Consider the following 70,530-nt stretch of genomic DNA (forward strand, 5'->3'; position numbering starts at 1 on the left):
TCCATGGCCGGGCCCTCCCTCCGCCGCATAATCGCCGATCACTCCTTTCTCCGTCGCTTCCGCGCCCTCCACCCGCCGTCTCTCCTGGGTGTAATCTCGTGCTCCTTCGTACCATCCGAGCCACCCCATCCCTCCGCCGCCTCCGCCCGAGCACTCACTGGCACTGACTTCTCATGCTCCTTCCTCCCGTCCCGCGAGCAGCCCTGGTGTCGCTGCGACTTCCGCGACGGCCGCGCCCTCTTATGCGTCTTCCACTTCCTTAGCTATCTCCTATAAGATGCGTCGGCCACGTAACGTGACATGTTTTTTTTGAGAATTTTTTTCTTTCATATCATGAATCAGTATAAAGAAGTTGACCCGTACAAGCACACTGAAACGCAAACACAAAGGACCATGAACACCTAAAGTACTCTAAGACAACCATAGCACAAGAAGATCTCCGGAGCCCTGTGTCATCATCCCTGAATCTTGAGAGAAGACCCCTGCAGCAGAAGGATCTGCAACCAGTCGCAAGCAGGTCATCATCTTCGACCACGCTACAATTGCCGCCACGTTGCTTCCTCTTTTCTTGACACCAGCGCTGAGAGGGCATGGACATCAATCCAACACACCTGCAACAGCCGTCGCCATCTTTGGCTTTGAGTACCGCGAAAAGTGTCCCTTCTGGAGGGAAGAGAACTCGAGTCATCCGACCGGTCCAGCACCGCGGCCAGGCCATCCGCCCGGACAAAGCAGGATCTCCCACCAGCATCAGCACAGAGGAAGGAGAAGAACAGCAGCAGCAAATCATACCAACAAGGAAGAAGAAGGGTCTTCGTCTCCCAGAATCCATCGCCCATCTGAGTACCCAAACGGCCAGTGCCGATGGACCTTCAGCCACCAAAGCCCGCGACCTCGACGAGACCCGGGAATCCCCAACTCCGCTGGCTCCTAGACGAAGGCAAAAGCCTCGCCTGACCGCAAACGGAACCCGGAGAAACTTATTCCGACGCGACACCACCGCAACGGCCTCGGCAGCGTCTCCCTCAACCCTAACCCTACCACACACCCACCTAGCGAACAGACCCGAGGTTCCCCCTCCCTCCCGCCGCCGGAGCGGCCGACGGAGAGAGAGGGAACCGGAGGTGTCACCGATGGCGCGCAAGGGTCTCGTCGCCTCCTGATCGTAACCTGACATGTTGTCATGTTTAACACTTGCTACTTTGCTAACAAATAGCCAAACGCCAATGAGCACACATATAAGTCTTTATCTTTACCTAATATTAAAGGGAGTATTGTTTCTCCACTTTTTTTTGGTCTAGCCTGGGCTGGTTTCGTACGTGGAGTCACAAATTTCATACGTCGCTCCTGAGTTTTCTTTTTCTTTTCTTTTGAAAACCATCTGCACGTCGGCATGTCCTTTCTGAGCTTTTTTCCTTTTTGAAAAAAAGAAAGAAAAAAAGAACCCAAGGGAGGATCAAACACAAGACCTGCTGGTTTAGGGCAAAGGTGCTAGCCACTCGCCCTAACAGGGTTATGTATTGAAATGCAGCGCTATTCTATACATGTACACAGGATATTTCTGATGTTTTTTTTTTGTTGGAAAACCAGCGAAAAATAGGAGGCCCTTGGGAGGATTGAACACTGGGCCTTTAATTTGCAAGCTAACGTGGTAGCCGCTCAACTAGATCGAGTTTGGTGACAAAATTGGCGCTGGGCCATAAATATACACACTGAACATTTTTTAGTATACGGTGAATATTTTTTAAAATGTAATTTTTTAACTAGCAACAAAATTCTGAAATGTTTGAAAATAAAAGTGAATTTAAAAATACACACTGAAATTTTTTTAGTATACGGTGCAGTATACGGTGCACATTTTTCAAATACACACTGAAATTTTGTTAATATACGGTGATTTTTTAAAATGCACACTGAGCATATTTCCTATACACGATGAACTTCTCTTATATACAGCGAAGAGTTTTCAAATGTATGGTGAACCTTTTTTTCTATATACGGTGAACTTTTTTTATTACATGAATTTTTTTAACAACATGAATAAATTTTGGAATTACCAACTTCCATTTTAAAAGGATACGAACATTTTCTAAAAAAATGGCCATCTAAACGCTGCCTCCAGCTAAGCGGCAATGTTTTGACGCTCACAAGGGTCAAATAGAATCGGCGGGGTTTCGTACACCGAGTCACAATTTGTGTACGTCATTCCTTCTGCGAAGAAGCCTTGGTGAACACTCTTCTCTCATGGACCCGAGCCTAATTGAGTTTCATTTTTTTGGAAAATCAACAAAAAAATATGTGCATTAGTGGGATTCAAACGGCTACATGAGATGCAAATCCCACCACACTAACCAACTACGCGAGCCGACTCTCATGGAATAAAATGAGCTATATCGTATTTATACACTACAACATATGACATTTATTTTCGTCCCAATCCCAAACGATATGCACTCACTCTTGCGCTTGCAATACTACGTTTTTTTATTTTCTTCAAATAATTGTCGGCTCAATTCAGATTGAAACGTATGTGGCCCTCCATAATGAAGCACGAGGAGACATTGTATAGAGCATGTGCCCGAGGGACACACAAGGCAGCCCTCAGCCCCAGCTCAAGAGATTAGTTTAATCATTCCTTTGCACTGGCGGAGTTTAGTCCCTTGGGGTGGTGCGATTCAATGGCAGGTGTGTCATGTGATGGTCAAGCTCGTCACCTTTGCATTGACCACGTCTAGATACATTATGATCAGGTGGACACCAGGGTCACCATCAGTGAGGGCGGCAATTAGGAAAAGCGGCGATAGATGGATGTCGTGTTGAAATAGAGGACATATGACTTGCACGGCGCACGAGGTGGAAACTTTGAGTCATGCTTATTAGGCTAGATGTGTGTCGTATTATTACTTTTCTTCCGTTGCAACGCACGGGCATTTGTACTAGTTTCTCTTAAGTCTGGAACTTGCAACCTTGCAAGCATCGGAAGCAGCCATCTAAAAAAAGGGCAACACCATGTATGAGAATCAGACTGGCAAGTTATTCATGCTCGACATTGCCACCATGGAGTTCTCCTCGGTCGACCTCCCGCCTAGTCCCTGGAGCAATTCCCAGATGGCCTTTGTGGAGGCAAGGCAAGGGAGGATTGGGTTGTTTGCTCTCAGCCACAATCGCCTCTTGTATTCCATTTCGGGGACCCCCCAAGGCTGTGGCTACATGTTGTTGACTCGAGTGTCCTCAAAGCTCGATCACCCTGTTGGTTGATTTGGCCATGTCCTGGGATCCTTTCATGTCCTCAAAGCCCACATGCATGCCACATGTTGGTTGATTTGGCATGTTAGATGGGTAGATGGGTCGTCCACCGGCCGACCTGACCTGCCTCGTATATATTAGAGATGGGTGCTGCAGACTGTTAATTTGCATGTTTCCTTCCATGTAGTCTCTCTTGTTTGTTGCTGTTATTTGGCCATTTTGTAAATTGGTAGCAGCGCCAAGTCCTGCCTCATGCAGATGATGGGGATCCTGAGCTTAGAGAGGCGGTGGGTTCCAAGGGGCTTCGGCCTGCGACGGCTCTTTCCTCGCGGCCTTGATGTCTAACGCCTAACGGGAGGCAGCAGTGCCGCGACAAGAGGGAGTTTCTTTGGGGTGCAACATGTGCATCCACTTGTTTGGTTACAACAACCATATAATCTATGATTACAACTTATAATGTATCATCTCCGCTTACAATTGAAACTGCACACTACTATTACTCTTTTGGATGGAATGCATCACCTCTTATAATGTATCATCTCCGCTTATAAATACTTATTATTACTAAAATAACTGCACATACATATATGCATTTGTCACTATACAACCTCGGCGAATGGAGAATCGAATTAAGGTTACAAGATACTGTGTCTGTCAGCCACTGGTAGTATACAGGTGCTTGCTCGGTTTCTCCGTGTATTAGCGCGACGCCGTTCCCACTTGTTCTTCCAGCTCTAGAGGGCGGGGTGGTGTGTGTTAGTCAGCAAAATGCCTAGAAGGCTATATATAACTAACTGTTTTCGCTATGAGGCCTACATGATCTCGACTCCAACCGCCATGATGAATGTGGACGCATCCACCCATGTATGGTGGGCCTTGTATCTTCATGTCAGATGTTTCTTCCAGAGTAATCAGGCGTCAAAAGGATCCATCCACTCCTCATCTTCCCTTACGGCTTTTTCCCACCGTTCTTTGAACTTTTCCAGCTCTGCCGACGACTGTCTTCTAATCTGATGGTTGAAATAAGAGGAGTGCAATTGACGTTAGAAGATATGTAGGAGAAACATATTGATTTAGGTTTAGAGGGAAGAGAACATAGGTTATACTCACGTGTGTCCGCAAATCCAAAGATCTTCGAGGTAACTGTACCAAGAAAGGAAATTGTTGATCAGATGATAATACTGGCGTTAGTTATCTAGCAGGCATAGAGCAATCAAGGCTAGAAGGATGGCCATCGAGTTAGATATCTTAACTGATACCCCATTACCATATTAAAAGATTCAATATGTGTGTTCGTTAGTTGCAATTTAGATTTTGTAACCTTAGAGATGAATCCGGAAACAAGAGACATTTTCTCTCTCTGTAATTTCATTTCACATCACATTGTCACCAAAAGTATATACGGCATTTTACGAAAAATATGACAACAAACAGACCTTGCTGGTATCTGATGGTCCTCCTAATGATGGTATCCCTTGATGGACGACATACTCACTGTCAATTACACCGACCTTCTCAGCTCGATCACCCTGAAATCACGTAGCACTGCATGCATCAGAATTTTCCAACAAACTCATGTGTATTAGAGCATTCATCTTGATCTGACAGATGATAGTTGAAACACCAGAAAGAATTAAGCTGCAAAGTGACAGAAGAACACACCGCAATAAATATAATGGAACAAAATAAGACAGAAGTCATTAGTACTATCAGAAAGAGGACTAAGAGCCATATTGTACTTGTTTGCCCATAAATTTGATCCTTATCTTAGGATATGAATAGCTAAATTTGATCCACAGGTGCCAAACGCTGAAAACAGAGTAATCTTCCTAGAGCATACTAACAAGTTAAGTCATTAGTACTATTAGCTAGAGTACTAAAAGCCATATTGTAATATTTAGCCCATAAATTTGATCCTTATGTTAGGATATGTATAGCTAAATTTGATCCACAGGTGGCAAACACTGAAAACAGAGTAATATTCCTAGAGCATACTAACAAGTTACACATTTATAATTAAAAATATCCAGCTCATCGAAGGAAGTGACATATAGCACGGCACACTTGAAATGTGAAAAAAAAGGGAAGTAAAATAGGTTGTAAAGCTTGAATGTGAGCAAAGCAAACCGCCATGGGATTTGAGCAATCTTAAGTACCTGAGCACAATAACCAAGCTTCATGTCAAGGCCCCATCCATGAATCAAGTCATTCTGCAAGTTCGAGACATTAAAACTGGATGTGCTATGAAGAGTTATGACCCTCCAGTCACACTTAGTAGATCAGACGATATGATGGATTATCGAGTAGGTTAGATGATCAGAATTCGTACCTGTATTAGATGCCATACGCATTTCCAGGCAGCACGAGAAAAAACTGGTGCCATGCCCTCAACCCACCTATCAAAGAATGCTGAGTTACAATACTAGTACTAGTAATCAATCGAGCTAGTTTATGAGAACGAGATCAGCAGAATTTGCTCAACAATCAATCAGTTGGATGGTGTAACTTTATTTTGCTGATCACACGAAAAAATGTTATAGAACAAGGCAGCATTTTGATTTTTGGCTCTACAATAGCTGATAAAACAACATAAATTGGTTCAAAGAATATGACCGTAACTCTGTGATGTAACTGTCTTTTTCAATCACAGAATAATAAAATATAGCACAATTTAATACTCTTTGTCATTGGGCATGCTAAACAAGAGGTCTAGAGAACAAACTACGATGGCAAAGTATAATTTAGAATAGCCACAAAAATTACTATGCAATGCCAAAGCTTCAATTTGTACCCTGTGCATGGAGGTCCTTTACTATCATCAGAACAGTTCATGCTTGAACGATTGTCATATACTCTCCTGCAGAAGAGATGAAGAATTAAATATGTCAACAAATGCACAGAAAAAATGATTAGGAAAAGAATTCATATTCTGAGGTGTGAGAATTAGAAAGGCACAAGCACCTATGCACTTTTGTCATCTTGTTGCGGATTGTGATGCGGTGGTGAATATCTGTTGATAGATCAGGATCCAATGCGGGTTGTGTGATTTCTAAGCCTTCGGACACCATTATATCAATATACCTAAACAGGCAACATGAAAAATGAAAAGGCATTTTTCTACAGAAAATGCAACATGGCAGGATATATATTCTCAAAAGCAACGATAACCAAAGCAAGTCAATATCTCCTCCAAGTATATTGCCAATAAAAAAAATCATCCCAGTAGGAGTTTCAAGCTGAATGCATACTCCCAAAATAAGTGGAACAACAATTATATCTCGCAAACAAGATTTTACAGCTAGAACAAAAGAAACTGAACCATTGTCTAAATGACTGTTTCATAACTACTCAGGCCATCACAAAAATCAACATTTGCGAACTAAAAATAGACGATTTCAGCATAATGAAACGATATGGCGTGTCTCATACCTCTTCGGATCAAAGTTCTCCACACCAAGGTCTTCATCCCACAAAAAGATGAAATCGTAGATAGCCACAACACTAGGATGCAGAAAACGCTTGGCAAACCACCTGCATAGGAACATACGCTCATTCCAAATGTGGGTGATACATAACGAGGTAAAAGAGACAGCAAAGTATCTGCGCGGCTGGGGCTTACCATTTAGTTTGGTTGGGCGCAACTATGTGTATGGCCTTATCGCTCCACTCGAGGCTACGCCACCCATCCACGTTCCCGTCATAATGGAACAGCATGACCGTGTAGCTCTCATTCAGAAACTAATAAAACAATTAAAGCATAGTAGGGCGAGCATCGAATCAGAACAGACAAAACCTTCCCTTTCAAAACGAGAAAAGCAGTTGGCGTTAAAGGAGACGGACTCGAGAAGAAGAAGACGGACCTTACGAGCCATTACGTCCACATTCTGCATCTGCGAGATCCCGACCGCCATCGCCAGGAGAGCTTTGTGTCTATCATTCTTATTCTGCAGGCAAGGGTGAGCAGTAGTATGCACATATTAGAAACAGAATGGGCCAATGAGTCGGTTGCCCGCCCGCTAGGAGCTTGCAACTAGAATTGCGGATCCTAGAGGTTTGCGAATTATGATGCTAGGACGCGGGGATATCTCCGCTAAACAACCGTCAGAGACAGGGACGAAACAGACAGGTGAACTGAACTGACAGAACCAGCCGCAACACCGTACATGAACTACACTTGGAGCAGAGGTGAGTGAGAGGCAGTACTCTAAGGGGGCAGTTTGATCCATCCACTCAGCATGGTTCACTTGCAGCTAGTAAGTAAATAAACCAACTGATAATGAGTCGCAGTAACTGTAAGGAAACGATCCAGAGCAGAGTCGAGCTCAATTAACCGGTTTGCTACGCTAAAAGCTCAGATTGGCGTTGCCTTGAGGCAACCCCAAGGCTTGCGGCAAGGGGGCAGTTTCATTCATCCATTTGGTGTGGTTCAGTTTCAGATAAGAGACCCAGCCAATTCTAGGAAGCAACTGTAAGACGAGTAAGAGGACACTTTGATCCATTCATTTAGCATGGTTCACTTGCAGCCAGGTAAATGAACCGACCGATAACGAGTCGCGGTAGCTGTAAGCACAGGAGCCATGGCGTGGGCGGACTTAATTAACCGGTTCGGCACGCAAAATGCTCGAAACCGTCGCCGCGTTAAGAGGCTAGTATCTGTTACGTACTAAGGAACAGTTTCATTCATTCGTTCATCCGTTCAGCGTGGTTCAGTTTCAGCTAAGAGACCCAACCAATTTTATTGATAATAATAACAGCAACTGTAAAAAGAGTAACAGTGACAGTACAGGGGGGACGCCGGAGGAGGGGGAGGAGGAGCGGACCTTGGGGATGGCGCGGCTGGCGGCGGGGTCCCAGAGCGGACGGAGGAACATGTCGGAGCTGGTCTGGACGATCCCGCGCGGCAGGCCCTCGGCGCCGGTCCTCCGGTTCCAGTTCCAGCGGGCCGCCGCCTTGCCGCCGTCCCCCTCCCTGCGCCGCTGCTGCGTGGCGGTGGCCGCGGCGTAGTCGGACCTGCCGAGATCCACCTGACGGAGGAACAGAGGCCGGGGCTCGAGTGTCAGTCAGTGAGCGATTCATTCAGGGGAGCTAAAAATGGAAGGGAAAGGTGATGGGGCGAGGGGGGAAATGGAGGGGGCCGTGCCTTGAGGTGGTGGTGGTGGATCTGGAGCGAGGTGATGACGATGAGCGCGACGAAGGCGGCCAGGTAGCCGCAGCCGCAGGGGCCGGCCCGGCGCGGCGGGAGGTGCGGGTACTTCATCCCCGGCGCCGCCGCCGCCGGCCGTCCCTTGGCCCCTCCGCCCCCGCCGAGGGAGGGGAAGGCCGGGGAGCGCGGCGGAGGAGGAGGAGGAGAGGAGGGCGTCGGCGCTCCTCGCCGGAGCGGGGTGGGGGTGCTGGGGAAGGAGGAAGGTTCTGGAGGGTTCTAGAAGGAGGCTAATGTAATGGCCCATTCATTTCATTATCCCGAAATGGGCCTTAAACAAATGGCGTCCTCGTACGCACGCCCGTCGCTTTTCGGTCGGCCTCCCATCCCACTGCCCGAGAGTGGGTGGGTGGGTGGGTGGGTCGGGCCCACCTGCCAGTGGCTCGGTCGGTGGCCGAACTCGCATAATTAATTTGGGAGGGAGGCTTCCATTAGCGCGTGATGGTGCGGGACAGGTGGCAGTGAGCCGACGACGAGTACTTTTTTGTGTGCTACGTGTGACGTGTCCCGTTAATGCACGACGAGCCCTTGTTGGTTGGCTGACACCACGTGTATCTCGAACTAAAATACATCGACATAATTCCATATATGAGATTGAGTCATGGAAGGAAGGTAGAGCATGAGGAGGAAACCACATTCGTCTTCAACCGGTGGTGCCCATGACCACAGCTCCTCCAAACACCATAGAGGTTGGTTCGTAGGCGAGCTATCGTCATGGTCAATGTCGGTAGCCTTCTTTCGATCCATGCATATCCGGTTTGGTCCACGGCCGCTGACAATGCTGATGGGGTCGGAATGGGATCGGGTGCTGTCACGCCTCGTCGTAACGTAGTGTCCGGTTTTGTCTTGGTTGGTGATTGATTGATAAACAAAAAAAGAGAATGGAAAAGTAGGAAATCTACATGGTTATACCGTTGAGGTCCTTTGTCTAGTCGAGTAGGCGAAGGATGGAGCATTGATTTCATTATTAATAACTTTGTTAATAAGGCCAGATGGAGCATTGATTTTGGGCACTGCTGGTGGAAAGAAAACAAAAAACAAGCCAAAAGATGATGATGATGATGTCGGCATACTGCGTGTCCACATGGGTGGTTGCATTTACCTAGATATATTTTATTTTAATCTATTTGGCATTTTTTTTATTTTTGGATAGGTATCAACATGGCAATCCTGGCAAGCACAAGACCTGGGTGGGTGGATGGGATGTGTGTGCATGAAGAGAGGATGATATTGGGAGACTAGGGCTGGGTGGGATGAATCATCCATCATACAGTAGCTACCGACAAGCCACTCGTCTCGTGTCAAGCCGTGAGCCGTCGACGTTGCTCTTTCCCTCCATATATATCTCTCTCTCTCTCTCGGCTAGTTGGGGGCAGTTGGGCTCGTGCTCAAGATGTATACTCAGAATGGAATAGTTTGGACACCCCTACACCAATCAGTCGGTGTAGGGAGTAGACAGCCAACCAATCGCCTATCCCATCCCATCACATGCAATGCACCGCATCTTACTCGCCATCTTTCTACCAACCAAACTCTACATCCTTAGTGTACCAACAACACGGGGCTCCCTGTACCTGTCCACCACAACCCCACTACGGTCACATAGTGCCGCAGGATTGCGACGGCGAGAGACGCTGGTCTGATCTTACTTGGCCGCCAGGGCGTCTTCTACGGCGTCGAGCTGGTCGGGGTGGATCGTGACGTCCACCCTCTCCAGCCTCTGCTTCTTACCAGCAGCAACAGCGGCACGGGGAAAGGAAAGAAAAGAAAAAAGAGGCAAAAACGTCAGAACCTCAACTAGCAAGTACATACTGACTGTCAGGCAAGCAATGGGGTTCGATAACAGGCGATGAGGGAGGGAACTCCACTGCTAATGGGCTCACCCTTTTACTTTTTAGGCCTGATGATGATGATGTTGATGTCGACGGTTTATCTTGCGCTCCCACCAGCACGTACCTGTGATTAAAGCGAGAGTGCGCGTGCATGCGTGCGGCGTCTGACTTTTTATGGTTTTCATTTCAAAAAGCTAAGCGGGGATCGAGAGGGGATTGATTGCATGATAAGGGTTGGGTTAGGGAGGCATGCGCATACCTGTGGCTCGACAAGTACATCGCACTGGCAAAGGCAACTCTTTCTTCCTTCTGTTCAAGAACCTACATAGGAGTAAACAGCAAACTGACGATTATCAGCAACGACTAGCAAACCCACACAGGGAGCACTTTGTTGATTATCAACAACTTGATCAACAGCACTATGCTTTCTCGGACACGGAGAGCACTTTACATCACCTGGTATAATGGCATTTCTGCCTGCTTCTCAGGCTCCTTCCTCCATGGCTTCCGGAGGTCGATAACATCTGGTGTTTCCACACCAGCTGGAGTACTGCTGCCACAACCAAAAGGCCAAGTGAATCCCAAGTGTCTGCTGCAATATATAATTGAAAAGAAAATTTTAATATGGTAACTGACAACAGAAGAACACAAGTACATATAATTACCTTGAGATGGTGTAACCAGACCAAAAGCCTTCTACTATTTCCCCCTCTTCCAGTGCCTCCGCCTCCTCCTCTCCCGCTTGCCGGATGCCTTCTACTATTTCCCCCTCCTCCAGTTCCTCCTCCTCCTCTTCCTCCTGCCGAATGACTTCTACAATTTCCCCATCTTCCAGTTCCTCCTCCTCTTCTTCCTCTTGCCGAATGCCTTGTACTATTTCCCCATCTTCCAGCTCCGCCTCTTCTGCTTTCCGAGTAGCTTCTTCTATTTCACCATCTTCCAGTTCCTCCTCCTCCAGCCCTTCCAGAGTGCCTTCTTCTATTCCCCCCTCTTCCAGTTCCTCCTCCTCCTCCTCTTCTAGAATGCTTTTTTCTATTCCCCCATCTTCCAGTACCTCATCCTCTTCTTCCTCTTCTAGAATGCCTTTTTCTATTTTCCCATCTTCCAATTCCTCCTCTTCCTCTTCTAGAATGCCCTTCTCTATTTTCCCATCTTCCAATTCCTCCTCTTCCTCTTCTTCTTCGTCCAGTTCTCCCCAGTTTTTGCTGCGACCAATAGGTCCTCCCTACATAATTGCATAAAAGAAATGTTAGTTCTGCTCACTACTAACTTCATTTACAAGGTTTATCGTGCTGAATCCAAAAACATTTTCGTATACTGGGTTGGCTGCCTAGGCTGTTGGCAACAAACAATAGTGGGTTTCCAAAGGAAACATATGAGTAATTTTTTTTTCAAAAAGGTATGAGTAATTAGATAGTGCCAAAAGGAACTTTTAAATAGATAAGTTACCTCGTCAGTTGGAGGCTTTCCTAACTCCCCAGGTCCATCACCAAAATTGCTGCCTGGTGATGACGGTGTACCTTGTGCTCCAACCAGCACGTACCTGCAAAGTGAGCACGTGCGGCGTGAGACTTCTCTGATTAACAAACTAGACGGGACTCGGGGAAGGATTACTCGGTAGGTTTGGCCAGGGAAACATATGCGTGGCTCGATGCGAACACCGCCCTATGGGTGATCCTTACTTCTTTCTGTTCAAGAACCTTCAGAGGGAAGAAACAACATGTTAGATGATTAACAGCGACGAATAGCCAAGCCAAGTAGTGGTTAATTATCAAAAATATGATGATTAATGCCACTTTGCTTTCTCGGACACAGAGAGCAGCAATTTACTTACCTGGTATAATGGCCTTTCTGCCTGGTTATCTGACTCCTTCCTCAACTTCTGAATGTCAATAACATCAGGTGCTTCCACACCAGCCGGAGTACTGTTACAGCAACAAGGACAATTAGACACTAGGTGTCTACTGCACTATCTAATTCTAATAAAAAAAACTGGTAACTAACGATTACAATAACTGGCAACAAGAGAACAGAAGCAGAGAATTACCTTGAGATGGTGTCAATAGACCGAATACCTTCTTCTATTTCCTCATGAATAATTAGTTCCTCCTCTTTTTCTTCCTCTTCATCCTCGTCTTCGTCCAAATCTCCCCAGTGTTTGCTGCGATCGAGAGGTTCTTCCTAGATAACCGCAGAAAACAAATGTTAGTTCTGCCCACGAAAACCACAATACACTGCAACTAACTTTATTTGCAATTGCCTTGCTGCAGGAATCCAAAAAACTTTTACATATACTGGGATATGATGCAAAGAAACAATAGCAGGTTTAGAAAGAAAGTGTACGAATAATTAAATGGTGTGAAATGAAAATTTTTCAGATAGGGTACCTCATCAGGTCCATCACCCAAACTGTCTCCAGGAGAGATTGAGGCATTAAAACCTGGGATCTTCAGATGAGGATAAGAGGGTGGAGGACCAAAGAACTGGCAAAAAATGAATCGGGGTCAACTGGCTAATGATGAAAGCACTGTCGGTAAGAAAACCAGACAAACATAGGTTAGAAAATACATACCTGCATCCTGGTAACCCATGGGGGCGGGGCACCATCAGGCATACCAAGAGCTTTTTTAAGCTCCTGGGACAGCATACCTGGTTTCATTACCTTAAGCTTCGGCTGTCGAATGTGCAAGTAGAACTTAGCATCAGAACCATATATGGACTCATGGATGATGTCTGCTGTTTTTTGCTGTGTAAATATTGAAGATTACGTACCTCATACTCTTTCCCTTCATAATACAGATCACCATAACCAGTCAATGTGGGTTTTGTTTGATATTTGAAGAATGCATCATGCAAAACCTGTGGAGAACAACACATTATTAGCCTTGAATGACACCATGGTACAAACTGACAACTGGGCAGATCTAATATACTAAAGTTGCATCAATACGATAATTCATCTTTGAGTCTGGGCTCATCTGCTTATTAGTTGTGTAAGTTCCCACAACAATAGAATGGCACTCAGGGAGTAACTCTTATGGGTTCATGGAGGATTTAGGTTTGCATCAAAAAGAGGGCCTCAAATACAAACACGGCAAGAAAACTAGAGAAGGCACCGAACAGTAGCAATACATGTACTCATGGTTGTATGGAAGAAAACAGAGGAAACGAAACCCACAAACTGCTTCATATTTGCAGCTTGCGCAACATAACTAAACTACTATGATATGCAGGTGGAGATGTCGACCTCATAATCCATATCCATATTCCCCCTCTTGGGCTGCATACGGTTGTGCTGCTTCTGTTTGAATGTCTTTTTGTTCTCCTTCTGAAAGTATGCCTGCATAAACGTTTAGAAAATCAATTGGGCTTTCCTTTTTTGTGCAGGCAAATTTCCTAAATTTATTAGCTTGCCAAAGGACTGTGCCAACATGCAACATTTCCCCTGATAGAACAGACACTGACACTAGCTTACAAATATAACACTGGATTTACCAGCCAATCAGCCAATAAACCTGAATAGTAGCTTCACTGAAACCAACACAAACACTCCATGTATGTTCCTCAACTCGAAGAAAGTAAGTTACCTGTCTTATTTTTTCAATTCCAGTTGCAGCAATGAAGTCAGGAAGCTGGAACGGTTGTTTTTGCAAACCCCTCTTTCCCTGAGACAGGAACATAATGCATGAACCCAAAAATATGAACAGAGAAATAGGTAAATATGGCAGTCCTTGATGCTATTGAGTTTAGAATTTTGTAGTCTCAAGAAAAAGATAACAGTTCAAGAAGTACGATTCTGATTCTAATGCACCGAATATCAAAAGCCATGGACTCTAGTTGGACTCTAATCTGTACAGCAGAAGAGGCATCAAATGAATGCATACAAGATTCAACTATCCTATATACCCCCACCAGAAAAAAAACACTATCCTGTATACACTACAGAAACCATTCAAGTAGTACAACACCATTTCCAGCCTCCTCGATTGTTACAACAGTCCCTGCAAGAATTACAAATCCATATAAGAAGGATGAAACATGTTGGACATTATGGGCATGTTTGGTTTGTTGCCCCAGATAGCCAAAGCCACAATTTTGGTAAAGCATAATCAAGACGTCTCCAAAATGCCAGTAAGGTTGAGATTATTGGACTGCAGCCAACGACAACTTCTCTAGTTGTTGCTGTGCCACATGGATCCCACATTTCATATAGTACTCATCAAAACATGGTTAATGTAGGCCTTGGTTTACTGATTAAAGCACAAGAGATATTAGCTGTCCAAACGGGTCACAAATTGGATTGGCATTTCAGAAGAATAATGTTTGAAGCCCGTTACTCAGATAAATATCTATTTAGTACAGCCAACTATCTCTAGCCATGTCAGCCAAAGGGGATCTCAAATAAATAACTAGTTGGTATAGCCAACTATCACTAGCCATGTCAGCAAAAAAGGCACAACCAGCAGGCGTGCCAATGAGTTGAGCTTCCCTACTATGCACAAACAAAAGCCTTGGTACTACAAATTTAGTACTACTATTGGAATTAGGCCAAGCAACCAAATCTTAGGGACACTACAAATTTATGGTAGGATAAAACAGGGCAACCAAGCCTCCCCATGGCACCTGCTCCCTGGCTGACTTGGAAGAAAATGCAGCTATCTTCTGCATACCAACTTCAACTTACCGAGTAACCAATTTCACAAAACATGGGTATCATACTAACAAAACTAGATGTTTGAAAACTGACAAACCTGCAAGTACTTTCGTTTCTGGCACCAGTGTCTCGGAACAGGCACGGTGTTCCTGCAGGACTTGAGACATACGAGCAACTTCGGATCAGGGGCATTACCATCCCAGACCTGGAAAGGGAAACAAACAGCAAAGCACATGTGAGATGAAGAGCGCATTCATGTAAACATACCACAGCTAGCCAAACAGCATCAGCATGTCAACAAACATGGTACGCACAACAGGTAAACATTCGACGAATCGTCGACATTGCGGTTACACGAGAGCGATCGAAAGAGGGGAAGCACCTCAACAACATCAGGCCTGCTGCACATCTGCCTCAGCTCTGAAATCTTCACCCTCCGCAGCTGCTTCCTCTGCTTCTTCGACAGGACAGCTGCTTCCTCCTCCTTCTTTGGGGCCTCCTGCTCAGCAGCAGCAGCAGCATCTGGCCCCTTGTTCACCGCGGCATCCGCATCGCCTTCCCTCTCATTCTCCTCGCCCTACCAGCGACAACAAAATTCCGCTCGCTTCAGTCCCAATTCCAGTTCAACCGGAAATCACATTTGATGTCACCGGGCACCAAACCCTCGCCGAAACCCCGCGAAAAACCCTACCAAATTCCCCCGAAATGGGCAGCAATGGAGGAGGAAGGCGCGGATACCTCGGCCGGGGGAAAGGAGGGCCCGGAGACCTCGGCGGGCGCGGCGGCGGCGGGGCCCGTGAGGCCGAATTTCTCGAAGACGGCCGCGAAGGCGCCGAGGAGGAGGGGGGTCGTCGGCGCCGAGGCCGGGCTTCTCCGGCACGTAATCCACCTCCACCTGCAATAGAGCATGGAGTTAGACGCCGTCCGAGCGGATTACGGGGCGGCGGAGCAGGAGCTCGCCTGGGGGCGGGGGTCGGGGCCGGGGCGGGCGCTCTCCTCGGAGCCCTCGCCGGCCCCCGCATTGGCGCCCGCGGCCCTGCTCTTCCCGGCCCTGCGGCGGCGGCGGCGGCGGCGGTGGTGTCCGCCGCGTCCGGTGTCCCGCGGCTTGGGGCTCGCCGCGGCGGCGACGGCGGTGGGCATGATCGTCGTCAGCAGGAGCGAGCGAGACGACGAGAGCGAGGAGAGACGGGCTTTTGCTCTAGCTTGTGGACTGTGGTCGGTCTTGATTCTTGATTCTTGACTTGGGGGCTTCGTTTGTTGGGCCCAGCCCAAGCTGGGCTCTATGGGCTTCAACATTTGCTGCCACTAGAGTGAAACCCATAAATTTCACCTACTGATAAATAAATATTGAAGCCATAAATTGGTATCCTGAAAGCATCTTCACCCATAAATATTGATGCCCGTAAATGATGAGCAAATGGTTTAAAAACTGGGCTTCAAGATAGCACTTCAGGATTTCGATTTCACCCACTATAATATTCATGAATGATCAAGCCAGAAATTTTTTATGGATGAGGCCAATGATCGGAAATTCAATTTGGCTCCCGGGAGCATGTGCTCATGCGCATTAAAAATAATTTCTGAATGTCGGGAAAAATAGCAACAATATTTTTTTATGTATTTGTAGTACCATCTGAATGCTACCTACAAAGTTTTAGGCAGAAAGGTTAAACATTTCGGCATGTGCAAAAAAAGTTAAACACCAAATGTCACCCCAATTTGTTTTTTCACCGTCAAGCATGCTTGCGACACTAGCACGAACATCCACAGAAATATGCAGAATTTTTTTTAAAAAAAATTACCACCTTTTTTGCGGTATTGTTCATGAGGGAGCAAATGCTCCCCGGAGCCAAAATGCCCCTCCCTCCAATGATCCACTTTGAACTACCCTCACCTCAAGATAGCTCTGCAAGTGGTTCTGGAGGCCGACTGCAAGGAGGTGGTCGATCTTTGGGCCTCGCGCACTTATTCATGCTCATTGGTAGCACCAGTACTCATAGAAATAGGACTAGTTTTATCTTTTCAGTCTTTTATTATTCAACATTAAGGACAGTAAAACCGAGCCTAAACCGAGGCTTCTCACGCAACATGCATTTTTAGCCGTTCGATCTCTTGGTTCGGTCGTCATAGGCCGTCAGATCTGACTGCAGTTCCGCCTAGGCTATTGTGTAGATTCTTGGCCCAGCTGCCCTAAGGGGTTGCTGCTCCCGTAGCCGAAACTGATGTAGGTACTATGCTAAAATGTGTTTACTTAGCTGCCTTGAGATCGACCCCCAGCCTACTTTCAAGGTATGACTGCAGTGAAAGCTGAGAGAGCAATATGAATGTGTGTACTGATTGCAGAAAGGCTTCTTGATGATCTAACTGGATGTCATGTTCTTTGAAGAGCAAAATGCCAAGTGTTTGATACTTGTTCCATGGTTGTTTCAGATTTTGTGTGGGATTTACATTGGCTAGGGGTCGTTTCACATCTAAAAAAATATTGTATAACTTCTAGGTTAATTTAGCCCTTTGGGTTAATACAAGTTGAAGTTATTAATATCTATAGGAAGAGCAGCACTGTACGAGAGGAAAAACAGCAGTCGTGCGTACAATGTCGAGGTCAGCAAAGAAAATCAAAGTGTTCGTGGAGAAGAGCTCTTTTGAGTCGAGGAACAAGCGCACAAGGTCCTCGACTATGAACCATCATATCTACCTTGTTGCACTTCTGCTCACCGTCGCTCCAAAACAGCTACCCCGAGACTCTGCGCATTAGCAAGGTATCAAATTGCTCTTCTTATGGTTCCATCTAATGACCGCAAAGATGGAGATTTCTACATCTTAGCCCCCTTTGCACGTCACTCGGTGCATTTTATTGTGTATGCAAGGGGGGCATCTAAACTTTTCTGAGTTTCATGTATAGGAATGGAAAAACCTTTGAAGGATACAATTGAAGGAAATATGCCCTAGAGGCAATAATAAAGTTATTATTTATTTCCTCATATCATGATAAATGTTTATTATTCATGCTAGAATTGTATTAACCGGAAACATGATACATGTGTGAATACATAGACAAACATATAGTCACTAGTATGTCTCTACTTGACTAGCTCATTAATCAAAGATGGTTATGTTTCCTAACCATAGACATGTGTTTTCCAACTTGACATTCAAAATTAGTGCACCTTGCCTATTCATTTCTACAGCACAGGACAATTGAAGTTTTCCAACTTGACATTCAAAATTAGTGCACCTTGCCTATTCATGTTTAGGACAACTAAAACTCAGAGGTACATTGTATCTATTTCACCCAAAATAGAACGCTCGGTTACAATGTTTTACATGAGAAGTAGAATGGGCAACAGTAGCCGAGTCAACCAGAAAGATTGAGATTGTGAAGCAAAACTATCTTGGTTCCGAGGAAGTACCGCTCACCATCCTGCGAAATTACATGAACCATGGGACGAAGGGAGTATGTGGTAAGAACATTACCAACTTCTCAACAATACCACTGCCTAGATAATTCTGGTTGTACTAGTGGCTGCACCAGCACCCGGAGTCCATTTCATGTCTTGTATTAGCTCAATGTAACTATTGCACAACATACCGAAGAATAAAACTCACATTATATATCCTCGAAAAAAAGATTGTGATGCCTTTCTTATCGGCAAATCCCATTCGATCTCTCTCCATCCCTCTCTTTCTCTCCATCGCACGCCGCCACCACCAACGGCAATGCGCTACGCATAGGGTTCATCAAGTGGCTATCATTGTATCGCCTGACGTCATCCGGATCTATTGGCAATCGTACTGAACCTTGCTTGGTTTCTATTGGCAATCCAATTGGAACCGGGGCCTTGAGCCCTTTTCCTCTAAAAAAACGTCATCCGGATCTGGACCTCCGCAATATGCATATGTGTTTCTTTTTCTGTCAATTATTGAAAGTTTTTCCCCGCAATTTTTTTTCTTCGAAAGTTTACCACACCTTTTTTATGGGGATTCCGCCTCCCAAGTTATTGAAAGTTCTACCCCTAAAAAAAAGTTATTGAGAGTTCTATCCGGAAAGGAAAAAACACAATAGTTCTAGAGAGCGCACGTTCGCCATTGGGTCTTCCAGCCCGACGCCTTCCGTGCCTCTCGCTCCCTCGGACCTTGCGCCTCTCGCGCGACTGCGCCCGGCGCCGGCGGCTGCCCTCCGCCCGCGGCCCGCCCTCCTACGCGCTCCTCCCGTTCTCCGCCACGCCTCCCCTTACGGCCGCCGTCCAGCCCTGCCCCGGCCTCCTTCGACCTAGCCCTAGCCCATCGGGGCGAACGGCGGCGGCGCTCCGGCCCTGCGCTGGGACAAACGGTGAGCGCCCCTAATTCTGTTGCTTCTCTCGGTGATCCTGCTACCCAATTCCAGTTTGGTTCGCGTGTGTGGATGATTCTCTTCCGGTCTTTGTTTTCACTTTTCAGGAACCCTAGCTCACTCAAGATTGAAGCATGAGCCGGCGATGTTCCTCGGTCGCGATCACGACGGCCCTCCCGCTGGAAGACGAGGACCTTCTCCGTGAGATCCTCCTCCGCAGCCATCCTCGCTCCCCCGCGCGTCCGCCGTATGCAAGCGCTGGCGCAGCATCCTCTCCGATGACGTGTTCCTCCGCCGTTTCCGCAAGCACCATCGGAAACCTCCTTTGCTCGGCTTCTTCAATGGGAATATTTACAAAGAGTACCACTTCACTTCTGTCCTGGACTCGCCCGACTGCATGCCCGCCGCCCGCTTCTCCCTGCCACTCCCCATGCCCAAAGGCATCATACCCTACCACAAACGTTGGAACATAATGGGCTGCCGCCACGGCCTCGCCGTCCTAGTCAACTTGTCGCAACACGAGATCATGGTGTTGGATCCCCTGAGCCGGCAACAGTACCACGTGACTTGTCCACCAGGGCTCATGCTTGGGCAGGACTCCACCGTGGTGTGCTGTCATGCTGCGGTGGTGTGCACTGACAATGAAGATGGGCACGTGCATGGCGATTGCTTCTCGAGACCGCTCAAATTGGTCTTTATCTGGGTCACTGAGAACCTAGAAGACATGCACACGCAAGCATTCGCTTGCCTCTATGAATCGGTGTCTGGTCTATGGGGAGATATTTCCTCTATGGAGTGTACGTACGAGGTTTATGACATAGGGCCTAGTGTCCTTGTTGAGAATGCACTTTGTTGGTTGCTTTTTGGAAGTGATGTCCTTGTATTTGATCTTCAGAGTCAGAGACTTAGTGTGATCAAGAAGCCGATAGACACCGACTCCTATGGATCAGTCCAACTCTTACGGACGGATGATGGTGGACTTGGCCTTGCATATTTGTCGGAACTGACCATCCAATTATGGGAGAGGAAATCAAACTGTGATGGTGTTGTCAGTTGGGTGTTGTTGCAGAAAACCATTCAATTGGATGAGCTCTTTCCACACAGAGTGTTTAGTGACTTCAAAATGGTACTGATATCGGGGTATGACGAGGACACACATGTTATTATTCTGTCTGCGGTGACTGGCGTGTTCATGCTCCAACTTGACTCCATGCAGATCAATCATATTACCAAAAGAAATAGCATATATTACCTCACCTTTCATCCCTACACAAATTTCTATACTACAGGCTATACCTCCATGCCTACATGGGACAAACAGTAAAGTCTAATTTGTTTGTTTTGCAGATTGCTTGTGCTACCTGATTGCTGTAATATATATTATTCTTGTGATTAAAGACCAACGTTAACTAGGCATATAAGAATATGCTAAGTTGTTTGTTTCTTTGTTGGTCTGGTGCTTTATGGTGATGTAATTTCTTGTAATTATTGGGCTACATTAAAGCTAGAAAAGGAATATAACTATTGCTTTGATTCATGGCCCTGAACCTTCCGCCCTCATCGCTCTAAAGTTTGTTGTGGCTACCCACCTGAGACCAAGACATGCTTGTGGGGAACATTATCCTTTTGCAGCTCTGCTAGTTTATCTGAAAACTTTTGTTAAACTGAATCTATGTTTGCATTATGTTTTCAGTAACTTGAAACACATATCTTGCTTGGCATTCCAAATGTGTTGCTATACATATATATTTATGTATCTATAAATTTTTTGTCCATCATTTCTCATACTCAATATTTTAGAATGTGCTCCAGGTGTGCAAGACGAAACATTCACACAGAGGATGTATTTACCTTTGTGGGTTAAACTTACTCTGGTCTTTAAGAGTGAAAATAGAGTGTCCCGGTGCTTTTTATTTCTGAATGGGCCCATGTTACATTCATGCGCTGTGCCATTCAACTGCAAAGTGTACTTGACCCCCAAATAAGTCTTGATGTATGTGTATTTCAAATGGCAGTCCAATTCTGGATCTTGCCATCAAATATTTTCTCGTTCCAAGTAGCACTAATATATGTTTCTGGTTTTGGATATACAATTTCCGACGGTCCATAAAGTCACTAAGTTCTTGACGGAAAACCGGGGAGTGGAGAATAATAATTTTTAGTGTCTAAATCTCCTTATCCTGTGATTACAGTGTAATATGTGCCCTCTTGATGTTTGTACATTGATGAGTTGGTAAAAGACGCAAAAAGGCTTCTATACTGTTTCTTTTCTACATGTCTTTGCTAAATTCTACTATTATTTCACTGCTCGTTGTTGTTATTGTCGAGGTCACGTGCGTGTCCACCCCCCAAACACACGTCCTCTTCATTCTGCTGTTCCTCGTCATGCCGGACTGAAACATTAGTTCAGTAAAAAATATTTACCAAAGAAAATGCATGACACAAATATGCAAACTTAATTGTGAATTTAAGCATCTCAATTCCCCTCCAAGTCAAAAATATATCTTCTTTCCTGGCAAAAAAATATATTCTTTTTCTCTTTGAATGGAAATAAAATATTATTCACGAAAAAGAAAAAAAAGTAAGGACAAAAATCTCTATGTAGACAGAAGTGGACAGCTATTTTTCATCACCGACAATCGAGTACACTCCACCTACCCAGTTTTCATGTATTCATGTACAAGTTCGTGACAAGAAGAGATCATTCTATGCATGTCAAGACTTTATTTTCCATTCATTGATTTATTTCAGTGTGGCAAATCTTAGTAAGTCACAAACACTCAAGTATTGGGGGTGCTGCAGTTTAAGCATTCAATCGGGTTTTTACATCACATCTTATCTGATCCACCATTACAAGTGTTTCGTTCCTCCTCTCTGAATATGTTTGCCACACATCAAAACTGTGGAATGAGATATCTTTAGTCTTGAAAAGAAAGAAGATGCCACACATCCGTGCATTGTAATTAAAATTGGTACATGAACATCCAAGCATTTGTTGAATGTATTTCTTATGTCCAAGGACATGCATGGAGCATGATTCAAATTCATATGATTGGTGGATGCTAGATTCGATTATCGACCATCTTACTGTGTTTCAAACTTTGGGTTGGTTGCTGCGACATTACTAGGATGCAAATTATAAATTGTACCTCGTATATGATGACCGCCACCCTAGCTTCTACATTGGACCATGAAATTAAATCTTCCACGAAATTGCTGCTATAGCTACTGGGGAGTCTCGTCGCGACGTTATGGCCACCGCCGTGAAATGCTTGGGAATCCCATTAAACGGCCCAATATTCAGCAATAACCTACATAAATCCTCCCTCCCGACTAGAAAAGTGCCCACGATACCCGCGATTGCCCACAGGGAAATCATTTCTCACATGATTTAAAACTTTGCTTCTGTCCGTACCCGACATATTAACAAATACCCTCTGCACCAGGTTTTGTAGAAATAACAAGGCAATACACGTTTTGTTCCTACAAAATCCCTATCTGGGGCTGGTCCCCTCTCACACTTGGCCCATGCAGCCCTCCGGGGCCGGTGGCCCCACTTGGTGGACCCCCGGGACCCTGCCGGTGGTCCCGGTACGTTACCGATAAAACCCAAAACTTTTCCGGTGACCAAAACAGGACTTCCCATATATAAATCTTTACCTCCGGACCATTCCGGAACTCCTCGTGACGTCCGGGATCTCATCCGGGACTCCGAACAACATTCGGTAACCACATACAAACTTCCTTTATAACCCTAGCGTCATCGAACCTTAAGTGTGTAGACCCTACGGGTTCGGGAATCATGCAGACATGACCGAGACGTTCTCCGGTCAATAACCAACAGCGGGATCTGGATACCCATGTTGGCTCCCACATGTTCCACGATGATCTCATCGGATGAACCATGATGTCAAGGACTCAATCGATCCCGTATACAATTCCCTTTGTCTAGCTGTATTGTACTTGCCCGAGATTCGATCGTCGGTATGCTGATACCGTGTTCAATGTCGTTACCGGCAAGTCTCTTTACTCGTTCTGTAACACATCATCCCGTGATCAACCCCTTGGTCACATTGTGCACATTATGATGATGTCCTACCGAGTGGGCCCAGAGATACCTCTCCGTTTACACGGAGTGACAAATCCCAGTCCCGATTCGTGCCAACCCAACAGACACTTTCGGAGATACCCGTAGTGCACCTTTATAGCCACCCAGTTACATTGTGACGTTTGGCACACCCAAAGCATTCCTACGGTTTCCGGGAGTTGCACAATCTCATGGTCTAAGGAAAAAGATACTTGACATCATAAAAACTTTAGCATACGAACTACGATCTTTGTGCTAGGCTTAGGATTGGGTCTTGTCCATCACATCATTCTCCTAATGATGTGATCCCGTTATCAACGACATCCAATGTCCATGGTCAGGAAACCGTAACCATCTGTTGATCAACGAGCTAGTCAACTAGAGGCTTACTAGGGACATGGTGTTGTCTATGTACCCACACATGTATCTAAGTTTCCTATCAATATAATTATAGCATGGATAATAAACGATTATCATGAACAAGGAAATATAATAACTAATTTATTATTGCCTCTAGGGCATATTTCCAACACTACGGGCATTGGAGTTTTTCTCAATTTTTTGCAGGACAATAGAAGTATCCAAGTTCAGGTTCAAGCATCCGCACCACTAACTTCGTCACCTCTACAAGCAGAAGCATAAGCTCTTCTTCTTGCCGCCAAAGCAGCACAGATCTTACAAGTCGAGCAACCGACGTTTCTCACCGATAATCTTTCTCTTGCCAAGGCGGCGGCGAACAGGAATGTAACAGCAGATTCCACTCCTTGGGTGATTAGAGAATCTCTTGCTGATTTCTACAGGACTACCCAACATCTACAGTCGCAGGTGTTCCATATATCTAGAGAAATAAATGGGATTGCGCACAATGTAGCTCATCAGGTTCTTAGTCGCTCTTTGGAACCTGTCTATAGTTGCTTTGAGTCAGCTCACAGGAACAGAATATGCCCTGTCATTTCTACTCTTTCTACCTTAAATTTACAGGGTTTTGTACTCCATGTTCTACACTGTTTTTGAGTTGAATGAAATTGGCGTTGAGGGCGCCTTTCCCCGTGCAAAAAAAAGATCAATTTGTTCCCAACTTCTAGATGAACCAAGGTCCCCCCACCTCCTCACGCCAAGATGACATCTGCGGCAAGGTGGGGTTCTTACTGCAAGTACTACGTTCTTTTGTCTCCCGGCGGCGACGGTTTATTACTATGTTTGATTCCATTAATAATATTTTTAACTAGCACTTCTTCCCTTTTGGTTTAATTAAGTTTCCCAACTCAAAAATCTCTCCAACCTAGGCTGGTGGTGAGCGGTGGAACCAATTTCATAAGTTGCAATTAGCATGCTCATCTTTTCTCAAAAAATCATGTTTATCGATGCTTTAATGTGCATTAACCGCAGATGTATATATACTTGAAAATCATTAGAAATCAGGACTAATCGTCCATTCACTTTCAGTCTCGTTTTATTCTAACAGATTTGATGACTTTATGTTACTGTGTCAAGCTTTTTTCTTTGATTTTGATTCTTTGTGGATATGTGGTCGACACTATGGTGAAGATATTGTGATTTGACAACCTACACTTTCAGGGTATCATCACTGACCCAAGTACGTCGATCAATCAAGACCTTTCAGTTTTTGTGGATGGGAAACTCAAGGCTCTTTCAAAAACCTTTATTGGTAATATTCGTGCGGGTGAAAAAAGTGACAATATCGTTGCTCCAGTCCAATTGAAGACTCTTTGCTGAAATCTTGCGAGTATTTCTTCTAGTAGATATTTATAGCACGATGAAGATGTTTCAGAAAAAAAGCATCGTGATTCTTAGTCATAAGCTTTACTTTGTATTTTCTTGGATCTTAGATTAGTGTACCTATAATAGTTAGGAAAACGTTTGCACCCGGCACACCGGACGAAACTTGGGCTGGTCGCGCACGAGTCGTTCAATCCTTGTTGAAACGAGGCCTTTTCATTGTGCCACGTTGCCATCCTATCTTTTTTCTATTTTTTTCTCCCCCTCCTTCCTTATCAATTCGCTGGGCGATTCATTCCCTCTTCCTCTATTCCATTCACGTCTGATTAGGTCGCACAAGCGATGGCCGCCACCAACTCCGCGCGCTATCCCCAATGCACTGCCGCTCATCCGCTCTTTTGTCTTGGTTCCTCTCCACAGGTTAGCCGTATATATCACGGCGCCGCGCTGCGGAGATGGCCAGCAGCACTGTTCAGGTAAGAGACAACCACGTATGCTACAACCAGGGGGTGTTGGTTTTTGCTGGGATTGCCACGCTGTGCTGCATGCATCAACAGCAGCCAGCATCTACCCATGCTGCAACCAGTAGGTCCTAGCAATGGAGATGACGGCCTCCCGGTGCTTCAATCGGTGAGTTTTGTATTGGAACTGTCCAGTGAATAGCTACATCCACATTAACAAATGCTGGAACCAGGGACTGTAAGCCATTTTTGCTGATCGAATGTTTGATTTTTGCTACAACCGGCAGAAACTTTGCTGGAACTAGCTCTCTGCTTTGCTGGAAACGGCGTCGCGGGGTGCTGGGATGGGCTCTCTGTTTTTCTACAATCAATCACCGGGAGTTCTTCCTCATGAGTCGTTTTGCTGGAACCGGGTATTTTTTTGCTACAATCAATCAATGGGAGTTGTTGCTGATGAGTTGCTTTTGCTAGAACAGGTGTTCCATTTTGTTGGAACTAGGTAATTTTTTGCTTCAACCCACAAATGGAGAATTTGTTGCTTTTGGAGTTTTGTGCTGGGCACGATTGTGCAAGTCGACGACAGCGGCAACGTCGGTGGTGCTCCAACCATGGTGTACGCGCGCTGGAACCAACCGTGCCAGAGCTGCAATGGCCTGGTTTGCGAGCTACGGATGTAGCGTGCGGTGACGACGAGCTTTCAGCAGAAGGGTGTCAGGGGGTCTGTGACGGTGGTGTTCCAACGAGCAGCGGCGCAAGGGGACGGGGTGCTTGAGCCCCTCGCCGGAGCGCACGCGGGTGGGGGGCAAGGGCAGAGATGCTAGCGGGGAACATTGAAAGTGCGTTATGTCGACTAGATGGGGGGTGAATAGGCGATTTTTATAAATTCGTCACTGAGGAATTTCTAGGTGAAGAAATTCCTAAGCAACGACACACTAACAGCGGAATAAATACTCAAGTATAAGCACAATAGAGCAACAACATAGTCATCATGATGAAATGAAAACAAGCACATAGTATAGGATAAGCTGGCTGAAGACTATGTGGCTGAAGGATTTGGGTTGAGGAAATAGAGAAAGTTTTCAGTCAAAGTCTTCAAACAGTAATGATCAGGTTCATCAACACATGAATGAGGAAATGAAAGGGTTGAGGAAATATAACCAGTTGGCTTGGTGAAGGCAATGATTTGGTAGACCAGTTCCAACTGTTGTGACAGTTGTACGTCTGGTTCGTGTGGCTGAGTATTTAAACTCGAGGACACACATTCCTCACCGTATTCTCCTTGAACTAAAGTCGCACATACCTCGCCCAATCACTCGTGGTAAGTCTTCAGGTGACTTCCAAACATTCACAGACTTGGTCACTCGGCGATCCACAATTCATCTTGGATGCTCAGACCATGACGCCTAACCGTCTGGAGGATGCACAGTCCTCAAAGGTAACAAGCATTGGTTCCACACATGAACAATCTCTTCAGTGATGCTCAATTACTTTGGGTTTGTAGGTGTTTGGGTTTGGGTTTTGGGTTTTTCCTCACTTGATGATTTTCGCTCAAAGTCCTCGGAGGAAGGGTCGCCGGACTGCTTCGCGTCGGCCTTTGGCACCATGATCATGTCGATGCACGCCAGGGACCCCCCAAACTTGCTCCTGACGACATCTCCTAGTCCGGGACCGGCATCCCGATCCTGGACGTTCGCTCGCGGGCCATCTCCTTCGGCCCTTAGCTGGAATACCCCATCAACCCCATCTATCTCGCCGTCGGCAACGACAAGTTGTTCACTATCTGCCTCAACTCCTTTGAGGTGCTCTCCATGGACTGATCTGGTGACGACATGCAGTGGTCGTGGCAACTACTCCCAAATCCGCCGTTTGAGGTTTACGACGTCTGCTCCTATGCCTTGCACCCCGACATACAGTCCTTCACCGTGAGCATCAAGAAAGAAGCCACTGCGGCGATCTTCGCCTTCGACACGGAGGAGCTCTCATGGAAACAACTTGGCCATTGGGCGCTGCCCTTCGACGGTCGCGGTCACTTCGACTCTCTACTCTTCGCCTTTCTCAGGATCACCGAGTGCGAGGATGACCCGGACACGGTCGGCCACCTCTACTCCTGCTGCCTGCCCGGCTCCGACGCACCCCTCCGGTATCGAAGCTCGGCAAGGAGAAGCTGTTCAGCGAGGACCTGGGTGAGAGCAACTATAGCGCCAGCCTCCTTTACATGGGATGCCGGAGCAAATTCTGCCTCGTAGAGTGTGTCTACACTGATGAGGAGCATGAGGACGAGCCCCGACCCGACATAGGTCTTTATCGTCTCACCATGTTCTCCCTCAGCTATGATATGAATGGAGACCTGACCACTGGTGAGAGCCGCCGGGTGCAATACTACAAAGTGCCTGTCCTTCAACAGCCTGTGGTATTTTGGATGTGAAGTGCTAAAATAATGTAATTTTTGATGATTTCTATGTTTAATCATTTTTCAATTGTGATTTTCTCTTTCTAATGCTTATGTTTTAACTAGGGTGATATTAATTCAGTATCAGGTACATGATATCACTAGTAGAAAAGGGGGCTTTGGTCCAGGCCGGGTTAGCCCATTAGTCCCGGTTCAGTCCAGAACCGGGACTAATGGGGCATTAGTCCCGGTTCGTGAGCCCAGGGGCCACGTGGGCCATTTGTCCCGGTTCATCTGGACCTTTTAGTCCCGGTTGGTGCCACGAACCGGGACTAAAGGGTGCGATGCCCATTAGTACCGGTTCGTGGCACCAACCGGCACTAAAGGTTAGACCTTTAGTCCTGGTTCGAGCCACCAACCGGTACTAATGGGGTTTGAGGCATTAGTACCGGTTCATGGCACGAACCGGTACTAAAGGTCCCATTTTCAAACTCTACCCCCCCTCCTCCGCGTGGATCGCCTTTTCAGTTTTAAAAAAAATAAAAGAAAATGATCAAAATGTCAAAAAAATAAAACTAAATAAGTTTCCCATGTGATATGTGGTCTAGTTGTTGGGAAAATTTGGAAATATGAATTTCGACTTTATTTGCAAAATCTCTCGAGAATTTGTAAAGATGGGCATAACTTTTGCATACTAACTCGGATGAAAAAGTTTTTTATATAAAAAATCATCTACTCGAAAAGTTACATCCAAAATTAACGGGGGGAACCCTGTTAAACATTTTCAAAATCATCAAAAACCTAACAGAAAAAAAGTTACGGGGCTTTTAAGATCTAGAGTGGAAAAAATCGAAAAAATTCCAAACTGTGGTCAAACAATGGTCAAACTAATTATTCTAGAATATTAATGTTACTAAATAATTATTTCATCTATTTTGAATTTTGGTCAAATCTGGTCAAATTGTGGTCAAACAATGGTCAAACTAATTATTCAAGAAATATTAGTGTTACTAAATAATTACTGTTTTTTAAAACAATAGTTTCAAACTCAAACAGTGAAATGTGTCACTTCATGCTCAAGCAAAATTCCTGAGGGTTAATAGGATTGACATCTTATTATTATCAGGAAAACAACAAGTGCAGACTTGGAAACGAGGGAGAATAGAACCCGGAAGATAAGCGTGCTCAGGCTGGGGGAGTGGGAGGATGGGTAACCGTTCGGGAAGTTAGATGATTGGGAATGATGAGGGGTGATTAGAGATTAGAAGATAAATTGAGCAGTGATGAGGGGTGGTGATTAGAGATTAGAGGTTAAAATAATTCAGAAATTTGAAAAAAAAATAAAAAAAAATCATAAAATTTCCTTTAGTCCCGGCTGGTAACACCAACCGGGACTAAAGGTGGAGCTCCACGTGGCCGCGGCCTTTAGTCCCGGGTCGTGTAAGAACCGGGACTAAAAGGGAGAGGCATTAGTAACGACCCTTTAGTCCCGGTTCAAAAACCGGGACTAAAGGGCCTTACCAACCGGGACAAAAGCCCCTTTTTCTACTAGTGTATACACACCATTAATACCAGAAAATATGAAGAAAAAAATAGTGTGTCAATTATTAGGTAATCCCTTCATAAAGAAATACAAGAGCGTTTACATAACTCAAGTAGCAATCTAAACGCTCTTATATTTCTTTACAGTGAGAGTATCAAAGTCCTCATAAATATCTCATGTATTCTAGATTTTTCTGTTTGCTCTAATCCTGGAGACCGCTATAAATATATGACATAAATACATGACATTCACAAATTAATCCACAAAGACATGATTCTTTTTCCTTTTTCTTATTCAACCATATTAAGTGGAATTGACTTAAATATGTTTTAAGATGTACTACTGTATTGAAAATTAACTTTTTTACAAAATATAGTTTAGATTACAATAATATTTATCTGTTGTTGTAATTTGGAAAAATGACTTATAAACAAGTATTAACGTTTAGTATAAATAATTATATTTATTTTGGCTCGCATCGACCACAATAGTTTAACTCACACTGCTGATAATATAAAAACAAAGCGCGTCGGAGAGGAATAAACTAGTACTGGAATAAGAATAACAGACAAATGCGCACTCAGGCCCAAAATAACACGAACGGAAACTCCATCATCAATGCTACATAAAGTGAGCGAACCTCGCCTGACTGCACCATTAAATTGAGATAATTTAATTCGAAATTGAATCGTGACCATCGATCCGCGTGGGATCACCTGATTTCCCGAAATAAGCTTGTAATTGTTTTCATTATTAGTTCAATGAGACGGCTACATAAGAGTACACTAAAGATCTACAATGTACATACACATTGACATTTATGTTTTTTATGTAGAGTAGCATAGTAAGAAAAGTTGCTGTCATCAGCCCATAAACCATTTTTACTTCATTTTAAGGTTTATGGGCTGATGACAACAACTATTTTTACTATGCTGTCATATTATCACTTCGGCCCGACCACCCACCGTAGTGTACAATTAGTGTCGCCGAGCATCTCAATACCAAAGAACTGCAATGGAGGAGGTCAAAAGGAAATAGAGGCATCGCATGGTCTAATGACTCGCATGGTGCTTGACTATTTGAAGCGGACGCCTCAAAAGTCCCCTTCAATTCCCGAGCTCAATCATTTGAGCTCGCGGTGGATTGTAAATTCTATTAAATGAAATAAAATTCAAAAAACTCTAAATTTTTATTGGTGCAAACTTTGACCAATGTTCACGGTGCTTGAAAATTTTCTTCCTGAAATCACATTCGTGGAAGTCGTGGAAGAAAAAACAAAATCAACACTTCAAAATGCTTTCAAGAATAGCATTTTGGGTGCATCTCCTTTTTTACCACGACTTCCACGAATGTGATGTCTGGATGAAAATTTGCAAGCACTGAGAACATCTGTCAAAGTTTGTAGCAAAAAATCCAGAATTTTTTAAATTATTTCACTACAACAGGCCACGAATGTGATGTTCGCTTCTTGGTATGACGACAACAGGGGCCATGGTTTTGCAGGCCCAAACCATGCTTGAGGGTACCACGAAGTATGAGTGAGACTGGATCAAGACTGCCCATGGTGGTGATAATAGAGTTAGTGTAATGAGGTACCCATGTGGTGTATGAGCGAGGCGCATGGATGGGGTTGGGATCTGACAAGTGTTTTGAGTACCGCGCGGCTGTTATTCGTGGCGATAAGATCCCGGATGTGAAATGGCGTGAGCCAGTGGTGTTGCCAGGCACCTGCGTGGAAAAACCCTTCTAGATCCGCGAAGAGGGAATGCCTGGCAACACCATTCACATCCGGGATCCCTGGGAAGCGTTGCCCATCCACGTGGCATGCTATTAGTATCTCGTCTTTGGGACGGTCCGACTTATGGATTCCCGTCATATCTTTTTATCTGACAGCTGACTGTTAATATGTGGTCCGTATTGTGTATTCCCGTCATATGTTGAACTTTCATTTTTGTTGTTTGAATCTTTCATTTAGGAGACAACGGGATCCGCGGGTGAGGCGGCCACGCGTGAATGGGAGCAAGAGACATGGGGGGATCCTCAATAGCAGCCGCGCGCGAATGGGATCAAGAGACGTTGGGAAGGGGCAAGTTTTTCCTGCGCTCATGTGGTAGATGGCAACAAAAGGGGTCGACGCAAAAGGCTGCGCGGGTCCTAGGCATGTCTTAAAGGCCACACCCTTGTCCCATGTGATGGTTACCATGGGCTGATGGTTGGCCCATTTGTAGGGAGGTGGGCACAAAGCTGACCAAACGGGTCAGGATAGTTGGGTCGACTTGACAGGACGCCGACATGATAGGCGCTAAACGGGTCGGGCCCAACACGCAAGGATTTGTGAGTGGGCCTGAAGATTGAGCGCGTGGGCCAGGATGGCACGATCCGTTTATTTATTTTATTCTTATTTAGGAGTTTTTAAATATATATGGCCTAAAAATAGCCCAATAGGCCAAATTTGGCCCCAAAACAACGTAGCAGACAAGCGGCCTAACGGGCCTGGCGTGCCGTTGGGTCGGCCCGCATAGCTTCTGGGCAGCACGCGGGCCGGCCCGGCACGGCCCGCATAGATCCTGGGTTGTGCCTGGGCTGGAGGGGGCAGCACGGGGGCCGGCACGGCACGACACGACACGACCTGACTATTTTTTTTAAAAACACCTGTAACTTTATTCGTACTCATAATAATCACAGATACACTGAGTTAGACCCAACATCCAAGAAAATACAAAGTAACTTATATGATTATTAAGAATTGCAATGAATTCCCTTGAAAACACCTTCTTCACGGCGTTAGTCTCTGCTCGAAGAAATACTCCAAAGACTTCGGTAAAGAGGCTGCAATTGGACCGGAGCAACGATGTTGTTATTCCTTCACCCGCGCGAACATTACCAAAAAAAATGGTTTTTGGAAACGCCTTGCGTTGCCCATCCAAAAAGATAAGAAGCCTTGAACGAGGAACGTACTTGGGCCAGGGATGATCCCCTATAAGTGTAGGTTGTCGAATCACTATATCTTCACCATGATGTCAATGAAAGATTTCACCTTCGCAAAGAATCAGACCAACAAAAAAGGCTTGACACATCAACATAAACTCATCAGATCTGTATAGTCATCTGCGAGCACATAATACTCTCTAATCTCATGACACTATCAAAAAATGAAAGAAAATTTATTCTCACAAAACTATAATGATCACTAGACGGTGACGTGGGACACAAATGTCTTGAAGATACGAGCCCCCCCTCCCCCAACAGCACACACCTCTTAGCGCCAAGATGGCAGACGGAGGCCATATGTGCTAAAATTTTGAGACGACGACAACGGTGGCAGCACGAGAAACCCTAACAATGAAAGAGACGATGGGCACGGCCCAGCTAATAACCGTGCCCGGGGGGGGGGGGGGGGGGGGGCGGGCCGGCGTGCCGGGCCGGGCCGTTTGTCCAGCTCTGGGTGGGCAGGGCAGTCCAGTGATTTGGGGCACCAACGACCCGATGTATCTTCCCCCTTCTCTTTCCCCCACCACCATATACCACCCGCATCGCCACCACCATTCCACCTCCCCTTCCCCACGCGACATCACCCTCCAGATCACCCCCCCCCCTCCCCTCGACCTCCAGATCCCGACCCCATCGCCCATGGCGACCGCCTTCGACTCCCCGACCTCCTCCCCGGCGGCCGCGCCCTTCCACGACGACCCCTTCCTCAGCTTCGCCGACTCCCCCACCCCCGCCGCGGCCGACGCCCACGTCTCCGGCGACGCCTTCCCGGCCTCCCCCGACCCCTACGCCTTCCGCCACGACTCCGCCGCCGCGCACCCCTTCGGCATGCCCGACTCCAACGGCAACGGCCACGCCATGCACCACGACGCCGACGACGACGGCCTCTTCACCGACCCCGGCCCCGTCCTCCCCGACCCCGCCCAGATGGGGGCCGACGAGGGCTTCCTCCTCCGCGAGTGGCGCCGGTACCTCCCTCTCCTTGCTCCTCTCGCCTAGATCTGATCGATCTGGCCCGGCTCGGTCGTTGGTCCTGCTAGATCTACCCGCGCGATCGTGCCGGGCTGGGTTGGTCCGGGGCGTAGATCTGTCGCGCTGGACCGCGATCTGGCCTGCCGCTTGCCATTATCTGGGGCGCCGAGCTGCTGTGTGCGCGAGATTCCATCGATGTGGTGCCGATATGATGATGTGATCCAGTGCCTCCAGCTTCAGTAGACTAGGATTTTAGCTGAATTAGAGCAACTGACTTACAAATCAGTCACTGTACGCGTGCTTAGTTGCTTATAAGTGATCGAAGCAACAATTTTGCACCATGAATAGTTGTTAATGAGATAAAAATGGTTCAGCTTGCTGCAACTTGTCATGGCTAGCTAAGCTTGTGACACGCTAAGTAAGTAGGTAATTTAAATTTGGGATTTAGTAGTCGGTGGTGTCAGATCAACAAACCGCAGCCGGAATCACATGATAAAATCCCAATTTTTACTGCCTGGGACTCTCCGGGTGTAACTGTAGCGTTAGCTTTTGCCAACAGGAAAATGAAATTGCCATATGTTGATGTGATCCACGGTCTTTGCTGCTTCAGTACTACACTAGGATTTAAGCTGAATTAGAATAAATGATTGCTTGGAGTTCAGTGTGTGTGCTGTATGATGGTGTGACCCAGTGCTTTAGCAGCTTCAGTACACTAGGATTTTAGCTGAACAAAAGCTAATGATCGCTTGGAATTTTGCCATGATCTACTGTATATGCAGCTTTTGCAGTAGAAATTTAACTGCATAGGGGCGATTGCCGTACAAATTGGTCACCGAAGTCGTGTTTTCGCAGTAGGTATATATTTGTCTGACTGCCACAGCTTTTTTCATCATGACCTGTTAATATGATAAAAGTGATTCATCTTGCTGGAACACTTTCTCAGGCTAGCTGATCTTGTGGCACATTAGGTGCACAATTTTATTTAAATAAACCTGGGATTTTGTAGTTGAGGATATCAAATCAAGAAGGTCCAATCGGATTTGCGTGATGAAACTGTAAGTTTGAATATCTAGGACTCTCTGGATGTAGCTGCCTCTTCAGTTTTTTATCTATAGTGAATTTAAAATGAAATTGACTTCCCTTGTTCTTATTTCTAGAGCATAGTGGCAAATAGATACAGTCTCATGTTCTTGCGCATAAGTCTGTATTTCTGTATGATTTAAGTTTATTTTTTGTTTGCCAAAATGGGCTACTTGCTGAGATAAATCTACACATGACTTCCAGTTATCCAATATAAATATCGACATATATGTAGGTGCTCAAAGTGTTGTGTCCAAAATGAGAGCTTTCCGAAATCTAAATGAGGGTTCTTGATTATGTTAATGTTACTTCCCCATATAGGAAGTGTTTGCCTCTTTTGGCGTTTCTGCTATGTTTCCTCCAGTGCACTATTTGTCTATTTAAACCCCTGCACCAAAGAATGCAGTTTGCTGTAGCCACTACGAAATAAACTTTCAGATAAAGATATAACATATGACTCCAGATCTGACTTCCGGGCAAGAGAATGTCTTTATATAAATTGCTGTAGGCCCTGTTCTATATCATCAACTACAACGCTAGTGGTGCATTAAACATCTTGAACAGAGGCTATATCTGTCTCGACAATAAATACTGCTATTTTGTACTGCTTGATTCCATCTGTATTGTGCAAAGTAAATGCTAACGCCAGCTCTGAACAGTCAAAATGCACTCCTTCTGGAGGAAAAGGAGAAGCACGAGAAGGAGCTGAGGAGCCAAATCATCCTTGAAGCTGAAGAGTTCAAGAAGGGTTTCGTCGAGAAGCGCAAGCTGAACCTTGAGACAAGCAAGGATCACAACCGGGAAAGGGAGAAGGTACAGTAATATTTCTTAACATCATGATGACCCTGTGTATTCTCCTTTGGCTCTTTTTGAACAACATATGGTTACCTAACATCTCCTTTTCTTGTCTCCCTGTGTGTGTTGCTGCTTGGTATCAGCTTTTCCTGTCCAACCAGGAGAAGTTCCACAAGGGCGCAGACAAGCAGTACTGGAAGGCGATATCCGAGCTCATCCCACAGGAGATTGCGCACATCGAGAAGAGGACGGGCAAGAAGGACAAGGACAAGAAGCCTGGGATCATCGTTGTCCAGGGCCCCAAGCCCGGGAAGGCCACCGACATGGCGCGGATGCGCCAGATCCTCTCAAAGCTGAAGCACACACCGCCGCCACACATGAAGCCACCTCCACCACCTGCTGCAGCACCCGCTGGGAAGGATGGAACTCCGGCCGCCGCTGGAAAGGACGGAGCTAAGGCGGTAGCGACACCTGCTGCCAAGGATGCCCCTGCCAACGGCACTGTCCCTGAGAAGGAGAATGCCGCACCCGCCGCCGCTGCCCCCGCAGCAGCAGCCCCTGCACCACCAGCTGAGCCCATCGCTGCTGCCTGAACGAAGGTGACCTCGTTCAGCCGCTAATCCTTTGCAGTAGGGTTATATTTGGGTGTCGGTAGAGTTGTTCCAGGAGAGATGGGGAAGGAGCGTGAAGGCCACATACGATGCGAGGTGGTGAGATCGTCTTTGAGTTCACCACGGGGAATCATGGCGGAGATACACGCAGTGTACTATTATTAATTTGAGTTTGTTATTATGAGCAGGAGGGTTGTTACTTATGGGACCAGCAAACTTTATTCGTTAATATTGTCATTGCATTTTGTAGAGAGAAAGAGGGGACTGGTAAGAATAAGGTAAGGCTGCTGCTGTATGTGTTTGTATATTTATCATCAAGTGTTGGATTTTTGGTCAGACCTGTGATTGATGTTGCATATATTATATCATTTGGTTTTTCATCTCAAGTTCAGTGCTGTCTTGTGTTTATGCACTGTGATGATGTAGTTGGCATTGCTGTAGCTTGAATGCTCTTATTGTTGCATCCTTTTTTCGGTGAAAATTATTGTACAACATACTTTAACTCCTTCAATTCCTGTTTTTGTTATGAAATTTGCCTGTTTAAATTTGCACCGATGGAAATGCAACAGTTTCACATAAATTGATTTCTTTTTATGCAAGTCACCCAAAATTCATATAGCCACCAAATTATCTTTTTGGTGTAACTCCATTTTGGGTATTTGGATCTACATCGTATGGCTGTGCACTCAACCTTCAGCTGAAGATCAAACTTAAAAAAAATAAAATCTACGAGGGCAAAATTAACAAATTCCCCTAAAAATAACAACAACAACAACAAAGCCTTGGCTTGTAAGTACGGACTCAAATAGACTTTCTTTTGTTTTCCTCAACTATTCTGGCGGCTAGAGCAAAGTCTCTGCTACAGACTTCATCGATGAGCTCGTGGATTCGTCTCCCCGCCGCACTGGCGGCTAGTGGCGGGGAGGGGAATCCTGATGCCTTCGCTCCGGTTAGTAGTTTAGGTTAGGGTTTTAGTTTGGGCGGATGTCGACGCTCCTTCTTCGAGTTTTTTTTTTTTGGCTCCGGTCCTCGTCGAGTTTGTCGCGTCTTTGGGACGGTGCGGTTACAGTTTCTCGTTATGTGGCAAGATTTGATGTCAGGTGCTTAAGGTATATGAAGGGCACAACGATGACGACTGCGTGTCCAGTGCGCTGCTCCTTAGGGGCACGGGCACGAAGACTTTTCAATTGTCATTGACGAGGTCAAACCGGCTCTGAAGAGGAGCGGCGACATCGGCGTGTTACGGCGGTAAATGGTTGTTGGATGGTCTTGAAATTTTGATGTAAATTTTATTATATTTAACATGTTTTGTATTTTTGATGAACTTTTATAATAGATATTATCCTTTTTGGGGAAAAATTACGGGCGAAGCCCTGTTGAAACGCAGGATTGTCACGTGTAGGAAAGGTGGGATATTTCTCACTGAAAAAAGTAGACAGGCGGCGGAGGCAGCGGTGGGTGGGGTGGGGTGGGATAATGGCGGCCGCGGCGGCCATTTCTCCCCTCCCTTCTCCTTCCTCCTCGTCGCAGCCCCTCTTCCTCTTCCTCCTCTCCAGGCCGCGGACACCATCCCGCCTCCGCCACCCGCACCTCATCCTCCCCGCTCGATCCCGCCCGCATCGACCCTCCACCCCCACATCCACATCCACCCGCTGCCGCTGCTCCTCCTCCTCCTCCGCCGCCGCCGCGTCCTTCAACGGCTGGGCCGACCTCCCCGCCGACACGGACCTCCCCTTCAGCCTCCCGCAGCAGTCCCTCGCCGCCGCCCCGCTCCTCCTTCTCCTCCCCGTCGCCGCGCTCTCCCTCTCCCGCCTCCCGCCCGTCCCGCTCCTCGCCGCCGTCTTCGCCGCCGGATTCGCCACCGCCAGGCACCTCGCCCCCGCCCCCGCCCCCTCCTCCATCCCGCGCCTCGCCGCGCTCCTCGCGGATCTCGATGCCCGCCTCCTCTCCCTCAGGGACCACCTCCTGGCCTCGTCCCCCGCCGACGGTGACAACGGCGACATCGAGGCCGTGGACCGGGCGCACGATGCGGTCCTGGAGTGCGCGGCAGCCGTGGCCGGCGGCCAGGGCCAGGGCAGCAGCAGCAACGCCGGCGGCGGCGCTCCGGACGACGGGGCGCTGCAGGACGTGGCCAGGGAGGTCGCCGGCTACATCGGCGGCTGGGCTCGGGTAGCCCTGCGGGAGCTCAGCTTCGCCTCGCCGCGGAAGAAGCCCGCCAAGGCCGTCGCCCCTGATGCTTCTACGGCCGATGCCAAGAGTAATTCAGGCTCTGCTGTAGCCCAGCAAGGGGATGGGGAAAAGAAGACAGTTGATTCAGCGGCTGTCGGACGCGCCCGGCCGCTCGACATGCTACCGTTCGATGGCAAGGATGCTGATGCCAATGGGTTTGAGGATGCCGGGTTCAGTTCTGAGAGCAGGCAGGAAGACGACGGCCGGCTGGAGAGGCTGGTGTCCAAGCACAGGTATGGCCGCGGCAGCAGGGTGCGAAATGATGGTCCCTTTCAAGAAGGCGATAGGGTGAGGAGCGACGGTCGCTTTGAAGAAGGCGGCAGGTTCGCCGCCGCTGAATCCGCCGAGTCCTCTTTGCTGGAGAGGACGCTCGAGATCCGGGACAGGTCGTACAGGCTGAAGATCGAGCGCCGCGACGGCGGTGAGAGCCGAGCGAGTGGAGCACGGGGGACGCCGGCTGATGAATTCGTGGGCAGCGCTGCCGCCAGTGTCGAGGAACCACCACTTGCAGATGATAATGAGGGTGGTGGTGCTGCTGGGGGTTCAGATGGTGAAGAGTTCAGCCGCAACATCAATGAGGCTGCCGAGATCTTGAGGAAGGCGAGGGAGTGCATGATGGCCAGGGACGACGAAGAGGCCGCGGACGCGTTGCTGTATAGGTCAGCAAGGCTTCTGTCCACCGCCGTGGCTTTGAGGCCGGTAAGCCTGGTAGCGGTCGGTCAGCTAGGGAACACCTACCTCCTCCATGGGGAGCTCAAGCTCAAGATTAGCCGCGAGCTGAGGACGCTGCTGGCCAACAGCGGGGCTTATCTGAATGGAGGAGAGCGTGTCTCACGGTCCAGGAAGCTGGACAGAAGAATCCTTAACAGAGAGAACATTTCGTCCGCGCTAGTGGGCGTTTGTGAGGAGTGTGAGAGCCTCCTTGTTGAGGCAGGCAGAAGCTATAGGACGGCTGTGTCAATTGATTCGGGCGACGTCAAGGCGCTGTACAATTGGGGACTGGCGCTTATCTTTCGTGGACAACTGCTTGCCGACATCGGACCGGTATGAGCATCGACGTTATTATACAGTTTGCACATGCTCACATAATGCATACCACTTATCTCACATAACAAGTTGATGTCGTATTTATCATCTAGCTAATAATTTGCGTAACGTATGATTTACTGCTGCATAGTTGCCCTGTGGTGTTGGTAGATGAGAATGATAAACATCTATTTTCGTTCTGTTGCAATCATTTAGTACAGTGCAAACAGCCTAGAAACTCAGAATGCTAGGCATCAGTCCTCTAACAAATTATGAGAATGTAACATGCCGCTAACTATTTAGTTTTTTTTTTGGTTATTTGTGCATTTGACTTACTGTGAAGAGAAAAACTGATGCAGGAAGCAGCAGTTGATGCTGATCGGGTGTATTTGGCTGCGATCGATAAGTTTGATGCCATGTTATCCAAAAGCAACACTTATGCTCCAGAAGGTTCGGCACTGCTCTGCTTTTTGGCCTGAATTTCCCTACAAGTGTTAACTTGGATACTTCATTTCCTACATACGGTTGTTGGTTATGTATGATGCTCACATGTAAGCAATGTGGCGTTGCAGCTCTCTACAGATGGGGCAGCGCGCTGCAGCAACGGTCCCAGTTGCGGTCTCGGAACAACAAGGAGAAGATAAGGCTGCTGGAGCAGGCAAAGAGTCTGTTTGAAGACGTTCTGTACGTTGAGGGTAACAACAAGATGGTACGGGAAGCGCTGTCGTCGTGCATATCAGAGCTTAACTACCATGGACGATGGCTACAGTGAATTGGCCATTAGTTGTGTGCTGTATTAGGATTGAAGACAGAGATGAGTGAAATAAGATGAAGCAAGCTGTATGTATGAAGGATACAGATATCCTTTACTACGACGAGAAAGTCGCTCCTGTACACAATTTTCCTTAAAAGGCTTAGCATTTCAACAGGAAGGAAGGAAGAACCTTCACAGACGAGCTTTGCATATGAATAACAAGGATCCCAGACTTAGTTTAAGAAATTGCACACAAGTTCCAGTCTATGATCATCAATTTCATCTTCAGAATTTAGAAGCTATGTCAGCTCATGTTGCCTTCTTTCTGTTGGTGGCCTCTGCTCTGCATGGGGGGAATTGATGAGAAGATTGTGTTCTTATCAGCTCAACTACTTCTGTCTGCAGTGCCAACGTCAAGTTGGGAAATGAGTGCTGCAACCTGATTAGCATTTGCTGCAAGAGAAGGCTCCGTGTAGTTGTAGTCTTCGCGGACATCTTTGAAGCCATCATGCCCGTCAGGACCAGCAACCATTACTCCGAGGATGATATTAGGGTTTGCTTTCTTACTCTGCTTCCATTCTGTACCTCCTTTGCACCCGTACTTAACACCGTCATAAGGGATCGATGCCCCTCTGTGATGAACATTTTTGGGGTACTTGTTTCCAAAACCGACAATGTACGTAGCATTGGGTTCTTTTCCTAAGATGTAATCAAAGCTGCAAATCGAGTTATCATCAATTTATTTATATTCATGCCAAGTAATGTAGGATTTACTTAGAAGAACATAATAACCCTTAAACCTTACCCGTGACCCCGCAAACCCTCGGAGGGCTTGCGTGGTGTAGAAATCAGGTCCACAACCCCACCATGGCGTGCGTGCGGCTTCGAGATATGTGTATACAAAGAAGCAAAGAAAGCCGCATTGAGAACATACTAAAGCGGCCGAGGCCCTCCATGGTTGAGGTGTATCAGTCCTCCTGCAAAAACATTCCATTGATTGAGAACATACTAAAGCGGCCGAGGCCCTCCATGGTTGAGGTGTATCAGTCCTCCTGCAAAAACATTCCATTGCTCAGTATCAATTTGGGAGCAGGTGGAGCTGGAGAGCTGGAGTACAAGAAGAACTAGCTAGCAACCTTTGGTGAAGTTGAATGGCTTGAGTACTGGCAAATAGGAGCACACAGCATTGTCATTTTGGGCCTGGAATCTGCTCAACATTTCTTCGTAGGGGTACCCCGGGCTGAGGAGGAGCCGCAGCCTGTCGAGAAGAAGCCGAGATCCTGGGAGCTTGTCATCCCAGTAGAATACACTTCTAGTGGAGGTAGGAGGTGTTCCCTGTGGCCATGTACATCTAAGGCACCACCCCACAGCAGCTCATCCTGGTACCAAGTCTAAGATCTTTGGCTCCCCAACCAAAAACTATGGAACATCAACCTCGTTGACACGGCTAGCATAATGAAACAGACTCCTATTATACATTCAAACTAGCGGCGAGGGATCTTCTTTGCTGGAAACTAACACCTAGAGGAAAATTCTGCTCCAAAAGCGCATATAGATTCTGTTCACAGGTCCCTCTCTCTCTACTGGTTCGGAAGAGCTGTTTGGAAAGCAAAAGACATTTGTAGTTGCCACAGTTCACCCTTCCAACAGGCAAGAGAGCAGGCAAATCTTGTTCAAGCTGTGGTCTAAAGAAAGATGAGATGCATATTCCTTTTCTCTGCCCAATTCACATGAGCTGCTTGGTCTGCCTGTCCTTGGTACATTAAAGCTTATATTCTTTTGAGAATCTCTGATTCCATTACAGGTATCATTCCTCACCTTCCATTTTTATCAATGACAATACACAGTAGGCACAGGTGAAGGAACCCTGATGTGATCCGGGAGTGCATGTACTAGATTACTAAGCGTCACGATTAAATGAAACATCCAAATTAACGGCAGGGCACTTACCCGTACGCACCATCCAAATTATGGGCTCACTCGCACAAAACTGCTCAACCTTCATAGTCTGGAGATTCAGTGAAAAGCATTTCGAACGAGTGCGGGTCGTCGTCGTCTGGAATCCCATGTAGGAGCAAGCATTTCGCCATCCCCGGTGCCAAACAAAACCTTATACCAGAGGTGATATGAGCTAGTCGTATAAGGGATTGTGGCTGCCACAAATTAAAGGCAACCAGGCGATCACTGAGACCAGGCTGAAGGTGTCGAGCATGAGCAACTTGTTGAGACCAGGTATCGCCCAACAGAAGCATCCGTGCGCGTAGTAGCGCTTTCTGAACACGGTGGAGGATCGCACATTGTCGATGATTCCTGTGATCAGAGCACTCCACCCATCAAATGCGACGGTGTGCCATTGTCCGGCATGGGGGCCAGATGAAGAGGGGAATTTTGGGGGTTTGGTTTCCCGTTTCTCTTGTTGGAAGACGTACGTACGTACACTTCTTGACTGTGAGACCCGCCTTCTGCTTTCTGCTGGTCCTCTCATTTTTCACGTCTCCTTCAACGCATCAACAAAATGGAAGAAAAACTTCTCTCTATACGAAAGTACCCTTCTACTCCCGAGCTCCCGGCCATGGAAGAACAAAGAATTAGAATTGCTATTGTATGCTTATTACAAAAACATGTCGACTGTGGCGGCCAAGGCCATGTCTGCAATGGTGCCGATGACCATCTCCTTCCTCTCGCCATCCTTGAAGATGAGCATCCCCATCATCCTCTCATCTTCAAGGATGGCGAGAGGAAGGAGATGGTCATCGGGATGATGGGGATGATGGGGATGCTCCTGATGCCGTATCTCATGTTGTTGCCGACTAGCCCTAGCTCTCGCCTACCTCTCACAGCTCTCTTGTTCTGCTGCAGACCGAGGTAGAAGAAGAAGGGAAGAAGAAGACACAGGTGGACACAGGAGGTTTCCGGCGCTCAAACGCCAACACCCACGAGCACGAACTCGTTCCCAGAGCACCACGGCTCTCGTACTACATCGCCTGGCCTTTATACTCACGTAACGCAGCGGCCAAGCATACAGACCCCCACGCACGCACCACACGGCCACCACTACCGGCCACTAACTCCAGGCCGGCTAACCAGCTAACTACCAGTGCATGCATGCGCTAACAACCACACCTAGCAGCCACCAAGTTCGGCCTGGCTAGCTAGCTCCGGCTCTCACGCCTACCCAGCGACACACACGCATGCCACAAGCACACACAACGCACGCACGCACATGAACGCATGGCTTATTTCTAACATTCTCCTCCTAAGCCATGATCTCGCCGTCGTCGAAGTTGTTGCAGCTCCTGTCATTGTCGTCGTCATAGTCGTGACCCAGTCCGCGGACCCGACCTGCCGCAACGACGCCGGTTGCACCGTGCTCCATCATGACTCCGGCAACATACGCCGAGCTCCTTCTCCGCCGGCGACACACGCCTGGCGTCCCTCTGCGCCCCGCACGTCCCGCGCGCACCCAACGCGCCCGACGAGCCCGATCGCACCAGTGCGTCCCGCACGTCCCGCGCGCATCCGTCGCGCCCGACGAGCCCGACAGCACCAGACGCTCACCGCGTGCCGCCTCCGCGTCCGCCATGGCAGTCGCCACGCCGCGCCTACGTGTCACGCACCTTCCACGATTGTCGCCCGAGCCATCGCGACCTCTGCGCCACCACGCAGGTCCTTCGCGACCTCCTCGTCTCCGCGACCGCCGTGCCCTTCGCGCGCACTCCCCACGTCCCCGCGCTCCCGCCGCGCACATACGCGATCTGCGCAACCGGGTCCAGCGCCCCGACGTGGTCCGCACCCGCGATCCCGACGTGCCCGCTACGTCTGGCGCGCGCCCATACACGCGCCCGACGCGGTGAGCCCGTCGCCGCGGCTTGTTCTGCCACGCTCCGCACGCCACCAGCCCGCGCCATGATCGCGCTCCGAGGCGACCAACGCGGCCGATCCGGCGTGTCCCGGAGCTTGGCCTTCCCTCCGCCGAGCCGCGCCGCGCCACCGCAGCCTCTGCGCCACCGCGCAGGTCCGCCGCGGCCGCCGCGCTCTCCGCACGCCCGGCATCACCGTGCTCCGCCGCCGCACGGGACGAGCGCCATCGCCGGCGAGCTCCTCCGAACCCGATGCTCCGATACCAATTGTTGTTGCCGACTAGCCCTAGCTCTCGCCTACCTCTCACAGCTCTCTTGTTCTGCAGCGGACCGAGGTAGAAGAAGAAGGGAAGAAGAAGACACAGGTGGACACAGGAGGTTTCCGGCGCTCAAACGCCAACACCCACGAGCACGAACTCGTTCCCAGAGCACCACGGCTCTCGTACTACATCGCCTGGCCTTTATACTCACGTAACGCAGCGGCCAAGCATACAGACCCCCACGCACGCACCACACGGCCACCACTACCGGCCACTAACTCCAGGCCGGCTAACCAGCTAACTACCAGTGCATGCATGCGCTAACAACCACACCTAGCAGCCACCAAGTTCGGCCTGGCTAGCTAGCTCCGGCTCTCACGCCTACCCAGCGACACACACGCATGCCACAAGCACACACAACGCACGCACGCACATGAACGCATGGCTTATTTCTAACATCTCATGGCCACCTCCTTGTTCTGGTCCGTGTTTACCCTCAGACAGCTCAGTTTGCCAACATAGGCCTTGGCCAGGTCTGCGATGATGGGGTGCATCAAGCGGCACGGGCCGCACCATGGCGCCCAGAACTCGACCAGCACCGCCGTCTCACTCCCCAGGACGATCTCGTCCCACGTCTGCTCCTCTACATCCCCCACTGCAGGTGCAAATACAAAGAATATGATTGTCTGTTCCTTTGTTTCAGAAGAAGAAATCAATGTACACTCATGCAAGTACGCTTCTTTCGTGTCTGATGCAGTTAATCATGTATGGACCAAGAATTGTGGATTCAGACATAAAATGCATTGAACAACACTACCAGCAGATTTAATGCACTAGAGCAAAAGCTGAGACTAGCGTAGATTGGAGTGTTGGTTTTGATCTGACGGCTTAAACAGGACATATTAGATCTATTAGTCTAACAGAAAAAAAATGAAGGGATAACGATAAGTGAAGGGGTCCACGTACCAACGTACGTGAGCCTCGATCAGAACTAACGCTCCCTGATCAGGGGCGCCCAAAAACCAACTCAGTTTTTGGGTCCCCTGTCGCCAGCGCCATATTAAAAGGATACGGGAAAGAGCTGGCCACCTGCGCGATCACAATTCACGTAAGGTTTACTCTCCTCCCGATATTCTCACCCCATCCGATCAGGGGGAGCGCTGCAGCGACGAGAAAACCTAAGCCAGCCGCCGCCGCCATCCTAGGCCAGTCCTGGTGGTGTCCTGAAGGAATCAGGACGTCGAGGAGAACCTCTGCTTCGACTACATCACCCTTGCATCACGCCTGCACCGAGCAGGCGATCATGTCCACTCCCGTGACATGTAAAGAAACCCTAAACCCTTCTTTATTCAGGTTGTGAGGTGATCTAGATGCAATTTGATTCTGCTAATGGGATCTCACATATGCATAATTATTCCAACAATGGTATCAGTCGCCAATCTTGATTGCAATAGACCCCTTTATTGTTGATCAGCAGATCACTATCATGTTTAGATAAATGTCAGGTTTAGGGTTCATGATCAAGATTGAAAGTTTCAGCCCCTGGTTAGCCCAAATATGCATGCTACTGTCTTGATGCCCTATGTAAATCATCATGTTATATACTAGTTTGTCACGGATCTCTACCGCCTATTATGCCTAATCAGTTTTACTTATGCTTCTGGAGAATTAATGCTCATGATTAAGTTTCTGCTAATTAAAATTGATTGCTTTTAAGTGTTGTTTCCGTTTGGACATCAAGTTAGAAGGCAGAGGGATACACGTGTTGGAAATATGCCCTAGAGGCAATAATAAATTAGTTGTTATTATTATATTTCCTTGTTCATGATAATCCTTTATTATCCATGCTATAATTGTATTGATAGGAAACTCAGATACATGTGTGGGTATATAGACAACACCATGTCCCTAGCAAGCCTCTAGTTGACTAGCTCGTTGATCAATAGATGGTTACGGTTTCCTGACCATGGACATTGGATGTCGTTGATAACGGGATCACATCATTAGGAGAATGATGTGATGGACAAGACCCAATCCTAAGCCTAGCACAAAGATCGTGTAGTTCGTATGCTAAAGCTTTTCTAATGTCAAGTATCATTTCCTTAGACCATGAGATTGTGCAACTCCCGGATACCGTAGGAATGCTTTGGGTGTACCAAACGTCACAACGTAACTGGGTGGCTATAAAGGTGCACTACAGGTATCTCCGAAAGTGTCTGTTGGGTTGGCACGAATCGAGACTGGGATTTGTCACTCCGTGTAAACGGAGAGGTATCTCTGGGCCCACTCGGTAGGACATCATCATAATGTGCACAATGTGACCAAGGGGTTGATCACGGGATGATGTGTTACGGAACGAGTAAAGAGACTTGCCGGTAACGAGATTGAACAAGGTATCGGTATACCGACGATCGAATCTCGGGCAAGTACAATACCGTGAGACAAAGGGAATTGTATACGGGATCGATTGAGTCCTTGACATCATGGTTCATCCGATGAGATCATCGTGGAACATGTGGGAGCCAACATGGGTATCCAGATCCCGCTGTTGGTTATTGACCGGAGAACGTCTCGGTCATATCTGCATGGTTCCCGAACCCGTAGGGTCTACACACTTAAGGTTCGATGACGCTAGGGTTATAAAGGAAGTTTGTATGTGGTTACCGAATGTTGTTTGGAGTCCCGGATGAGATCCCGGACGTCATGAGGAGTTCCGGAATGGTCCGGAGGTAAAGATTTATATATGGAAAGTTGTTGTTCGGGTTCCGGAAAAAGTTCGGGTTTTTTCGGTATTGTACCGGGAAGCTTCCAGAAGGTTCCGGAGGATTCCGGAGGGGTCCGGAGGTCCGGAAATTGTTCCACCACGTCCAATACAGTAGCATGGGCTGTAAGGGGGCGCCCTAGCCTTAATGGGCCAGGGGAACCAGCCCCCCCAAGGCCCATGCGCATGGGAGAGGGGAAACCCTAAGGGGGAGGGCCTCCACTTGTCTTGGGAGGCACTCCTCCCCCTCTTGGCCGCCCCTTCAAGTCCCATCTAGGGCTGCCGCACCCCTTGGGTGGGAACCCTAGATGGGGGCGCAGCCACCTCCCCTCCTCCTATAAATAGTGGGGGTTTTGGGGCTGCCCAACACATGAGAACTTCTCCCTCTTGGCGCAGCCCTACTTCTTTCCCTTCTCCTCTCTCGCGGTGCTTGGCGAAGCCCCGCTGGATTGCCACGCTCCTCCATCACCACCACGCCGTTGTGCTGCTGCTGGATGGAGTCTTCCTCAACCTCTCCCTCTCTCCTTGCTGGATCAAGGCATGGGAGACGTCACCGGGCTGTACATGTGTTGGACGCGGAGGTGCCGTCCGTTCGGCACTAGGATCATCGGTGATTTGAATCACGACGAGTACGACTCCATCAACCCCGTTCACTTGAACGCTTCCGCTTAGCGATCTACAAGGGTATGTAGATGCACTCTCCTTCCCCTCGTTGCTAGTCTCTCCATGGATAGATCTTGGTGACACGTAGGAAAATTTTGAATTTCTGCTACGTTCCCCAACAGTGGCATCATGAGCTAGGTCTATTGCGTAGATTCTTTGCACAAGTAGAACACAAAGTAGTTGTGGGCGTTGATTTTGTTCAATATGCTTGCCGTTACTAGTCCAATCTTATTTCGATGGTATTGTGGGATGAAGCGGCCCGGACCGAGCTTACACGTACACTTACGTGAGACAGGTTCCACCGACTGACATGCACTTGGTGCATAAGGTGGCTAGCGGGTGCCAGTCTCTCCCACTTTAGTCGGAACGGATTCGATGAAAAGGGTCCTTATAAAGGGTAAATAGCAATTGGCATATCACGTTGTGGTTTTGCATAGGTAAGAAACGTTCTTGCTAGAAACCCATAGCAGCCACGTAAAACATGCAAACAACAATTAGAGGACGTCTAACTTGTTTTTGCAGGGTATGCTATGTGATGTGATATGGCCAAGAAGAATGTGATGAATGATATGTGATGTATGAGATTGATCATGTTCTTGTAATAGGATTCACGACTTGAATGTCGATGAGTATGACAACCGGCAGGAGCCATAGGAGTTGTCTTTATTTATTGTATGACCTGCGTGTCATTAAACAACGCCATGTAATTACTTTACTTTATTGCTAACCGGTAGCCATAGTAGTAGAAGTAATAGTTGGTGAGACAACTTCATGAAGACACGATGATGGAGATCATGATGATGGAGATCATGGTGTCATGCCGGTGACGATGATGATCATGGAGCCCCGAAGATGGAGATCAATGGAGCTATATGATATTGGCCATATCATGTCACTACTATATAATTGCATGTGATGTTTATTATGTTTATGCATCTTGTTTACTTAGAACGACGGTAGTAAATAAGATGATCCCTTACAACAATTTCAAGAAGTGTTCTCCCCTAACTGTGCACCGTTGCTAAAGTTCGTCGCTTCTAAGCACCACGTGATGATCGGGTGTGATGGATTCTTACGTTCACATACAACGGGTGTAAGACAAATTTACACACGCGAAACACTTAGGGTTAACTTGACGAGCCTAGCATGTACAGACATGGCCTCGGAACACAGAGACCGAAAGGTCGAGCATGAGTCGTATAGTAGATACGATCAACATGAAGATGTTCACCGATGATGACTAGTCCGTCTCACGTGATGATCGGACACGTCCTAGTTGACTCGGATCATGTAATCACTTAGATGACCAGAGGGATGTCTATCTGAGTGGGAGTTCATAAGATGAACTTAATTATCTTGAACATAGTCAAAAGACCTTTTGCAAATTATGTCGTAAGCTCGCGCTTTAGTTCCACTGTTTAGATATGTTCCTAGAGAAAATATAGTTGAAAGTTGAAAGTAGCGATTATGCGGAAAGTAGAAAGCTTATGTCCTTAATGCACCGCTCAGTGTGCTGAACCCCAAACGTCGTTTTTGGATGTTGCGAACATCGGACATACACGTCTTGATAACTACGTGATAGTTCAGTTAAACGGTTTAGAGTTGAGGCACGAAAGACATTTTCGAAACGTCGCGGAACATATGAGATGTTTCGAGGGCTGAAATTGGGATTTCAGGCTCATGCCCACGTCAAGAGGTATAAGACCTCCGACGATTTTCTTAGCCTGCAAACTAAGGGAGAAAAGCTCAATCATTGAGCTTGTGCTCAGATTGTCTGAGTGCAACAATCACTTGAATCGAGTGGGAGTTGATCTTCTAGATGAGATAGTGATGTTTCTCCAAAGTCATTGCCACCAAGCTGCTAGAGCTTCGTGATGAACTATAACATGTCAGGGATAGATATGATGATCCTTGAGGTATTCACGATGTTTGACACCGCGAAAGTAGAAATCAAGAAGGAGCATCAATTGTTGATGGTTGGTGAAACCACTAGTTTCAAGAAGGGCAAGGGCAAGAAGGGACACTTCATGAAACGGCAAATCAGTTGCTGCTCCAGTGAAGAAACCCAAGGTTGAACCCAAACCCGAGACTAAGTGCTTCTGTAATAAGGGGAACAACCACTGTAGCAGAATTACCCTAGATACTTGGTAGATAAGATGGCTGGCAAGGTCGATAGAAGTATATTGGATATACATTATGTTAATGTGTACTTTACTAGTACTCCTAGTAGCACCAGGGTATTAGATACCGGTTCGGTTGCTAAGTGTTAGTAACTCGAAACAAAAGCTACGGAATAAACGGAGACTAACTAAAGGTGAGCTGACGATACGTGTTGGAAGTGTTTCCAAGGTTGATATGATCAAGCGTCGCACGCTCCCTCTACCATCGAGATTGGTGTTAAACCTACATAATTGTTATTTGGTATTTGCGTTGAGCATAGACATGATTGGATTATGTCTGTCGCAATACGGTTATTCATTTAAGGAGAATAATGGTTACTCTGTTAATTTGAATAATACCTTCAATGGTCTAGCACCTAAAAGGAATGGTTTATTGAATCTCGATCGTAGTGATACACATTTTCATGCCAAAAGATATAAGATAGTAATGATAGTACCACGTACTTGTGGCACTGCCATGTAAGTCATATTGGTATAAAACGCATGAAGAAGCTCCATGTTGATGGATCTTTGGACTCACTCGTTTTTGAAAAGTTTGAGACATGCAAACCATGTCTATTGGTGTATACGCATGAAGAAACTCCATGCAGATGGATCGTTTGGACTCACTTGATTTTGAATCACTTGAGATATGCAAATCATACCACATGGGCAAGATGACTGAAAAGCCTCGGTTTCAATAAGATGGAACAAGGTAGCAATCTGTTGGAAGTAACACATTTTGATGTGTGCAGTCCAATGAGTGCTGAGGCATGCAGTGAATATCGTTAAGTTCTGACTTCACAGATGATTCGAGTAGATGTTGAGTACATTTACTTGATGAAACACAAAGTCTGAATTATTGAATGGTTCAAGTAATTTCAGAGTGAAGTTAAAGATCATTGTGACAAGAGGATAAAATGTCTATGATATGATCATAGAGATTAGTATCTGAGTTACGAGCTTTGGCACGCAATTAAGACACCATGGAAATTGTTTCACAATTAATACCGCTTGGAACACCATAGTGTGATGGTGTGTCCGAACATCATAGTTGCACCCTATTGGATATGGTGCGTACCATGATGTCTCTTATCGAATTACCACTATCGTTCATGGGTTAGGCATTAGAGACAACCGCACTCACTTTAATAGGGCACCACGTAATTCCGTTGAGACGACACCGTTTGAACTATGGTTTGGAGAAACCTAAGTTGTCGTTTCTTAAAGGTTTGGGGCTGCGACGCTTATGTGAAAAAGTTTCAAGTTGATAAGCTCGAACCCAAAGCGGATAAAATGCATCTTCATAGGACACCCAAAACAGTTGGGTATACCTCCTAATTCAGATCCGAAAGAAATAGGGATTGTTTCTTGAATCGGGTCCTTTCTCGAGAAAAAGTTCGTCTCGAAAATTGAGTGGGAGGATGGTGGAGACTTGATGAGGTTATCGAACCATCACTTCAACTAGTATGTAGCAGGGCACATGAAGTTGTTCCCGTGGCACCTACACCAATTGAAGTAGAAGCTTATGATAGTGATCATGAAGTTTCGGATCAAGTCACTAACGTACCTCGTAGGGTGACAAGGATGCGTACTGCTTCAGAGTGGTACAGTAATCCTGTCTTGAAGGTCATGTTGCTAGACAACAATGAACCTACGAGCTATGGAGAAGCGATGGTGGGCCCATATTCCGACAAATGGTTAGAGGCCATGAAATCCGAGATATGATCCATGTATCAGAACAAAGCATGGACTTTGGTGGACTTGCCCGATGATCGGCAAGCTATTGAGATAAATGGATTTTTAAGAAGAAGACGGACGTGGACGGTAATGTCACCGTCTATGAAGCTCGACTTGTGGCAAAGAGTTTTTCACAAGTTGACTACGATGAGATTTTCTCATCCGTAGCGATGCTTAAGTCTGTCGGAATCATGTTAGCATTAGCTGCATTTATGAAATCTGGCAGATGGATGTCAAAACGAGTTTCCTTACCAGTTTTGTAAGGAAAGGTTGTATGTGATACAATCAGAAAGTTTTGTCGATCCTAAGGATGCTAAAAGGTATGCTGGCTCCAGCGATCCTTCTAAGGACTGGAGTAAGCATCTCGGAGTTGGAATGTACGCTTTGATGAGATGATCAAAGATTTTGGGTTTATATAAAGTTTATGAGAAACTTGTATTTCCAAAGAAGTGAGTGGGAGCACTATAGAATTTCTGATGAGTATATGTTGTTGACATATTGTTGATCAGAAATGATGTAGAATTTCTGGAAAGCATATAGGGTTATTCGAAAAGTGTTTTTCAAATGAAAACCTGGATTAAGCTACTTGAACATTGAGCATCAAGATCTATGAGGATAGATCAAAAACCGCTTAATGATACTTTCAAATGAGCATATACCTTGACATGATCTTGAAGGTGTTCAAGATGGATCAGTCAAAGAAGGAGTTCTTGGCTGAGTTGTAAGGTATGAAGTTAAGACTTAAAGCTCGACCACGGCAGAAAAGAGAGAAAGGACGAAGGTCGTTCCCTATGCTTTAGACGTAGGCTCTACAGTATGCTATGCTATGTACCGCACTTGATGTGTGCCTTGTCACATGTCTGGCAAGAGGGTACAAAGATGATCAATGAGTGGATCACCAGATAGCGGTCAAAATTGTCCTTGGAGTAATAAGGATTTATTTCTCGATTATGGAGGTGATAAAGAGTTCGGCGTAAAGGGTTACGACGATGCAAGCTTTAACACCTATCCGAATGACTCTGAGTAGCAAACCGGATACGTATAGTGGAGCAACCATTTCGAATAGCTTCAAGTGGAACGTGGAAGCAACATTTACAATATGACCTAGAAATTTGCAAAGCACACACGGATCTGAAAGGTTCAGATCCGTTGACTAAAACCTCTCTCACAAGCAAAATATGATCAAACCCCAGAACTCATTGAGTCTTAATCACATGATGATGTGAACTAGTTTAGTGACACTAGTAAACTCTTTGGATGTTGGTCACATGGCGATGTGACCTGTGAGTGTTAATCACATGGCGATGTGAACTAGATTATTGACTCTAGTGCAAGTGGGAGACTGTTGGAAATATGCCCTAGAGGCAATAATAAATTAGTTGTTATTATTATATTTCCTTGTTCATGATAATCGTTTATTATCCATGCTATAATTGTATTGATAGGAAACTCAGATACATGTGTGGGTACATAGACAACACCATGTACCTAGCAAGCCTCTAGTTGACTAGCTCGTTGATCAATAGATGGTTACGGTTTCCTGACCATGGACATTGGATGTCGTTGATAACGGGATCACATCATTAGGAGAATGATGTGATGGACAAGACCCAATCCTAAGCCTAGCACAAAGATCGTGTAGTTCGTATGCTAAAGCTTTTCTAATGTCAAGTATCATTTCCTTAGACCATGAGATTGTGCAACTCCCGGATACCGTAGGAATGCTTTGGGTGTACCAAACGTCACAACGTAACTGGGTGGCTATAAAGGTGCACTACAGGTATCTCCGAAAGTGTCTGTTGGGTTGGCACGAATCGAGACTGGGATTTGTCACTCCGTGTAAACGGAGAGGTATCTCTGGGCCCACTCGGTAGGACATCATCATAATGTGCACAATGTGACCAAGGGGTTGATCACGGGATGATGTGTTACGGAACGAGTAAAGAGACTTGCCGGTAACGAGATTGAACAAGGTATCGGTATACCGACGATCGAATCTCGGGCAAGTACAATACCGTGAGACAAAGGGAATTGTATACGGGATCGATTGAGTCCTTGACATTGTGGTTCATTCGATGAGATCATCGTGGAACATGTGGGAGCCAACATGGGTATCCAGATCCCGCTGTTGGTTATTGACCGGAGAACGTCTCGGTCATGTCTGCATGGTTCCCGAACGCGTAGGGTCTACACACTTAAGGTTCGATGACGCTAGGGTTATAAAGGAAGTTTGTATGTGGTTACCGAATGTTGTTTGGAGTCCCGGATGAGATCCCGGACGTCACGAGGAGTTTCGGAATGGTCCGAAGGTAAAGATTTATATATGGAAAGTTGTTGTTCGGGTTCCGAAAAAAGTTCGGGTTTTTTCGGTATTGTACCGGGAAGCTTCTAGAAGGTTCCGGAGGATTCCGGAGGGGTCCGGAGGTCCGGAAATTGTTCCACCACGTCCAATACAGCAGCATGGGCTGTAAGGGGGCGCCCTAGCCTTAATGGGCCAGGGGAACCAGCCCCCCCAAGGCCCATGCGCATGGGAGAGGGGAAACCCTAAGGGGGAGGGCCTCCACTTGTCTTGGGAGGCACTCCTCCCCCTCTTGGCCGCCCCTTCAAGTCCCATCTAGGGCTGCCGCACCCCTTGGGTGGGAACCCTAGATGGGGGCGCAGCCACCTCCCCTCCTCCTATAAATAGTGGGGGTTTTGGGGCTGCCCAACACATGAGAACTTCTCCCTCTTGGCGCAGCCCTACTTCTCTCCCTTCTCCTCTCTCGCGGTGCTTGGCGAAGCCCCGCTGGATTGCCACGCTCCTCCATCACCACCACGCCGTTGTGCTGCTGCTGGATGGAGTCTTCCTCAACCTCTCCCTCTCTTCTTGCTGGATCAAGGCATGGGAGACGTCACCGGGCTGTACGTGTGTTGAACGCGGAGGTGCCGTCCGTTCGGCACTAGGATCATCGGTGATTTGAATCACGACGAGTACGACTCCATCAACCCCGCTCACTTGAACGCTTCCGCTTAGCGATCTACAAGGGTATGTAGATGCACTCTCCTTCCCCTCGTTGCTAGTCTCTCCATGGATAGATCTTGGTGACACGTAGGAAAATTTTGAATTTCTGCTACGTTCCCCAACAACACGTACATCAACAGTAGCAAACCCCTTGTTCAAGAACCCTAGTTTTCCCCCAATTCGGTAGAACCCTAATTCTGAAATTAGGATTGTCTTTTCCCCAAAATCAAGCACTAATGTACACGAATTGGAGAAGAAAATGAGAAGAAATTCTCACCAAATGCGCCGCGTAGCCGCCTTTTCCCTTCGGGGCCCGCACAACACCCACCGCTGCGCGAGGGCGGAGACGCCGCGACTCCTCGCCGCCGCTCTTACGGACGTGCGCGTGTATGGGCCGTCGCCCTGCACGTCGCCGTCGACCCCAACAGCCGCGGTGGCCGGTGCACCCCTCACCCACCGAATGAAGCGTCATCTGTGCGGACGCCGGGGCCACGCTCGACGGGGGAGCGCGCGGGATTCATCCTGCTGCACGCTCCTCCGGCGAGCGCAGCCGCCGCGCTGCCATGGCCGGCGGGCCTCGAGGCGCGACGTCGCCGCTCTCGCGAGCGAGAAATGCGGGGGAGAAGGAGGGGAAATGCGCTAGGGTTCTCGGCCGGGCGGCTGTTTTGTTCCAACCGCGATCGACGCGGACCGTCCATTTCCATCGGACGGCTGGCAGCAACGCTCGGCTCCGCTCGGGCCCGGGAGCGCTTACGGGCCATTTTCGGCCACGGGCTTCAGCCTAGGTTGCCCTAGCCCGGCGTTTTTTTGTTTTATTTTCTTTACGGTTTTAGTTGCTGGGTTGGGCCGTAGAATAACCGTGGGTATTTTAGGCCATCGCGATTTTTTGTGTTTTCCAGTGCACTGTAAGTTATTATCTTTTATGTTTTGCACTGTTTAAAACAGAAAATGCCTAAAAATATAGTGAACACATTATTATTCTGGGTAAAATTGAACCAACGAGATATTTTTTCAGGATTTATTATGTGTTTGCATGATGAATTTTTTTGACATCAAAATAATGATTTTTTTCTTATGTTGATGTCTAAATTTAGAATAAAATGACTCTGATTTTAATTCGGACCAACGTTATTTTATTATTATGAGTCATCACTTATGATATTTTAATTCCATGTTTTTTCTGCCCAACGGTGTTCTGACATGGAGTTGAAATTAAATACATGGCATGTCTATTTTATTTTGCCAAAGTAAAATTTCATATTCATGTCAATTACTCATAAACTCTTTCATGTCCATTACAGCTTCCGCTGCGTTTACTGTCGAACCGTTGACAGGTTGTAACTTCCCTCGTTGGAAGAACTCGATGGAATTATGCCTAGCCGTCCATCAGTTTGATTATGCTTTACGGGAGGATAAACCCGTGGCTCGCACTGCTGGTGTCACGGGGTATGCTGAACTAAAGAAAACTTATGATTCCAAGATGGAAATATGGGAAAAGTCAAATCACATTGCTATGCTTGTGATGAGATCATCCATATCACCTGACATAATTGGGGCACTACCCAAGAAAGATATTCCTAAGGAATTCATGGCAGCCCTGGAGGAGCAATTCAAAGGCTCCGACAAGGTTTATGCGCAAGAACTTTTTCACAAGCTCCTTGAGAAGTATAATAATGATGGTGATGTCAGGGCTCACATTTTAAAGATGGTGAATGCTTGTAACAAAATTGAAGGCATTACAATGTGAGCTCAATGACAATCTACTTGTCCTCATGATCTTGGACTCCCTCCCTGAAGAGTTTGATCAATTTAAGATTAACTATAACTCTCTTAAAGAGAAATGGACAATCGCGGAGATATCTCCAAGAATTAAGAGGCAAGGAAAGGACCAAGCTTTTTTGGTTGGCTCCTCCAAGAGAAAACACGATGGAGCAAGCTCTTCTAAGCAACAACCACAAAAGAAGTTCTTTAAGAAAAATCCATCAAACTCATATAAAGGAAAGGAGAAGGTGGACGATAAGCCTAAAGAAAACAAGTGCAACTTCTGCAAGCATGAGGGTCATTATCAGAAAGACTGTCCAGAATTCCTCAAATGATTGATGAAGAAAGGTACTGATGAAATTACTTTCGTTGATGAAATGTTATATGTTGATTACTCTAGTACCTCTTGGTGGATTGATTGAGGTGCAACTTCTCACGTTGATAATTCTATGCAGGTGTGCTGTATTTACTTATTTAGAGGAAAAGCGGTATGCCACTGCTAATTGCTGGATGGCCAGATCAGCAGGAGCACACCTAAGTCAGTGTATGGTTTCTTTCGGATTTTTATGAGTGAAATTTCGGTGTTGCTGAACAAGATGAAGAAGGTTGTGCATAGTTAAGCTGGTCGATTCGGCAGTAAGCTATTCCTATTCCTGTCTATCGGGCAGCATGTACCGGCACTGGCTAGCTGGTGGCACATAGCCACATACCAGACACTAAAACTGATCAAGCAGGCAGCATCGATATTGTTTGACACGCCGGACCGGCCTCGCTTGACCAACCCAAGGAATAAAGGGGGTCTCGACTCTTTTGGAGCTTAATCACGTCATTAGTACGGCTCGCAGTGGTATGATTCTCGCTTTGGGTGTGAGAGGTCGCGAGTTCGATTCTCGCAACGCCCCCTTATTTTTTTAACGTCCTTTTTAAGGACGTGAAAAGTTGTCACTACGAATAACATAATTTTCTCACAAGATATATATATATATATATATATATATATATATATATATATATATATATATATATATATATACAAAAAAAGATCATCTATGTAGTTTGGTCCGTTACCAAATTGAAAAATAAGAAGTGGAAGCATAGTTCAGTTAGGGCATCTCCAACGGAACTCACTATTGCTCTCCGCCAATTTTGCTCTCCACGGACAAGACACCGGAGTGTGCCCGCCCGGGCATTTGATCGAACACGTGACGTGCGACGTCAGTGCATGCATCTCCGGCGTGGCTACGGCCGAAGCCAGCCATGGGCGCGCCGGACGCGGCCACAGGCGCGATGGACGTGGCCACGGGAGCGCCAGCGCCGCCATGGGCTCGTCGGACACGGCCGGGGTGTGCGTGGTCTACTGCACCAACGAGGCCATGCTATGAGCGCGCTGCGGCCGCGACGTGCACATTGCCAACACCTGCTTCTGCACGCACCGGAGGTTCCTCCTCACTGGCACAACTGCAAGGGGAGGACCACTTCGATAGCGTGCCGGATTCGCTCGTGCTCCTCATCTTCAACAAGCTCGCCGATGCGTGCTCACTCGGCCGCTGCTCCGCCGTCTCGCGCCGCTACAACACGCTCGTTCCACTCGTCGATGGCGACTGCCTGCATCGACCACGTCATCACCACAGGCAGCGCGTGTACTCGGACGACCACGGTTTTTTCTTCCGCGAGGCAGCGACGGTCTTCACGAGCTCAGCGGCGACTTGCGAGCGCGAGGAGAGCTCACGGTCCAACAACCAACGTCGTGGCCAAACAAAACAGTCCCAAACAGGGACAACCCGGGTACAAAAACAACAAGCACACAAGAGTCATGTCCGCCTACCTGATCAGGATAGCACGCACCCATAACAAAAGGCAAATATGGTTGCACTGGTCAGTTTGATTTTGATGGCACTATGACTCAACCAACAGTTGTTCAAGTTATATTAAAGTCCGGTTTAACTTGAATGTAATGAGCTGAGTCATATGCTTACGAGCATGATATCAACATGAGCATAGATGTGAAGCATAGACATTAACCATATCAACAACAATAAACCATCCTTCCTACTACATGCAAGAGAGTATGGCATAGTGATGATCATGAACTAGATGATACCCCGCGCGTTGCTGCGGAACATGTGCTACCATCAATTAAACACATGTAGGTATCATTAAAGTATTTTTGACATTACAGTTAAAGAGACATAAGCATATCAACCCCAAAAAATCATGTGTTACATAAGGAACTGTACCATTACAAAATATGTTGATATATAAGTATAATAGTAAACCCTCTATATACGACATTAATCTAGTTCATTTCTTATCTAGTCATCAAGTTTTTATATCGAAAAATCAAGTGTTGTGTAAACATCACCACAACTTGGTCTTTGCAGCCTAATGACATTCATAAATCAACTTGTATGCAAATAAACTGTAAAATATTAGTGATATGGCTGTGGTAGATGACTGATCTCTTTTTTCCAGTGGAGTGGTAAACGCACTGTAAATTAGCCGCAGATTTAGTTCGCCTTCAGTCGGATGCATTGTAAATGCAAATAACATCTTTGCTAATAGGGTCATTCCCTTCATAATTGCAAGGATCTTTGAGCTTTTTAAGTGTATCACGCAAAGAGCAAGTGAATAAAGCGTAACTTAGTCTGACTGTAACTAACACTAACTATGACATTTGAGAAGTACAAACCATTAGAAGGTGTGTTTAGCATTAAATAATTTAGTTCTTGAATTTGATTACCCATTCCCATCCAATAGTAACATAGGAAAAGAGACGAATACGTTCCAGGCCGAGAATTCTTTCCTAGATCTGAATACAGATCTTTACTGATCCTACCATCCTGTCAAACACACAATCGTACCAAGTAGCTGAAAGTGTTGGTTCCATGTTATGTGCAATCACTTGGTAGAGGTGTGTGATCTTCAATATAAAGGACAGTGAACCCCATTCTGCGATCATTACGTTCAGGGAGAAATATAGAGACTATTATAGTAGCTCGAAATTGTTTTAAAGCAGAATAATCATGCATAGATTATCAAGCCAAAAAGAGAGGGAATCGGGATTTGGCACCTATTGCATGAGCAGATAAAGGTATTTGAGTGCAGAAACATCTGGCAAACAGCACGGCATAGCAGAAGATATTTGATGATAACTGATAATATAAATTATCAGGACTGAATGAACCTAATATGAAGAGAAGAATCAGAAAATAAATGAGGTTGTGTTGATTACTATGTCCACCTTACCAAATAAAACTATACATTACCTATGAAAGCATGCAGTAGCAAAAGTGTGTGACGTACAGCTGTAGAACTATTTCTTCAGGTAAAAGAGATGTCAAGGTACTACCTTGTACCCTGCCGCAAGCTGAAATTTATGTCAGAGGGCAACAAAATAAAAGATAGAAGGCATCTCATCGAATCTGATACCTGTTATGATTACACACTGAGAATAGTTTCATCATATTTCCTTCACTTCAACTGCATTTATCAAATTTGTGGAGATCCTGACCGAACCAAAATGAAAGAGAAAAGGGGTTTCCATATTTGAATATACAATACACAAATGGAGAAAACAAAAATACAAATGAGATACCAATAGAGGACATGAATATGAACTAGATTGTATATAAATAAATAAATGGAAAGCAAAAGTCATTGGAAGGAGAAATTGGAGCGACATACCCAAAAAAAGGATGCTTGTAACTTCCGTCCAGTGTTACGCCTTGGAGAAGAACAGCGTCAATAAAAGAAATTGCGGGCAGGGAATAGGTGCATTTTGAGAAGACAGTGAGCGGATGAGGTACAGCCGTATGGGGGCGATTTAACTACCATGTATACAGTACTGGAGATGTCAACGGCGGTGCAGGATCGATTCCAAGTGCATCATTCTCAGTGCAGTCACGTATATACGCAGACGCGTGATGGTAGACGGAAGGCCCTCTAAGAAAATTAACCCCACAATCAGGCCATGGAAGGAGCAGTGGAGCCGTGCGTACCTCAAGCTCTGTCTGTCAAGGAAAAGAGCACGAGGGACTCGATGCCGTCGTCGTAGAGGCCGCACACAAAGGACCGTCGAGGCGGCCGGAGCTGCTGCCGCGGGTGCAAGGCATACTCGTTAAAAGAGGAAAGCGGATCCATCAGTTACTATAGCATTTGTTACAGAAGATGAGGAGAAGGCAATCGTGCAGGAGACGAAGAGAGTGAAACTGCCAGGAGCTTAATCAATGGTGGAGCAGACGATACGTCTGTAACACACAGAGAGTTCTAGAGGAATATACGGAAAACCAATGATGAGGTCAAGAGCAACCGATGGGCCGGAGTTATGGGCTGCATCAGGCCTCAAGTAATGGGCTGCACGGTGTGGCTTGATCAGAACATACTGAACGAAAACAAACGCACCTAAATGGACGTAGCGATCCTAAATGAAAAAGAATGAGTGTGAGGGAGTGGCAGTTTTTGCTGATGTGGCAACTTGCTGAGTTGGATAGGCTGCATGTTGAGAGAAATGGGTTAGTGGGGATCAACTATTTAGGTATTATAGATAACATCATTATAATGACAACACTACTTATGAACATAGCATGACCACTAGCATCGGAAACATTTACATAAAAGAACATGAAATAATACTAGCAATTAATCATTTAAACAACCATTGCAAAATGATCATATCATAAGGATAAGCATGGATTCACAAGCATATATCTATAGCACTCAGAAAATATTAACATGCACAAACAATTTATTATTGAGGTTGAAAACCATGGCTACGGCAAGGCTCTCATGCAAGTGGCTGTCGTGGCTTGCCTGGGGATGAAGAGATCACCGGGAAGAAGTGCGGAAGGATCACGGAAAGATTCGCCAGAAACAGTTCTCTCCCGAAGGGGGCTGTTTCCGGGCAAGGGAAAAATGGTCATTTTAACTATGTGAAACATTATGAAAATGATACCAACATGACGGGCTCGACGAGACGAAGAAATGGGCTTTGGAATCACCTCATTTGGAGTTGTGGCTGAAAAGTTACGTCCGTTCGTTCGTTAGCAGAAAAACTAATAAGAATCTGTGTTTTTCTGTTGCTAACGGGTGAACGTGCACTATTCAACCATTTCAAACGGCTGAGCTGAAAAACAGAAGGCGCATTTTCAAAAATGCGTTTCTGTTGTAGTAAAAGCGTATGCTAAACAGAAGACATATCGAAGTATGCTTTCATTATACAAAAACATATTACTGAAATGCGCGTCCACTTGAACATGTCAGCGGGCGGCATGGGTCAACGCCTAGAGGCCGACAGGTGGGGCCAACTCGCAGGGGAGGGGGTCATCGTCTTCTTCTCCAGTGCCCGACGGGCCAGAGCAGAGGGCGCGCGCTCCGGCGAAGGTTGCCGGCAGCTCCAACCACCGTTCAAGGCGCCGAGAACATCGGCGAGATCGGGATGGAGGGCCGCATCCACCCAGGCCAATCACGAACACCGAGGAGGGTGTAGGATCGAAAGTATGTCTAGAGGGGGGGGGGGTGATTAGACTATTTGACCAAATAAAAACTTAACCTTTTCCCAATTTTAGTTCTTGGCATATTTTAACAACTTAGCACAAGTCAAGCAATTTTAACACAATTCAAGCAAGCATGCAAAGAGTATATAAGCAGCGGAAAGTAAAGCATGCAACTTGCAAGAATGTAAAGGGAAGGGTTTGAAGAATGCAAACGCAATAGGAGACACATATGTTTTTGGCGTGGTTCCGATAGGTGGTGCTATCGTACATCCACGTTGACGGATACTTCAACCCACGAAGGGTAACGGCTGCGCGAGTCCACGGAGGGCTCCACCCACGAAGGGTCCACGAAGAAGCAACCTTGTCTATCCCACCATGGCCATCTCCCACGAAGGACTTGCCTCACTAGGGTAGATCTTCACGAAGTAGGCGATATCCTTGCCCTTACAAACTCCTTGGTTCACTCCACAATCTTGTCGGAGGCTCCCAAGTGACACCTAACCAATCTAGGAGACACCACTCTCCAAAAGGTAATAGACGGTGTGTTGATGATGAACTCCTTGCTCTTGTGCTTCAAATGATAGTCTCACCAACACTCAACTCACTCTCATAGGATTGGATTTGGTGGAAAGCTGATTTGAGTGGAAAGCAACTTGGGGAAGGCTAGAGATCAAGATTCATATGGTAGGAATGGAATATCTCGGTCTCAACACATGAGTAGGTGGCTCTCTCTTAGAAAATGGGTAGTGGAAGTGTAGGTACGTTCTGATGGCTTCCCTCACGAATGAGGAGAGGGCGGAGGGGTATATATAGCCTCCACTCAAAATCTAACCGTTACACACAATATACCAAACTCGGTGGGACCGAATCAAAACTTGGTCGGACCGATTCAGTGCATAATGTGACCGTTAGGAAATTTCGGTGGGACCGACATGTCAACTCGGTGGGACCGATATCATTAGGGTTAGGGCATAACATAATCTCGGTTGGATCGATTACACAAACCCGGTTGGACTGACTTTGGTAATAAGCTAACTAGGGAGTTGGTCAGGCAAACTCGGTGTGACCGATTCGCTCGTCTCGGTGGAACCGAAGCGTTACGAAAAGGAAATAGGGAGTTTGCATTGCAGACTCGGTGGGACCGATCGCTCATCTCGGTTAGACCGAAACGTTACAAAGGGAAACAGAGACTTTGCAATCCCATCTCGGTGAGACTGAGATCCCTATCGGTGAGACCGAAGTGACTAGGGTTTCTGGCAGTGGCTATGTCAAATGAACTCGGTGGCGCCAGATGGAACAAATCGGTGGGGCCGAGTTTGACTTTTGGTTTGGGACATATGTGGATATGAGAAAGTGGTTGAGGGCTTTGGAGCATATCACTAAGCATTTTGAGCAAGCAAGCCATTAAGCAACACCTCATCCCCTTTTAATAGTATTGGCTTTCCTATAGACTCAATGTGATCTTGGATCACTAAAATAGAAAATGTAGAGTCTAGGACTTTAGAGCTTGAGCCAATCTTTTGTCCTTAACATTTTGAGGGGTCCACAATCCTTATCCATGCCATGCCAATCATTGAACTTTCCTGAAATATTTATCTTGAAATGGCATTAGTTCAATGAGCTATATGTTGTTAATCATTACCAAAACCACCCAGGGATAGTTGCACTTTCAATCTCCCCCTTTTTGGTAATTGATGACAACATATAGACCAAAGCTTCGACAAATGATAATAAGATTGAAATACATCGTCGCTTTGAGAAGTATGTAACAAACAAGAGCTCCCCCTAAATTTGTGCATTATTTAAAATTTGCTTTGGACTGCAAATGCACAATGTGTTAGGATCATGGGTCACTTTTCCATGTCACATACATCTTGGTGGAGCACTCAAAATGATAATAATTGAAAACATGCACTCATCACCAAGCAAAGTGAATGATCATAACTGGATATAAGAGATAATATCATTCAAGCACACATTAAGGTAGCATATGATCAAACACATGATCATCCAAGTATCTCACAAAAGGCATAAAGTATCAAGCAAACACACAATAAAGTAACAAGAAAATAAAGTGCAAAGAGAGACAAAACAACACTCTCTCTCTTGAAGACTATGATCTATACATATTTCTCCCCCTTTGCCAACAAGTTACCAAAAAGTTTAAAATATGCATAGTGCTATGCATCTCTCAGGCTCGGTCTTCATGAGGTGGTGTAGAGATGAATCCAAGGACGAAACCTTCTGTTGAAGTTGCTGGAGCTGGTGGAGTGGCTGCTGAAGCTGGTGGCACTGAAGCTGTGGCTGCTGGTGCAAATGTAGTAGATCTTGCATCTGAAACAGGCACTGCAGCAGACCTCTGACTTCTGGGCACTCTTATGAAAGCATCTGTAGTAGACTTGCCTTTCTTCTCCTCCACTTCCTCTTGAAGTTGCTCAACCACTGACTGAATCTCAGTTAATTTGACATCAAGAGCATAGAGTTTTTGCTTAATGATCCTCTCCAAGCTCTCCTAATTTTGAGTCAGGGTGGCCAAGCCCCGCTCAATCCTCAAGGTGGATTGGATCAGATATCCAAGTTGATCTTTCTTACTCTTTAAGAACACCTGAGATGCCTCTTCAACACTTGGCATCTTTGCAGCCTTCTCCGCCCTTGCCTTCTCTCTCTTGCCATGTGCTTGCACTGAGGAAGGGTCTTCCTCATTAATAACAACAATGTTATCCTCAAAATCTGGCCTGAGGAGTAGATGCTCTTTGTCCAATAGATATGTGCCTGTGCCCATGTTGAAGTTGATGAGCACCTGAATTTGTGGAGCATACCCACAAGATCTCTTCTGATCTGCAGCTGTCCTCTTGATTGTCTCAATAATCAAACTCATCACTTTGAACTTTTGAGGGACATCAAATATATGCAGCAAGTTAATGGAGTGTCCTCTTATCATTATGTAATCTCCAGATTTTGGCAAGAGAGTGTGCCTCAGAATGGTATTGATAGTAGGCAGCCCTGACAGCAAGTGCTTCACCGAGCCAAACTTGTGAGTCTCCCACTACTAGGGAAAACCTTATACACAGAACTTTAGCAGTAGCACGTCTTAAAAAGGAACGCTAGTGCTAAGTAGCAGTAGCGCGTTGATGAAAAGCACGCTACAGATAATACTATAGCAGTAGCGCGCCTGTGGATAACCGCACTACTACAAAAATTCTCACGGCTTAGCCGATGGGCTACCCATAGTAGTAGCGAGCCGCGGAGAACCGCGCTACCACTATGTGCTTTGTACCAGCACGTTTATGCGAAACGCACTACTGACATAGGAAATACAATTAAATGGAAAGCAAGTAGAAAAGTAAATGAAAATGAAAGAAATAGAAAAAGGTGAAAGGAAAAAAAGTAAAATGTAAAGAAAAATAAATGGAAAGGGGGAAAAAGAGAAAGGAATAGCAGTAGCGCGTATTGGGGAACGCGCTGTAGCTAACTTAGCAGTAGCGCGCTTCCTGGAACGCGCTACTGCTACTTTTGACTTAACTGCGCGGTTTCGTTCTTCTCCAGAGCCACTTCCCCCAAATCGAACCCCTCCACTGTCGCGCCCGTCGGCCGCCGCGCGCTCTCCCGTCGCTCTCCGCCGCGCGCCCGAGCCCCGACCTCGACCTCGACCTCGACGCCGCCCGACCCCGACCTCGATGCCGCCCCGACCCCGACCTCGATGCCGCCCCGACCCCGACCTCGACGCCGCCCTCCGACGCGCGCCCGAGCCCTAACCCCGACCTCGATGCCGCCTGCCCCTCCCTCGCTGCAGGCACCCGAGGTGAGCACGCCTGCTCCTCCCCCTCCCCTACCTCTGCCTAGGGTTCTTCAAATTTTAGTTCCATCAACTTAGTTAGGGTTCATCTGTGGAAACAAATCAGAGGCGGATGTTATCGAATACGGATGCGGCTCGAATGTTTTCTTAGATGATGAATAAACACTATTGTAATGCATAATAATTTCTAAGATTAATCATATAACGAGTAAAATTTGACCACTTATTTCACTTTTAAGTTGGATAATTGGAATATCCGCTACCACTTTCCACCCCTAGGTTCATCAAATTAGATGGTAATTAGGGCAGTAATTCCTAGGTACTAATTAGTTATAAGAACTAGGTACTAGTTTATTTTTATTTATAGTAAGTTTATTTTTAGTAAGAACTAGTCAAATTAGATGTCACATTTGTTGTTATTTTTTTAGTTAAAGCAATTTTTCCCGCATCAACGTCGACGATGCCTACCCCGCATCCTTGTCGTCGACTCGACGAGGACACCTGCTTGACCAGATGGGCCATGTCCGGGACTGGGCTCCGCTGGGTTGGTACTGGGAGGCGCTACCTACCGGGGGGCACAGCTTGGTGAGGAGTCAGCCCATCGTTGACCCGAACCTTCTTTGGTGGCGGTCGCGTGGGCCAGTGACGGTCGAGAGGCTTGAGGACCCCGCGTAGGTGGTACGTCACCGTGTCAGCGAGGAGGACGCGCACGTCCGTCGCTACTTGTTTGCACTGGAGCACAGGTTCTCCAATACCTGGCAGGTTCTCCAGGGATCTCACTGGAGCTATGATCCTGTGATGGTTCCCTCTCTTTGGGTGTCCACCGCCCGCTCCGATACCCGTCGTTCGCTAGGGTTTTAGTTGTATTAGTGATGTTATATGTATGATACTATTCGGGATGTATTAGTTATAATATTCGACGATGTACAAACGCAAGAGATGATTTACTTTTGCTTATTGAATACATGCTAATTTGAATACTTATTTATTTTACGATTTGGTTTTGCTTATTGAATGCTCATGTCAATATGAGTCCTATAAGATATTCTGAAATGTATATCTTGTGTTGCTCAAATATGATATGTGCTTGCCCAACTGGCCAGTCATGTTTGCAAGTTACACCTCCGAGTGGCCTATGTTTTGCCGGAGTGTTGATTCATTTCCATTCCGGCAAATTTCAGGCGCTCGATACGTCCTATTTTAGCAAAGGTCATGCTGGATTTTTCCGTGAATTTTGGCATGACTTGTGCCAGAATATGTAGGAAATATCGAGTGCCCCGGATTTGTGTGTTGAGTATCCTGGTAGTTGTCTTTGATCGATTTTCAATTAATGTTTCAACTATGAACATAGGAAATGTCTGATGATGAAAAGGATTTCGATATTTGCAAAGACTGCGAAGACGAGCGCGACCTGTGCGACATAATCTTTCTAGATGATGATAGGCGCTTCAGCATCAAGCTAGACGAGAACTTCGAAGTGGATATAGTAAGTCACAACGACAAGTCTTTTTTCATAATTAAGCATGACATCTGCTTCATTTGCTTCAACTTATATTTTTTTTACTATTCTACTAGCGTATCCCCTGCCATGCAAGAGTTTTTGTCTTGGATAAGATAGGTTTCAGTCCTATGGAAACTACTATGGAGGTAAAGAGAGTTTACTTGATGACCGAGCATGGTTGTATTTTCCACGCAAAATTACACAACGCAGATACCTATACCTATTTTGGATGAAAAACTTGGCAAGCACTATGCAAGATTTATGCATTTGAGCATGATATGGTTATCACCTTTGATATTCGTCCGGAAGATGATATTGAAGGTAATACCGACATCTGGGTCGATGTGCAGACGCCTCCAGTTCTACCATTATATGAGTTTCTCAACCATATTTATGTCTTTGATATTGTTTATTCAAAAATAGTTGACAACGAATTTCTATTGACAGCTTATTTCCAATCAAGCAAACATGTCCAACACTTGGTATACAGGACCTACTACTATCCCGGGGCTGAACTAAACTGCAAGGAGATAAGTCATTATGTTTCATGGCTTGAAGATCTTCATACTGTCAAGACAAATTATTTTTTTGGACTTGCAAATCTTAGTACTCAAAACGTGCGACCAATAGTGTTTGTATTGAACTACGGTCACATCTATTTAGGAAAGATGGTAAGATTTTTACTATTTGTACTCAGTGCATCTTTTGCATAGATTATTTTTTAAGCTAAACTTCATTGCTAAGTATGTTACTATACGATGTTCTTCAACAGGGACTCCCGCTGAATGTTGTGACTCATTGGATCGAGACTAAAGGTCAGATGAGAATTGTCAGCTTACGGCCAAGATATCCTATAATGCACTTTAGTGCATTCAAGATTTCTAATAGCGAGGAATGCTTAATAGTGAAAGATTGGAGCAAAATTGTGAACGATCGCAGAGAAGTACTAGGGCGCAACAATCAGAAAGACTACGATTAGGAGACAGGTTCATCTGCATGCTCCAACTTGATGAAGAAGGAGTGCTACACATGTTTTATGTTATTTTACCTGAGAGAGAGCAGCAGGAGTGATTAGCTAGCTAGAAATGAGTTTGAAAATGGTGATGTGCTACACTATGACTATGATGATTAAATAGCTAGTGTTGGTGGTAATGACTCTGCTGATTTTTATTTGCTAGTGTTGGTGGTGATTAGATAGCTACCACAACTAGTGTAGGTGGTGATTAGCCAGCTAGAATGTGTTTGAAGATGATGATGTGCTACACTATGACTATGATGATTAAATAACTACTGTTGATGTTATGACTATGATGATGATTAAATAGCTTGTGCTGGCTGATTAGATTCAAGTGGAGGCAACATGTGGTGCACATCGAAAGTACTACTAGTCCAAACTAGATCAAGTTTGGATTAGTAGTATACTTTTGACATGCACCACATATTGCCTCCATTTGAACCTAATCCACCTTCATTTGACACACTGTTATGGACATAATGATATAAACCTCATAATTGGTATTGTACCAATATTTATATGATGGTGTATAAATACACTCAAAATAAAAAAAATAAAAAAAGAATACTAGTAGCCATGGACAGTAAACACGCTGCCACTAGCTAGATTAGCAGTAGCGTGGGAGTGAACACACGTTGCAGCTATTTGTCCTAGAAGTAGCGCGCGTAAGCACGTGTTACTGCTAAGTAATAGCTGTAGCGCCTTATGAGTAGCGCGGCCTCCCGCGCTACTAGTGGGCACAAAACCCGCGCTACTACTAGGGTTTTCCCTAGTAGTGTCCAGGTCTGCATCAGGAATCTCCTTGTACATGCTTGCCATTGAGTTATGGTCTTTCTTCTTCTTGTCATACACATCCAAGTCATCTTCATGAGCTTCTGGGGCATTGATTAGTTTAGCCCATTCATCAACTGTAGATTGGTACCTAGTACCCTCTGACATCCATACAATTCTACCATCTGGATAAAAATGAGCAGTGGAGTAGAATTGCATGATCAGCTCATCATTCCACTTAGTGAGCTTTTGACCAACAAACTTGTCCACCTCACAAGCCTTGAAGCTGTCATAAACACCTGAGAAGTGATCTTCATTTTCTTTAATGTAGGTCCAGTCAACCCATCTCATGTCACACACTATGGGCTTCTTGTCAAGCAAAACAGTTTCATAGAAATCCTACTGTTCTTTAGTGTGAAACCTGTAATCCACAGCAGTTCTCCTCCTTACAGCATATGGGTCATTCTTCCTCCAAAGTATTAAACCTGGATCCTTCCTGAGTTTCATGTCCTCTGCAACAGGATGTGCATCATTGTGGTCTGGAATCTTTGGCTTGAGCTTTCTTAGCACTTGGGCTTCAGCTTCTTCTTCTTCTTCCACTTTAGGCACTGGGGCCTTGTTCTTCTCCTCAGCAGGTATATTCCTTGTACTCCTCTTGGGTGTGGTCTTTGTGGTTGTAGCAGCAGCTTTGGGAGCAGATTTGGGCTTAGCAGCAACCCCTTAGGAGCTGGAGCAGCATCCTCTTTCTCTTCATTATCAGAATCTCTCATCATGGAGGGTTTGCCAATGATCCTAGTAGTGGTCTTCTTGACCCTCTCTTTCCTCTTTTCCCCTTCTGCAGCAACCTCTTTAGGTTCAGATCCCAAAGTTTCTTGAGTGGAGGCTCTGGACTTAGACATAGGAACTCTTTTTGCTGGTGCCTTTCTGTTCATGCCTGGTTTAGTTGATGCAACAGTACCAAACTCTTTCTTCACCACCTTCTTCTTAAAAGTGGCTTCATCCTCAGCTGCAACATAGTCTTCATCCTCTGAATCTGAATTTCTCTTCTTCCTTGTTTTAGTAGCTGCCTTGAGCAAGTTACTAGGTGTGCTCCTGGTGCCCTCATCATAGCTGCTGGAGGGACTAGTGCCCTCACTCAACTGTCCTTGCTGTTCAGATATGTTCTGGCTGTCACTCTGGTCAGACATCTTGTAGGCAAATTGTTAGCAGACCCTGTGAATAGGTTGTAGATGAGGTAGAGTAGATGAGCATCACAAAGTACAGAGGTTTTGCAAAAAAAATGAGTCAAAAGCTTAGTTTTAGTTCTCTACAAAAGTGATCTCGGAGCTACTGAATTGACAAACTCGGTGATACCGAAGCAACACTTGGAACCTAAACTAGTGAACTCGGTTGAACCGAGTCATAGTTTGGTGGCACCGAGATTGCTAGGGTTTCACAGAATCCTGAACTCGGTCACACCGATTTGCACGTTTCGGTCAGACCGAAAAGCGCATGTGCAATGGCCTAAGCCGAATCGGTGAGACCGGTTTCTACATTTCAGTCAGTCCAAGATGAGTTCTACGGAGAGCTAACCCTAAAATTTTGAATCAATCTAGACCTAAGGATGTTTTAGCTGGATAGATTAATCTCATTCATGGCAAGAAATATGGCATTATCCTTGTTGTCGTGGTTTTGTCACGGCAGATGTCCTCATGAAAGGACTTAGTCGTGGAGCCATCGCTACGGTTTAACTTGAAGGGGTTAAAGCGGACACAAAGACACAGATTTATGCTAGTTCGGCCCCTTCCGTGAAGGTAAAAGCCTACGTCTA

At 46.3% G+C, this 70,530-nt stretch overlaps 5 protein-coding genes across 10 annotated transcripts; 2 read left to right on the forward strand and 3 right to left on the reverse strand.

Annotated features, from left to right (window-relative positions):
• Positions 1-3,769: 3,769 nt before the first annotated feature.
• Positions 3,770-8,748, reverse strand: LOC123156119 (uncharacterized). Its single transcript, XM_044574290.1, has 12 exons — positions 8,387-8,748; positions 8,067-8,270; positions 7,107-7,190; positions 6,866-6,984; positions 6,676-6,777; positions 6,208-6,327; positions 6,038-6,103; positions 5,576-5,642; positions 5,403-5,456; positions 4,683-4,775; positions 4,357-4,389; positions 3,770-4,256 (listed from the first exon to the last, which is right to left on the reverse strand). Exons 1-12 carry the CDS (start codon positions 8,501-8,503, stop codon positions 4,158-4,160), a joined length of 1,158 nt encoding a protein of 385 aa, XP_044430225.1. The 5' UTR covers positions 8,504-8,748; the 3' UTR covers positions 3,770-4,157.
• A 1,077-nt stretch (positions 8,749-9,825) lies between these two features.
• Positions 9,826-16,125, reverse strand: LOC123156117 (splicing factor 3B subunit 2). Of its 6 annotated transcripts, none has more exons than XM_044574288.1 (18): positions 15,893-16,125; positions 15,671-15,827; positions 15,315-15,509; positions 15,030-15,137; positions 13,866-13,943; positions 13,526-13,618; positions 13,051-13,137; positions 12,851-12,952; positions 12,666-12,761; positions 12,326-12,459; positions 12,113-12,203; positions 11,893-11,978; positions 11,728-11,821; positions 10,944-11,503; positions 10,735-10,828; positions 10,538-10,599; positions 10,330-10,402; positions 9,826-10,172 (listed from the first exon to the last, which is right to left on the reverse strand). In XM_044574288.1, the coding sequence occupies exons 1-18, from the start codon at positions 15,952-15,954 to the stop codon at positions 10,092-10,094; spliced, it is 2,253 nt and encodes a 750-aa protein (XP_044430223.1). In that variant the 5' UTR covers positions 15,955-16,125; the 3' UTR covers positions 9,826-10,091. The 6 variants fall into 6 exon arrangements, with proteins under 6 accessions (XP_044430223.1, XP_044430222.1, XP_044430220.1 ...); XM_044574287.1 differs by having other exon boundaries at positions 10,735-10,831; XM_044574285.1 differs by having other exon boundaries at positions 10,735-10,867.
• Positions 16,126-32,967: 16,842 nt separating this feature from the next.
• LOC123157376 (clathrin light chain 2) lies at positions 32,968-36,317 on the forward strand. The gene is made up of 3 exons (XM_044575643.1): positions 32,968-33,441; positions 35,185-35,338; positions 35,464-36,317. Exons 1-3 carry the CDS (start codon positions 32,969-32,971, stop codon positions 35,911-35,913), a joined length of 1,077 nt encoding a protein of 358 aa, XP_044431578.1. The 5' UTR covers position 32,968; the 3' UTR covers positions 35,914-36,317.
• Positions 36,318-37,345: 1,028 nt separating this feature from the next.
• Positions 37,346-40,698, forward strand: LOC123157375 (uncharacterized). Its single transcript, XM_044575642.1, has 3 exons — positions 37,346-39,204; positions 39,546-39,636; positions 39,759-40,698. The coding sequence occupies exons 1-3, from the start codon at positions 37,408-37,410 to the stop codon at positions 39,956-39,958; spliced, it is 2,088 nt and encodes a 695-aa protein (XP_044431577.1). The 5' UTR covers positions 37,346-37,407; the 3' UTR covers positions 39,959-40,698.
• A 1,853-nt stretch (positions 40,699-42,551) lies between these two features.
• On the reverse strand, positions 42,552-45,260 carry LOC123158797 (thioredoxin M5, chloroplastic-like). The gene is made up of 4 exons (XM_044576638.1): positions 45,200-45,260; positions 44,525-44,715; positions 42,707-42,739; positions 42,552-42,641 (listed from the first exon to the last, which is right to left on the reverse strand). Exons 1-4 carry the CDS (start codon positions 45,258-45,260, stop codon positions 42,552-42,554), a joined length of 375 nt encoding a protein of 124 aa, XP_044432573.1.
• Between the last annotated feature and the right edge of the window lie 25,270 nt (positions 45,261-70,530).

Source organism: Triticum aestivum, chromosome 7B (assembly GCF_018294505.1).
Source record: "Triticum aestivum cultivar Chinese Spring chromosome 7B, IWGSC CS RefSeq v2.1, whole genome shotgun sequence".
NCBI lineage: Eukaryota > Viridiplantae > Streptophyta > Magnoliopsida > Poales > Poaceae > Triticum > Triticum aestivum.

Coding starts and splice junctions, on each gene's coding strand:
- LOC123156119 (XM_044574290.1), bottom strand. CDS start 8,503: ATGAAGTACCCGCACCTCCCGCCGCGCCGGGCCGGCCCCTGCGGCTGC. Junction 8,271..8,386: donor TCCACCACCACCACCTCAAG/GCACGGCCCCCT, acceptor TTCCTCCGTCAG/GTGGATCTCGGCAGGTCCGA. Junction 4,257..4,356: donor CTTTGGATTTGCGGACACAC/GTGAGTATAACC, acceptor TTCAACCATCAG/ATTAGAAGACAGTCGTCGGC.
- LOC123156117 (XM_044574284.1), bottom strand. CDS start 15,954: ATGCGGGGGCCGGCGAGGGCTCCGAGGAGAGCGCCCGCCCCGGCCCCG. Junction 12,204..12,325: donor TCTATTGACACCATCTCAAG/GTAATTCTCTGC, acceptor TTGCTGTAACAG/TACTCCGGCTGGTGTGGAAG. Junction 10,871..10,943: donor TCTGGTTACACCATCTCAAG/GTAATTATATGT, acceptor TATATATTGCAG/CAGACACTTGGGATTCACTT.
- LOC123158797 (XM_044576638.1), bottom strand. CDS start 45,260: ATGGCGGCGGCGGCTGGCTTAGGTTTTCTCGTCGCTGCAGCGCTCCCC. Junction 44,716..45,199: donor GCTCCCCCTGATCGGATGGG/GTGAGAATATCG, acceptor TTGCACCTGCAG/TGGGGGATGTAGAGGAGCAG. Junction 42,642..42,706: donor TCAGGAGCATCCCCATCATC/CCCATCATCCCG, acceptor ATGATGGGGATG/CTCATCTTCAAGGATGGCGA.
- LOC123157376 (XM_044575643.1), top strand. CDS start 32,969: ATGTATCTTCCCCCTTCTCTTTCCCCCACCACCATATACCACCCGCAT. Junction 33,442..35,184: donor CTCCTCCGCGAGTGGCGCCG/GTACCTCCCTCT, acceptor AGCTCTGAACAG/TCAAAATGCACTCCTTCTGG. Junction 35,339..35,463: donor ACAACCGGGAAAGGGAGAAG/GTACAGTAATAT, acceptor GCTTGGTATCAG/CTTTTCCTGTCCAACCAGGA.
- LOC123157375 (XM_044575642.1), top strand. CDS start 37,408: ATGGCGGCCGCGGCGGCCATTTCTCCCCTCCCTTCTCCTTCCTCCTCG. Junction 39,205..39,545: donor TGCTTGCCGACATCGGACCG/GTATGAGCATCG, acceptor AAACTGATGCAG/GAAGCAGCAGTTGATGCTGA. Junction 39,637..39,758: donor CAACACTTATGCTCCAGAAG/GTTCGGCACTGC, acceptor GTGGCGTTGCAG/CTCTCTACAGATGGGGCAGC.